General features: G+C 44.9%; 2 protein-coding genes across 3 annotated transcripts in view; both read left to right on the top strand.

The window, feature by feature from the left end:
- Positions 1 to 1,209: 1,209 nt before the first annotated feature.
- LOC310861408 (leucine-rich repeat neuronal protein 1) lies at positions 1,210 to 23,542 on the top strand (the record flags this gene model as incomplete). The annotated part of the gene is made up of 13 exons (XM_083768836.1): positions 1,210 to 1,294; positions 2,398 to 2,546; positions 3,502 to 3,603; positions 4,112 to 4,296; positions 4,709 to 4,951; positions 6,459 to 6,581; positions 7,420 to 7,542; positions 13,406 to 13,847; positions 18,653 to 18,782; positions 19,238 to 19,422; positions 19,999 to 20,142; positions 20,426 to 20,753; positions 23,265 to 23,542. The coding sequence occupies 13 exons, from the start codon at positions 1,210 to 1,212 to the stop codon at positions 23,540 to 23,542; spliced, it is 2,517 nt and encodes an 838-aa protein (XP_083624962.1).
- Positions 23,543 to 36,387: 12,845 nt separating this feature from the next.
- The window catches only part of otud5a (OTU deubiquitinase 5a), a 28,771-nt gene continuing 4,133 nt past the window's right edge, over positions 36,388 to 61,025 (top strand). For both annotated transcript variants that reach the window (XM_083768371.1, XM_083768370.1), the window contains exons 1-7: positions 36,388 to 37,291; positions 45,105 to 45,198; positions 52,131 to 52,195; positions 53,074 to 53,230; positions 57,063 to 57,235; positions 57,692 to 57,877; positions 60,739 to 60,955. In XM_083768371.1, coding sequence (XP_083624497.1) covers positions 36,686 to 37,291; positions 45,105 to 45,198; positions 52,131 to 52,195; positions 53,074 to 53,230; positions 57,063 to 57,235; positions 57,692 to 57,877; positions 60,739 to 60,955 — 1,498 coding nt within the window. In that variant the 5' untranslated portion in view covers positions 36,388 to 36,685. The remainder of the gene's footprint in view (positions 37,292 to 45,104; positions 45,199 to 52,130; positions 52,196 to 53,073; positions 53,231 to 57,062; positions 57,236 to 57,691; positions 57,878 to 60,738; positions 60,956 to 61,025) is intronic.

Genomic DNA, 61,025 nt, shown 5'->3' with positions numbered 1-61,025 from the left:
GAAATTTAAGTGAAAGTGAAAAAGTGTGTCTGTGGGTTTTATAATAACAAGTTATTATATTATTATTAAGTTATTTTTTTAACACTTTAATATAATAACTATTGGATCCATTGGAACAAAGGCATTTGTTTTGTCCTTTCCTTAAAAGTAACAGTTTTGGACATACACACTAGCACAAGGTTTCTATCTGACAGTAAGGGCCTTATGCTGGTCCTAAAATACATTTAAAGACGTAGGCGTGCATTCCTCTTTTTATACTTAATGAGCACGCTAAATGTTTTATCTGAAAACAGTTTAGATTACAAACATGCTTCACTTCACCGGCCATCTCTCTCTCTCTCTCTCTCTCTCTCTCTCTCTCTCTCTCTCTCTCTCTCTCTCTCTCTCTCTCTCCCATGGGCAGCTGAGCCTGCAGGACTAAACACTAGCTCTGCTGCACGCGTGAATCTATTTTGCATCCCAGCATAGGCATGGTAACGCCCCGCCTGCCTCTGATTGGCCTACTGTCTTGACTGTCTTCCGAGGTGGATATATAGCTATGCTGGATAGTCTGATGCGATTGGTTACTCCGTGTGGTGGGAAATAATACAAGTACGGTATGATACAAGAGAAAGAGGCAAACTAATATTGTTTATGCCGTTTGCTTTGATGGAATAATTGATTGAACATGTACGCCGTAATATTTGATTTGGTTGTGTTCTAAATAAAGTGTTTGTGTTGATTATTGTGTATAATTTGTAGGCCTATATGTAAACTTGAAACATTATTGTACTGTAAAAAGGTCTCTTTTCCCTTCATCTTCATCCTTTATCCTTATAGTTTACTATAATTAGATTAATATACAATAATCAACACTTTATTTAGAACACCCAAATCAAATCATAGTAGGCTACAGCGTACGTGTTCAATCAATTATTCAATCAAAGCAAACCGCATAAACAATATAGTTTGCCTCTTATAGAAATATAAAGGTTAAGAGAATTTAATGTTTGTTTTGGCACCGTTTGTTTTACATCACCTAATAGACTATATAATTTAGACTTTAATATGTTAGTGCCCCCTCACTTCACACGGGTGTGATTTTTAATTCTCCTTTCTGTGTGTCCATCCAGCTGCAGATGACTCCGCCTCTCCCCAACCTTTAGAGGACGTTGTCAACAATCAGCGCATCACTTCCTCTCTGTCAACCTTCCCACACTGCAGTGCAACATGGGATCTGTAGTCCTCGTCCTTTACTTCCTGCTCTTCCTGATGACATCATCACTATGTGCCAGTGTGGGTGGTCCCAGTCAAGGTAACTTATAACATACGGTAACCCCCGCTAGTACGCTACGCTACGCTATGCTACGCAATGCTACGCTACGTGTGAGAGAACATAAACCATACATCCGTCTTCTGCCGCTTTGGGACATTGAACACAACGCAACAACTGATGTTGACTGATGATTGTTTTGTTTGTTTTCCGCGTGCCGCCCGGAAGGGGGGCGTCACACGCTGGTGTTGCACGAAAGTACGGCCCGAGAAGAACAACAGACCTACAAGCTCACAACGCGTCCCGCCTGCGACACGCTATATGAGCTTGTAGATCTGCTGTTCTCAGTGTGCGACACACCGTGTATGAATGGGGCGTGGAGGTTGAACCAGCAGAGAATGCCAGGCTTTCCTCTCCCGGGTCACACTACTGTAGCTACTAATAATAACGGGGAGGATCCCCGCGTGGAGACATAATCCCTCCATCTGGTCCTCGGTCTGCCCCAGCTGGGCCTCGTCACCGTGTCTGCTCTGAAACAAAGCCAGAGACAATTGTGTGCTTATATTGTGTTTTTTTTAATGGTGGTGCTTATATTGTATTTTAATATAATAAATGTTCTATTGAGAATTGTTTGACTGGGTGAGTGATTGAAGGATTGACTAATGAATGTGATAGAGTCATTACTCATTATTGTGACTAATGTAATCATACTATAATTCTAACAATGTCTGTCCGTGTGTGTGTGTGTGTGTGTGTGTGTCTGTCAGAAACAAACACTTATCTCCTCATTGCCTTCACCAATCACTCCCACTTTTCACACAGGCATTGACCATATGAATATGGAGGGCGTAACGGAGTCCTTTTTTCGATTTGACACATTAATGATTATGAATGAATTTATTAGTGAATTCAAAACGCACCGGCAAATATCTCACAATGGGTAAGGGCTAGTAATGTTATAATTGGAGAAGCACATTTTGTCCTATAGTTTGTCCTGACTCCTGCCTGCCTTACCTTGGGACTGCAATGGAAACTCATCTTTAGAGAGTTTTCTTCTCTCTCCTACTAGTGTATGGGATTGTATTATTGTATTTATTATGATGTGGAGTGCAGTGTATAAATAACCACTGTCCTCCCGCCTATAGGTGGCGCCGGCGTGCTGTGTCCGGCTCTGTGTGTGTGTGAGACGCGGCCCTGGTACACGCCACAGTCTGTGTACCACCAGGCCCGCACCGTGGACTGCAACGAGCTGCACCTGCAGATCGTACCCAAGAACGTGTCCGCTGACACACAGGTAGGTGACTAGGGCCTCTTTTAGACGGCGACCATCTCCATATAACACGTCAAAGTCCCGTTGCGTTCTCATTTTTTTGGACCATTTACATGAGAACGCACACTTGAATGAACACGCTACAAAGTGCATGCATATATATGCCAGGTCGCTAGGTGGCGTGTGTCCTTGTGGGGTCCGTGTGACGCAGCGCTTATATAAACCATAGACATAAGTCACGCATGCGTAGAACTACTTCCGTTCTTCTTCTACACAGAAAGTAAACAAACGTCGCGTCCTCATCACACCTCCAGCAAACCGGACTATCCGACATGGTTGTTGTTGTTCGTTTCCCCTAGCAACTGACGCATGCCTATGACACCATGTAAAAACGTAGGACACGGGGCGAGCCGACCAGAGCTGACGTAAGCCATGATGTCACAAGTTTTGCGGATCCACCGTTTTGCCTGTTTATATGGAGACCATAGGAAACGGCGTTCTAAAAGATTTCCACTCTGGGAGGTGGTTTCACTTCGTTGCGTTTTCACCTCCTGTGAACACGGTTCTCGTCTAAATGACAGCAGCAAACGATACTTTATTTTGCCGTTTTTTATGAACACCATCCTCGTGTAAATAGCACCTAGGTCTACACGTAGAGCAGCAACAGGGAACCCCTTTTGGTGTTATCATTATGTTACGCTTTAGCTATTGAAAAATAGCTCATAAGCTCATAAGCTTGTAGGTCTGCTATTTTTGAAAAATCGAAGAACGACTGACACAGAAACATAGCTTTTTCAGAAAACTGTCAGGATGTAGAAGACATTTTTGTAGAATCTGATCTCAGTTCAAAATGGGTTAATAGCTGGTCCATAGAAATACATGAAGATGAAACTGATTGATTGATTGATTGATTGATTGATTGATTGATTGATTGATTGATTGATTGATTGATTGATTGATTGATTTACTTGTGTTGCAGGTTCTTCTGCTGCAGAGTAACAACATCTCATCCATCACTACTGAACTCCTGAGTCTGAATAACCTGACAGAGCTGGATCTATCACAGAACCACTTCAAACAGGTACACACAAGGCACGGACACACACACACAGGCGCACGCACGCACGCACGCACGCACGCACGCACGCACGCACGCACGCACGCACGCAGAGACGAAGAGTTCTTATAATTGTCACGGGCTCAGTCCGCTCGCCACCTGACACACAGCCTCATCCTCCTCTCCCTGACCTTGTGGGTGACCATGAGGTTTCTCATGTGGACCTGCTCCCGTGGGACCATGTGGTCCTGCTCCCGTGTGACAGTACCATGTGTAGCATCCTTGTGTAGACGCCGTCTCCAGTGGTGTTGATTTAGTTTTAGTCATATTTAAGTCATCTGAAATGTTTTTTAATTTTTTATGAAATTGTCAATATATTTAGTCTTAAATTGGGCCATCATACCTTAGTTTGTATTTAGCCCTCTCTCTCTCTCTCCCCCTCTCTCTCTCTCTCTCTCTCTCCCTCCCCCTCTCTCTCTCTCTCTCTCTCTCTCTCTCTCTCTGTCTCTCTGCCTCTCTCTCTCTCCATAAGGTTGGGTCCATGGGTCTGGGCTCTCTCAGTCAGCTGGTGACTCTGTATCTGGAGGAGAACCAGGTGGAGGAGCTGGAGGACTTCTGTGTGAGGAACCTATCCAGTCTGGAGGAGCTGTACATGAACCACAACCACATCACCACCATCTCCCCCCAGGCCTTCAGCGGCCTCACCAACCTGCTCAGGTACTGTACTGTTACTGTAGTCTACTGTACATGAACCACTACCACATCACCACCATCTCCCCCCAGGCCTTCAGCGGCCTCACCAACCTGCTCAGGTACGGTCTCCTCTCCTCTCCTCTCCTCTCCTCTCCTCTCCTCTCCTCTCCTCTCCTCTCCTCTCCTCTCCTCTCCTCTCCTCTCCTCTCCTCTCCTCTCCTCTCCTCTCCTCTCCTCTCCTCTCCTCTCCTCTCCTCTCCTCTCCTCTCCTCTCCTCTCCTCTCCTCTCCTCTGCCCTGTGCTCTGCCCATGCAACACGTTTGTCTCTTCAAACCACGTGACTCTCATTGAAAATGAATTGGAGCTGTTCTACCGCTCCGTCTTTGATCTTGATAATAGTGTGACCGGCGCCTGATCCTCTCCTCTCCCCCGCCAGGCTCCATCTGAACTCCAACCGCCTGGTGGCCATCGACAGCCGCTGGTTCGAGTCCCTGCCCTCTCTGGAGATCCTGATGATCGGAGAGAACCCCATCCTGGGTCTGGAGGAGAAGAACTTCCTGCCGCTGTCCCGCCTCCACAGCTTGGTTCTGGCCGGGATGGGTCTGAACGAAGTCCCTGCCGGAGCCTTCCTGGGCCTGGACTACCTGGAGAGTCTGTCCTTTTACGACAACAAACTCAGGTTAGCAACATTTATGCTTCTTTATTTTGACTTGACGTTACTCTCCCCATGTCACATGTTGGGAGTTGGTGCATGCATGGGGCAGGCGTGGCCATGCATGTCCCCAGAGGTGCAGTTCACACCACAACATGAACGTAGCCGTCGATTCAGCTCAGAACTAATGTTTGGGGACAACCATGGCAGCGTTTCTGTCCTAACCGTTGGTTTTAAAATGTTCTCTCAAAGTCCACCTTAAAGGTATATTCAGTGATTTCACTTAATTCAAATATCACTTATTTTTTTTGTTTTGTTGTGATAATCCTCCCTACTATAGAGTGTGCTGACCATATAAGGAGTTCCTCCCTGTCCCCAGTTAACCCCTGGGGGTCAAAAAACCTTAGGTTTCGTTTTTGACTCTCTATCCTGATTGGACGAAAGGCTGGGTCCCACAGCCAAAAACGAAACCTACGGTTTTTTGAGTGAAATCACTGAATATACCTTTAAGGCCAAATGTCTCGGCTGTTGAAGCTTTGGGACATGTGTAGGCCTGTCAACAATTATGACATTTTACTTGACGATTGATTGTCGCTCAAATCATTTTTGATTAATGTCTGAAAATATATGAACATTTTCAACATGGAAATGATTATGACCATTATGAACAGAGGTTTTTAAATGATTATGACCATTATGAACAGAAGTTTTTAAATGATTATGACCATTATGAACAGAGGTTTTTAAATGATTATGACCATTATGAACAGAGGTTTTTAAATGATTATGACCATTATGAACAGAAGTTTTTAAATGATTATGACCATTATGAACAGAGGTTTCTAAATGATTATGACCATTATGAACAGAGGTTTTTAAATGATTATGACCATTATGAACAGATGCTTTAAATGATTATGACCATTATGAACAGAGGTTTTAAATGATTATGACCATTATGAACAGATGCTTTAAATGATTATGACCATTATGAACAGAGGTTTTTAAATGATTATGACCATTATGAACAGAGGTTTTTAAATGATTATGACCATTATGAACAGAGGTTTCTAAATGATTATGACCATTATGAACAGAGGTTTTTAAATGATTATGACCATTATGAACAGAAGTTCGTCGATGCGATTTAGGCGATTATGTAATCATTGTGACAGGCCCAAACATTTGACCAACAATGTTTCCACACTACTGTCTGTTAGCCCATTTTGGGCGGGAACGCCTTTTGGTGTTAGCATTATGTTATGCTTTAGCTATTGAAAAATATCAGATCTACAATCTCATAGCGCGCCACCGAGTGGCGCGCTACGAGCTTGTAGGTCTGCTATTTTTGAAAAATCGAAGAACGACTGACATAGAAACATAGGCTTTTTCAGAAGACTGTCAGGATGTAGAAGACATTTTTTGAATCTGATCTCAGGTCAGAATGGGGTAAAAAGTCTGGACCAGAGAGGAATGGTGTGATGTGTGGGCAGCAGTAAAGCTGAGCGCTGATTGGGTTAATGTCGTCCCTCAGGTCCATTCCACGGGACGCTCTGAGCGTCATTCCTAACCTCAAGTTCTTGGATCTGAACCGCAACCCCATCAGTCGGATCCAACAGGGGGACTTCCAGAACCTGCTGCACCTAGAAGAACTCAGGTGTGTGTGTGATGTGTGTGTGTGTGTGTGTGTGTGTGTGTGTGTGTGTGTGTGTGTGTGTGTGTGTGTGTGTGTTGTGTTTGGTGTGTGTGTGTGTGTGTGGGTGTGTGTGTGGGTGTGTGTGTGTGTGTGTGTGTGTGTGTGTGTGTGTGTGTGTGTGTGTGTGTGTGTGTGTGTGTGTGTGTGTGTGTGTGTGTGTGTTTGTGTGTGTTGTGTTTGGTGTGTGTGTGTGTGTGTGTGTGTGTGTGTGTGTGTGTGTGTGTGTGTGTGTGTGTGTGTGTGTGTGTGTGTGTGTGTGTGTGCCATGAAAACACATGACATGATTGTGTAATTGTATCTCTACTTCACCTATAATATTTGTGTCCTTGTATGCATCTGCTTTATGTGGACATAAATAAATGGTTAGAATGTGTGTCTGTTTGTGTGGAGTCATGGTTATAGGTCTGTAACTCAGAGAGTGTACAAATGGAACCACACTGTGTGTGTGTGTGTGTGTGTGTGTGTGTGTGTGTGTGTGTGTGTGTGTGTGTGTGTGTGTGTGTGTGTGTGTGTGTGTGTGTGTGTGTGTGTGTGTGTGTGTGTGTGTGTGTGTGTGAGAGAGAGAGAGTGAGTGAGTGAGTGAGTGAGTGAGTGAGTGAGTGAGTGAGTGTGTGAGTGAGTGTGTGTGTGCGTGCGTGTGCTTGAATCGGCGATCGATCAATCAGTTGATCAATTAGTAATTAGGCCGTTGACGTTGCACCTGTCACTCCAAGTGTCTGAGGGTGAGAGAGAGTCGGCCCAGCTGACTGAATGATGGATCACATAATCAATGGCTGTGATTTGTGTGTATTTGCTGCAGCCTGAACAACATGGAGGAGTTATTGATCCTGGAGAGAGGAGCGTTCCAGAACCTCCCCGAGCTGGCCAAACTAGAGCTGTACAACAACCCCAAACTGTCCTACATCGACCCCAGTGCCTTCAGGTAAACCCCAAACTGTCCTACATCGACCCCAGTGCCTTCAGGTAAACCCCAAACTGTCCTACATCGACCCCAGTGCCTTCAGGTAAACCCCAAACTGTCCTACATCGACCCCAGTGCCTTCAGGTAAACCCCAAACTGTCCTACATCGACCCCAGTGCCTTCAGGTAAACCCCAAACTGTCCTACATCGACCCCAGTGCCTTCAGGTAAACCCCAAACTGTCCTACATCGACCCCAGTGCCTTCAGGTAAACCCCAAACTGTCCTACATCGACCCCAGTGCCTTCAGGTAAACCCCAAACTGTCCTACATCGACCCCAGTGCCTTCAGGTAAACCCCAAACTGTCCTACATCGACCCCAGTGCCTTCAGGTAACGCCTGAACGCCTCGGAGTAGCCAATAGGCTGCTAGAGTCCTGACGTCACTCGCTCATCCCCTGGTTTGCGGAAGTAATTTCTCTTTGGAGAATAACATGTTAAAATCATCTCATGTACTGTAACTTAAGCATTGTGATCATGTACTGTAACTTAAGCATTGTGATCATGTACTGTAACTTAAGCATTGTGATCATGTACTGTAACTTAAGCATTGTGATCATGTACTGTAACTTAAGCATTGTGATCATGTACTGTAACTTAAGCATTGTGATCATGTACTGTAACTTAAGCATTGTGATCATGTACTGTAACTTAAGCATTGTGATCCCATATTGTCGGAAGTAACTTTAGCGTTTTCTCGCAGTCAGTTTGATTCTATATATCCATTTGGGGATTTGATTCTATATGTCCATTTGGGGATTTGATTCTATATATCCATTTGGGGATTTGATTCTATGGGGTCGATTTAGGACTTCTATTTTACTTACTTCTATATTACTAATCTAATTACAGTATTATGATCTGGGGGCGTGTAGTATGTCATATTGCAATTTTGGGCATGTTAAGAAGCGCTTTTGACACCCCGCGGAGTGCGCAAAACGGCCTTGAATTAGTCATGGGTGTGTTTAAGGCGTGTTTGAGACGTACCCAATCAACATGTCCGTACTATTCTCTTTACCAGTCAGCTGATGTCACATACGGAATGCGCACTTTGGGGATCGTGGTATGACATTTCTTCAGGCTGGCACCATAGAAGACATGACATGCCTTTGTCACATTTGGGTTAATTATTCCTATTGCACTGCATGCTGTCACCTTTATGCCTCAAAAGAACAGACCCACCTTTCAGATCGGAATGGAATTGCGAGTAGATAGCAGCATATTGGCAAATTGGCTATCCATGCGTAATTAATTAATTCGATAACGATAGAACCATGTACCATACAGCGAATGAAAGCAAGATTCCTAAGGAATATGGAGATTTTTACATTTAATAAAACGGTTGAGAAATGAGAGAACCATGAGTGTTTATAGGCTAATATCAACGTTTTTTTATGAAAGACCAAACGGGCTGTGAACTTGAAGAGCTCAATCACCATCCCGACACGGAAGAAATATAGCCTAGTGCATGCATGTATATGCACTGTTGCACTTGCACACAGTAGCCTACACACGCTCTTTATTTGTTTCTATTGAAAAACACCAGTAAAATAACGTTTATTATATTTTATTTCATTCAAGTCACGACGAAGGAATGAGTTGAATGCGTGCTGCGTAATGCTGTGGCCCCGATGGTATGGTCTTCGCTGAGTTCGCTCGTAGCATTTTATTGAAGGAGACTTGAATCGGGTGTGATACAGCATATGAAAGCACATTTCCCACGGATTATGGAGATGTTTTTATTTATTTTTAAGGTTGAGAAATGAAAGAATTATGGCCGTTTCTAATCTCAACATTTTTTTTTAAAAGACGCAAAACTGCCATGTCTCATAGAAACAAGTAAATAGGTCTATAAAAATAAGCGCATATAACAGGGGTCTGTAACCTATTTTAAATGAAGTGCCATGTTTTTATTTTCTAAATAGTGAGTCTGCCATATCCAGATTAATTTGAATGACACCACATTAAAATAAAAAAACATATTTTGATTGTCCACAAATATAAAGTTCTTCCTTCTTTTTAAATATGTTCTTGCACATTGTTATAATGATCATTATATATCCCCCTGCAGTCAGAGTTCATAGTTTTAATGAATTAATGTGATGCATTGTGAGCTGGTATAGATCTGCTATTTTCAAAAGTAATCTTTTTATTAAATTTTTGGATTAGCTGTCCTTAGTTGGGCAAATGCATTCATCTGGGGATCATTGACATCGGAATGTGCTGTGTGAGGATCACTGGTTTAAACAACATTAGGAGAAAAGCCCAAATAACCACTTTAGAAACAAGAAAAACAACTACACAGAAAGCAACTTTACAGAAAAATAAGCTGCTTATAATAAACAGACATGGCAACACTCTACCAGCTTCCCAGAGCCGCTCAAGTGTCAAATCAAACAGTGCTTTTTGCGTTTATGAGGTGGTCAGACCCACGTCTAATCGTTATGCGCTGAGTGTCTTTAGGTCAAGGGGCTTAATAGCAAATTGCGCAAAGCGAAAATAATTAACATATGGACACTCCCACAATGCTAAAATATTCAGGACCGCGGTAAGCCATAATGTGTGTGCGTTCAACACGGGTCAGTGCGTTCAACACGGGCCGATATGCCTTTCATAATACGAATGTGCGCAGAGCGAGGCCAATTTATGTATTTCCATTGGTAAAACGCACCTTCAAAATCTACCCATATATGTCCATTTGGGGATTTGATTCTATATATCCATTTGGGGATTTGATTCTATATGTCCATTTGGGGATTTGATTCTATATATCCATTTGGGGATTTGATTCTATATGTCCATTTGGGGATTTGATTCTATATCCATTTGGGGATTTGATTCTATATCCATTTGGGGATTTGATTCTATATCCATTTGGGGATTTGATTCTATATCCATTTGGGGATTTGATTCTATATATCCATTTGGGGATTTGATTCTATATGTCCATTTGGGGATTTGATTCTATATATCCATTTGGGGATTTGATTCTATATGTCCATTTGGGGATTTGATTCTATATATCCATTTGGGGATTTGATTCTATATATCCATTTGGGGATTTGATTCTATATATCCATTTGGGGATTTGATTCTATATATCCATTTGGGGATTTGATTCTATATCCATTTGGGGATTTGATTCTATATATCCATTTGGGGATTTGATTCTATATATCCATTTGGGGATTTGATTCTATATGTCCATTTGGGGATTTGATTCTATATATCCATTTGGGGATTTGATTCTATATATCCATTTGGGGATTTGATTCTATATATCCATTTGGGGATTTGATTCTATATCCATTTGGGGATTTGATTCTATATATCCATTTGGGGATTTGATTCTATATCCATTTGGGGATTTGATTCTATATCCATTTGGGGATTTGATTCTATATGTCCATTTGGGGATTTGATTCTATATCCATTTGGGGATTTGATTCTATATCCATTTGGGGATTTGATTCTATATGTCCATTTGGGGATTTGATTCTATATCCATTTGGGGATTTGATTCTATATCCATTTGGGGATTTGATTCTATATGTCCATTTGGGGATTTGATTCTATATCCATTTGGGGATTTGATTCTATATCCATTTGGGGATTTGATTCTATATCCATTTGGGGATTTGATTCTATATATCCATTTGGGGATTTGATTCTATGTATCCATTTGGGGATTTGATTCTATATGTCCATTTGGGGATTTGATTCTATATCCATTTGGGGATTTGATTCTATATCCATTTGGGGATTTGATTCTATATATCCATTTGGGGATTTGATTCTATATCCATTTGGGGATTTGATTCTATATCCATTTGGGGATTTGATTCTATATATCCATTTGGGGATTTGATTCTATATCCATTTGGGGATTTGATTCTATATCCATTTGGGGATTTGATTCTATATGTCCATTTGGGGATTTGATTCTATATCCATTTGGGGATTTGATTCTATATCCATTTGGGGATTTGATTCTATATGTCCATTTGGGGATTTGATTCTATATCCATTTGGGGATTTGATTCTATATCCATTTGGGGATTTGATTCTATATCCATTTGGGGATTTGATTCTATATCCATTTGGGGATTTGATTCTATATCCAAACAGTAGGTCGGGACCCATTTGTGGGTCACAGACCAATTTTTATGGTCTTTTATTTTTAGTCTTTTATTTAGTTTTTATGTATAAAATGTATAGAATTGTATACATTTTAAAAGAAACAACAAAGAAATCAATACAATAATAATAATTAGGAAGTAGTGAAAATAGCTATTTTCACAAAATAGCTATTTTCACTATAGTTTGAGTCCTGGGCAAATGTCGAATTTCCCTTTGGGGTCTGGGAACCACTGGCCTAGTTGTTGTTATGTTGTTAATCCTCTTTACCCCGTCGGGGGCATAGGGCGTCCACCAGAGCTCTCCATCTCACTCTCTTCTGGGCCTGCGCTTTTGCTTCCTGCCAGCTCATTCCAATGTCCTTTAGGTCCTGGAGAGTGTTTCTTGGCCTACCCTGTTTCCTCTTCCCCTGTGGGTTGTGGTTTAGATGAATATCATATAGGCTCTAATGCAGTCTGACAGCGAGTTGCGGGTTCGATTCCCAAGCCGGTGCTCTTTGCAGAATTTAGTGAGTGTATGTCTATGTGGACATACATTCAGCACCATGGACAGTGCTGCTTGTTGTGTGTAACGTTATGGGTGCAAAAACAGACAGACAGACAGACAGACAGACAGACAGACAGACAGACAGACAGACAGGTTTTCCTGATTGCTTTTGGCTCTAAAGAGTAAATAGAACTTCTGTCCCCATTCTCCACACATTAAAGCAGAGATCCACAGACAGAAGAGCTATGAGGGAATAATAATAATAATAATAATAATAACAATAATAATTATAAATAACGCATTATAGACCCAACCTTACAGTACGGTATAGTAACCATGTAGTCTTTGTATTCTCCAGTGGCGATGAGCACGTTCACACATTGTACGTTTTCCACTTAATGCAACGCTAAAGAGCTCTCCTCTCCCACACACTAGTCCAAATATAGCATCGTGTTGTATTTAGCCTCTCGGAGACTATTGCATAGTGAAAGAAATATAATATATATTATTTCTTGAAAGGTCAGTCACTTCTCTTCACCCTGCATGGCATCGGACCTGCGTGGGATTAAACTACACTTGCAGTATAACCCTGCCAGCCAATGTTCTGATACTGTATGCCTACAGTAGATGCCTACGCACTACGCACTCTCCTCTCCTCTGTAACAACGTGCCGTGGTGTGAGTTTGTAGATCGGCTATGTTCACTACTTCGTAAAACGTTTTTAGCCTAACCCGAACCCGTTTCTAGTATTGAGACTTTTGTCAATGATATTAGACATTAGTGCAAAAAGAATATCAGCGCGTTGTACATGAGATAACGTTACAAAGCGTGTACAAATCGTATCTCTCGATTTTCTATTTCAGAATGCTTTATCGGCATGTTAAAATGTGTTTTATATTGCCAAAGTGTACATATAACATAAAACAAGTCATAACATTACATATGGAGACAAAAAGTGTGATTAACATGCATTATAATAATAATGAATAACAGCAATGTAGAAATAATGAAAACGAGTGAAGACAATGATAACAGGGATATGCAGCAGTTAGTGACTTGGTTTAGCCAGATGTGCTCTTCTGTCCACTGGCTGGCCCTCAGGTGATGTGACAACGCCACACATTATGAGTGGCGCTCATAAGAGTGATGCTCTAATCAATGTCTTTATCTGTCTGTCTGTCTAACCCTGTCTCCTCCTCCTCAGTGATATGTCGTCCATCCGTATCCTGCTCCTCCACAACAACCAGCTGAGCCTCCTCTCCTCGTCCCTCCTGTCCTCTCTGTCCTCCCTGGAGGAGCTGTCTCTCCACTCCAACCCGCTGCGCTGTGACTGCCTGGCCACCTGGGGCCCTCACCTGGGCAACCAATCCAGCATCAAGCTCCTGGAGTCGCCCATCACCCTCTGCTCCTCCCCGGCCAACCTGATTGGCCGGGAGCTGCAGGAGGTGGTGTCCATTGGCTGGGGGGCCGCCGACGGGGGCGGGACCGGGGCCGGGGGCGGGGCCAACAGCTGCCTGCCGAGGATCTCCTCCTATTCGTTCCCGCCGGCGATGAACGTCACAGCGGGCCGGCCAATTACGCTGGAGTGTTGGGCGGATGCCGACCCCGCCCCCCAGTTCTATTGGGTCACCCCCACAGGAGACAAGGTGGGTGGGACTGGTTCTATTGGGTCACCCCCACAGGAGACAAGGTGGGTGGGACTGGTTCTATTGGGTCACCCCCACAGGAGACAAGGTGGGTGGGACTGGTTCTATTGGGTCACGCCCACGGGAGACAAGGTGGGTGGGACTGGTTCTATTGGGTCACCCCCACAGGAGACAAGGTGGGTGGGACTGGTTCTATTGGGTCACCCCCATGGGAGACAAGGTGGGTGGGACTGGTTCTATTGGGTCACCCCCATGGGAGACAAGGTGGGTGGGACTGGTTCTATTGGGTCACCCCCACGGGAGACAAGGTGGGTGGGACTGGTTCTATTGGGTCACCCCCACAGGAGACAAGGTGGGTGGGACTGGTTCTATTGGGTCACCCCCACAGGAGACAAGGTGGGTGGGACTGGTTCTATTGGGTCACCCCCACGGGAGACAAGGTGGGTGGGACTGGTTCTATTGGGTCACCCCCACGGGAGACAAGGTGGGTGGGACTGGTTCTATTGGGTCACCCCCATGGGAGACAAGGTGGGTGGGACTGGTTCTATTGGGTCACCCCCACAGGAGACAAGGTGGGTGGGACTGGTTCTATTGGGTCACCCCCACGGGAGACAAGGTGGGTGGGACTGGTTCTATTGGGTCACCCCCACAGGAGACAAGGTGGGTGGGACTGGTTCTATTGGGTCACCCCCACAGGAGACAAGGTGGGTGGGACTGGTTCTATTGGGTCACCCCCACAGGAGACAAGGTGGGTGGGACTGGTTCTATTGGGTCACCCCCACAGGAGACAAGGTGGGTGGGACTGGTTCTATTGGGTCACCCCCACAGGAGACAAGGTGGGTGGGACTGGTTCTATTGGGTCACCCCCACAGGAGACAAGGTGGGTGGGACTGGTTCTATTGGGTCACCCCCACGGGAGACAAGGTGGGTGGGACTGGTTCTATTGGGTCACCCCCATGGGAGACAAGGTGGGTGGGACTGGTTCTATTGGGTCACCCCCACGGGGGACAAGGTGGGTGGGACTGGTTCTATTGGGTCACCCCCATGGGAGACAAGGTGGGTGGGACTGGTTCTATTGGGTCACCCCCACAGGAGACAAGGTGGGTGGGACTGGTTCTATTGGGTCACGCCCACAGGAGACAAGGTGGGTGGGACTGGTTCTATTGGGTCACCCCCACAGGAGACAAGGTGGGTGGGACTGGTTCTATTGGGTCACCCCCACAGGAGACAAGGTGGGTGGGACTGGTTCTATTGGGTCACCCCCACAGGAGACAAGGTGGGTGGGACTGGTTCTATTGGGTCACCCCCACAGGAGACAAGGTGGGTGGGACTGGTTCTATTGGGTCACCCCCACAGGAGACAAGGTGGGTGGGACTGGTTCTATTGGGTCACCCCCACAGGAGACAAGGTGGGTGGGACTGGTTCTATTGGGTCACCCCCACAGGAGACAAGGTGGGTGGGACTGGTTCTATTGGGTCACCCCCACAGGAGACAAGGTGGGTGGGACTGGTTCTATTGGGTCACCCCCACGGGAGACAAGGTGGGTGGGACTGGTTCTATTGGGTCACCCCCACAGGAGACAAGGTGGGTGGGACTGGTTCTATTGGGTCACCCCCACAGGAGACAAGGTGGGTGGGACTGGTTCTATTGGGTCACCCCCACAGGAGACAAGGTGGGTGGGACTGGTTCTATTGGGTCACCCCCACAGGAGACAAGGTGGGTGGGACTGGTTCTATTGGGTCACCCCCACAGGAGACAAGGTGGGTGGGACTGGTTCTATTGGGTCACCCCCACAGGAGACAAGGTGGGTGGGACTGGTTCTATTGGGTCACCCCCACAGGAGACAAGGTGGGTGGGACTGGTTCTATTGGGTCACCCCCACGGGAGACAAGGTGGGTGGGACTGGTTCTATTGGGTCACCCCCACAGGAGACAAGGTGGGTGGGACTGGTTCTATTGGGTCACCCCCACGGGGGACAAGGTGGGTGGGACTGGTTCTATTGGGTCACCCCCACAGGAGACAAGGTGGGTGGGACTGGTTCTATTGGGTCACCCCCACGGGGGACAAGGTGGGTGGGACTGGTTCTATTGGGTCACCCCCATGGGAGACAAGGTGGGTGGGACTGGTTCTATTGGGTCACCCCCACAGGAGACAAGGTGGGTGGGACTGGTTCTATTGGGTCACGCCCACAGGAGACAAGGTGGGTGGGACTGGTTCTATTGGGTCACCCCCACAGGAGACAAGGTGGGTGGGACTGGTTCTATTGGGTCACCCCCACAGGAGACAAGGTGGGTGGGACTGGTTCTATTGGGTCACCCCCACAGGAGACAAGGTGGGTGGGACTGGTTCTATTGGGTCACCCCCACAGGAGACAAGGTGGGTGGGACTGGTTCTATTGGGTCACCCCCACAGGAGACAAGGTGGGTGGGACTGGTTCTATTGGGTCACCCCCACAGGAGACAAGGTGGGTGGGACTGGTTCTATTGGGTCACCCCCACAGGAGACAAGGTGGGTGGGACTGGTTCTATTGGGTCACCCCCACAGGAGACAAGGTGGGTGGGACTGGTTCTATTGGGTCACCCCCATGGGAGACAAGGTGGGTGGGACTGGTTCTATTGGGTCACCCCCACAGGAGACAAGGTGGGTGGGACTGGTTCTATTGGGTCACCCCCATGGGAGACAAGGTGGGTGGGACTGGTTCTATTGGGTCACCCCCACAGGAGACAAGGTGGGTGGGACTGGTTCTATTGGGTCACCCCCACGGGAGACAAGGTGGGTGGGACTGGTTCTATTGGGTCACCCCCACGGGAGACAAGGTGGGTGGGACTGGTTCTATTGGGTCACCCCCACAGGAGACAAGGTGGGTGGGACTGGTTCTATTGGGTCACCCCCATGGGAGACAAGGTGGGTGGGACTGGTTCTATTGGGTCACCCCCATGGGAGACAAGGTGGGTGGGACTGGTTCTATTGGGTCACCCCCACAGGAGACAAGGTGGGTGGGACTGGTTCTATTGGGTCACCCCCACAGGAGACAAGGTGGGTGGGACTGGTTCTATTGGGTCACCCCCACAGGAGACAAGGTGGGTGGGACTGGTTCTATTGGGTCACCCCCACAGGAGACAAGGTGGGTGGGACTGGTTCTATTGGGTCACCCCCATGGGAGACAAGGTGGGTGGGACTGGTTCTATTGGGTCACCCCCACAGGAGACAAGGTGGGTGGGACTGGTTCTATTGGGTCACCCCCACAGGAGACAAGGTGGGTGGGACTGGTTCTATTGGGTCACCCCCACAGGAGACAAGGTGGGTGGGACTGGTTCTATTGGGTCACCCCCATGGGAGACAAGGTGGGTGGGACTGGTTCTATTGGGTCACCCCACAGGAGACAAGGTGGGTGGGACTGGTTCTATTGGGTCACCCCCACGGGGGACAAGGTGGGTGGGACTGGTTCTATTGGGTCACCCCACAGGAGACAAGGTGGGTGGGACTGGTTCTATTGGGTCACCCCACAGGAGACAAGGTGGGTGGGACTGGTTCTATTGGGTCACCCCACAGGAGACAAGGTGGGTGGGACTGGTTCTATTGGGTCACCCCACAGGAGACAAGGTGGGTGGGACTGGTTCTATTGGGTCACCCCCACGGGGGACAAGGTGGGTGGGACTGGTTCTATTGGGTCACCCCCACAGGAGACAAGGTGGGTGGGACTGGTTCTATTGGGTCACCCCCACAGGAGACAAGGTGGGTGGGACTGGTTCTATTGGGTCACCCCCACAGGAGACAAGGTGGGTGGGACTGGTTCTATTGGGTCACCCCCACGGGAGACAAGGTGGGTGGGACTGGTTCTATTGGGTCACCCCCACAGGAGACAAGGTGGGTGGGACTGGAGGTGTGTTGAAGAGAATGAAGAGATTTAGGGTAGAAGGAAAACAAGAGGGGACCAAGTATAGACCCCTGGAGGACCCCGGTCAATAAACTATATAGTGTCAGGGCGCTTTCACACCCAAAGTTTGCTTGGAATGTCCGGTCGTCTGGATCAGGGACCAAATGTTTAAATTGTTGCATTTTTAATTCGGTCCGTTTAGTGTTCACACAGGACTGTAAAGCGAACCAAATATGTAAACAAATGACACGTGGACATGCTCAAAGAGCACACACACACACCATCAGTTCAATTAGTATTATCGTGAACAGCTGTTCAGAGTGGGGGCTCAAACTCGGAGCCCACACACACAGCGCTGTTGCTGTTTCCTGGACATAATAATAGCCAGACCACAGCGCCAGCTCATAAAGGGAGAATAGTCTACTATAGGATAAAGTTAACCTTTATATTGCAGCTCATGAAGATAGATCAGCTGTCATATGATACAGAATATACATTATTTCCGTAAGAAAGACATGCTTTTAGAACTAATATTAATCCAGCCTCACAACTGCCGACACCCGGCGGCTATTTTGGTTAACTCCTATATGTGGTCCTCTATAAAGTCCAACTGTGTTCGGCATTTTTAGGCGGACCATGGTTTGTTTGTTTGATCCGCACCAGAGTTCTAATGCACGTTCACACCAGCCGAACCAAAACGGGTAAGTGGACCATGGATCATTTTAAACGAACCAAATGGTCCCGGTGTGAAAGCGCCCTAAGACATGGTTGTTGACATTATTGTAAACATGTCGTATTAAAAGTAAAACTAGTAAAACTGCTCTGCCCATGCCGGAAATACACAGACTCCGAGGCTAATAGGCTTTGTCTTTGTTCCCCGGTGTCAAGCAATGAAAAAACATCCTCTTTCCCTTTTCTCATCCGTCAGGTGACGTCAGAGGCCGTGGCAGCACCAATCATATCGGAGCACGGGCGCGGCTTAACCATGAACAGGAAGAAGCAGCGCGTGTCTGAACCGGGAGCGCTGATTATTGAACGTGTGGAGCCGACAGACGCAGGTACGGTATCTCACCTGGTACGGTAGCTCACCTGGTACGGTAGCTCACCTGGTACCTCACCTGGAATATAACATAATAATGAAACCAATCTCTGACGTCCTTTCATCAGCGATGGAAGAGCGACCGCGTGTTTTACTCAAGTAAAAGTATCAATACCCTGTTGTAGAAATAGTCTACATTAAGTTCAGTATTCAAAATTACTAAAAGTATTGCCATCAAAATATAGGCTACTTATAAAAGGGAAAGTACTCGTTGTGCATAAGGTCCCATTTCACAAGTTTACAAATGTACACAAATGTACACAAATGTATACACATCCTTATCTACAAGCCTGGGCCTGGTACTACTGCATATACCAGGATAGCAATACAAAGAGTATTTAGTTAGTGGTGTTAGTACTACTAGCAGTCTATATTTAAGTACAATGACCCCCCCCCCTCTCTCCCTCTCTCCAGGTCTGTATACATGTGTAGCGTGGAACGCAGAAGGAGCAGACACCAGGAGTGTGTCTGTGTCCGTTGACCACCAGGGCGTGTTGTCCGACCAGGGGAGCAGGCAGCGAGACGATCCCAGACGAGAGGAGCCGTGGCTGGGGAACTCCTCCAGCCCGGCAGGGGGCTCTCTGGTGGTCCTGGCCAAGGTACACACTGCTGTTATTGTGTTTTAATAAGAGGTGCAACAGTTAAATAATCCATTTTTATAACAAAGTACTTTTTTTTTAATCACAAAAATATGGATTGAATAATCGCAATGCTTGCAGCCCTAGTAGCCTAGGTGAAGCAATGTCAGGTGGTGATAGATTGTGATGGTGTTCTTACAGGTGGTGCATGCCCAGTCTGTGGTGTTGGAGTGGAGGTGGTGATAGGTTGTGATGGTGTTCTTACAGGTGGTGCATGCCCAGTCTGTGGTGTTGGAGTGGAGGTGGTGATAGGTTGTGATGGTGTTCTTACAGGTGGTGCATGCCCAGTCTGTGGTGTTGGAGTGGAGGTGGTGACAGGTTGTGATGGTGTTCTTACAGGTGGTGCATGCCCAGTCTGTGGTGTTGGAGTGGAGGTGGTGACAGGTTGTGATGGTGTTCTTACAGGTGGTGCATGCCCAGTCTGTGGTGTTGGAGTGGAGGTGGTGACAGGTTGTGATGGTGTTCTTACAGGTAGTCCATGCCCAGTCTGTGGTGTTGGAGTGGAGGTGGTGATAGATTGTGATGGTGTTCTTACAGGTGGTGCATGCCCAGTCTGTGGTGTTGGAGTGGAGGTTGTATCCCAGCAGGGAGGCTTCGTCTGGAGACCTGCCCGTCCCTCTGCCGCGCTGGACCAGCGCCACGGTGCACATAGACAACCCTCAGATCAGCTACACCGCCAAGGTTACCAATCAATCAATCAATCCATCAATCAATCAATCAATCCATCCATCCATCCATCCATCCATCCATCCATCCATCCATCCATCCATCCATCCCTCTCTCAGTAAAATCGTCTGCTATTCTGAGAGTCAGGAATTAGACAACAACCAGTTGAGTTAAGTTGAGTTATGAGCTAAGTTAAGACTCCCAACAACTGAATAATCACAATATGTCTGTCTATCTCTCTATCTCTCTCTCTCTCTCTCCCTCTCTCTCTCTCTCTCTCTCTCTCTCCCTCTCTCAGGTGCCGGTGGACGTCCAGGAGTACAACCTGACACACCTCCTTCCCTCCACCCAGTACCAAGTCTGTCTCACGGTCTCCTCCTCCCCTCTCTCCTCCTCCTCCTCCTCCTCTTCTCCTCCTCCTCCTCCTCCTCCTGCTCCCCCTCGCCCCACCTCCTCCTCCTCCTCCCCGTCCCCCTCCTCCTCCTCTGCGTTCTCCTCCCCCTCTCCTCCGTCCTTCCACACCTCCTCCTGTCTGAACTTCACCACCAAGGACTCTGGTTTCTCCGTCCAGGTGGTGGCGTCTCAGCACGTCAGCAGCCGGCGCGTGGCGCTGGCGGCCGTCATGGGTGAGTGAACCGCATTTTGGTGTTTTAAGCATTATGATATGCTTTAGCTCAGGGGTACTCAACTGGCGGACCGCGGTCCGCGACCGGACCGCGGACCACCTCTTTGTGGACCACCAAAAAAAAAAAAAAAAAATGTGAAATTGCTGCAAAGGCCCCCAAAATGTCCCCCAAGGGCCCCCAAAATTCTGGCGCGCGCTGTGCGCGCACGCAGTGTGGCCTGCCAGGGCGTATAACTCCCGGCCTGATTTGGAGTTCCACTCCGGGCCTGCACTCTGCACCCCATTATTGGTTGGGTGGAAGGCGATCTGATTTGTATAAGCTTGGCTTGACCATACTAAACGGGCATAGAGCCCCGTTCTCCGATGGACGCCGCGCATGGGACCGGACCTCGGTCTTATTCAAAAAAATATTTGTGGACCTTCAACATTTCTAGTTGAGGACCCCTGCTTTAGCTGTTGAAAAATAGAAGATCTACAAGCTCATAGCACGCGCGCGCTATGAGCTTGTAGGTCTGCTATTTATATTTCAGAGCGAACATTTTTTACTAAAATATTTGCTTCTGGGGGGGGGGGGGGGGGTGGTCCCTGGAACTACATATTTTGAGATGGGGGTCCGTGGCCCAATAGAGATAATTCTGAGGGTCCTTGACGTGAAAAAGGTTGAGCACCACTGACATAGAAACATGGGTTTTTCAGAATTCTTTTTTGATTTAGAAGCCTTTTTTTATCGACCAAAATGGGTTAACCTTTTTTTACCATCTAAGACAGTGGTTCCCAAAGGGGTCCTTGAGGGAGTTCCAGGGGGTCCCCAGCTAAATGATAGTTAGGAACCGAATGGACCCTTATGGGTCTGTAACTGAGAGTGTACAAATGGAACCAAATAGACCCTGACAGGTAAATTAACATTGATTTTACAATATAAATTGGGGGTCCCAGAGATAGAAATGCCATTAAATGGGGGTCCGTAGACTAATGCATGTCAAACTGGGGGTCCTTGAAATTAAACCGGTTGAGAATCACTGAGCCGTAAAAAAAATTCTCTAATGGGAGTCCTTGGTGTAAATTTTCAAATGCGGGTCCGCGGGCTAATTAGTGTCAATTTGGGGGTCCTTGACATGAAAAGGTTTGGGAACCACTGATCTAAGACGTCCTACCGTAGGCCTAATGTATTACGTTAATTAATTAACAGGACAGTAGCCTCCTTTAGTTCGCGATCAGCTCCTGGCTCTCGTTGGCGTTGGGATCGAGGTTGCTCTCCTGACACCAAAGTGTCATCAGCAAACTTGACGATGACACTGGATCTCTGCATTGCCCCGTGCGTAGGGGGTTAGAGGAGAGGGCTCAGCAAGCAGCACTGCCTCAATGTTTGACTCTGAGACGTAGTGGAGTAGTACTGAAAATTGGAAATACTCCAGTAAAGTAAAAAATACCCCAAATTGTACCTAAGTACAGTACTTGAGTAAATGTAGTTAGTTACTTAATAGTGCTGGTTTTGACAGGCCATGACTGCAGGTCACATCAATGATTACACTGTTACACAGACACAGCATCAGGAAATGTCCAGAATCTTCCGATGGTCACAATTTGATATTGTGATATCATCAAGATCTAGATTTATTTGTTACATCTTGTTTGAGTGCTTAAGAGTACAATTGTTCTTGTTCCTCAGACAATAGTAAACATATAAACAAATAATGAAGAAATAAAAAAGGAATAATCAAAGGAAAGTTGCAATAGTTCATGTGTGCAATGTGTTCTTTTGTTCATGTTGCTATTTTGTCCGTTTTGCAGGACCACATTATAAAAGGTGTTTCATTACACTTTTAAATGTATATCCTGGGTTTAAGTTATATTGTGATTACTTGTATTTCTTTTACCAAAATGAAATTATATCAAAATTGTCTATTTTCACAATATTTATCTGTGGAACCGAGTAAAACCAAATGTAATGTTTCAACTCTATACAATTCCAAGAGCTTATCAGGGTGGGAGGTCCCCAGTTCAAATATGATTATTTTGGGGGGTCCCTAGCTTCATATATTATTTTGGGAGCTCCCCAAAGTCCCCAGTCCAAATATGATTATTTGGTTGGGGGGAGGTTGAGAACCACTGTGTTAATGTGTCCATCTGTCCGTCCCCAGGCTAAGTGGTAATGTGTCCATGTGTCTGTCCGTCCCCAGGCTAAGTGTTAATGTGTCCATGTGTCCGTCCCCAGGCTAAGTGTTAATGTGTCCATGTGTCTGTCCCCAGGCTAAGTGTTAATGTGTCCATCTGTCCGTCCCCAGGCTAAGTGTTAATGTGTCCATCTGTCCGTCCCCAGGCTAAGTGTTAATGTGTCCATCTGTCCGTCCCCAGGCTAAGTGGTAATGTGTCCATGTGTCTGTCCCCAGGCTAAGTGGTAATGTGTCCATGTGTCTGTCCGTCCCCAGGCTAAGTGGTAATGTGTCCATGTGTCTGTCCGTCCCCAGGCTAAGTGGTAATGTGTCCGTGTGTCTGTCCGTCCCCCATGCAGGCTCCATGTTCGCTCTGTCCCTCATGTCTCTGCTGCTGGTGTTCATGGGACGCCGCGTCCCCGGCAAGGGACACTCCCTGAAGACGTACGTCCAGCACGCCACGTCCATCCCCCTGAACGAGCTGTACCCGCCCCTCATCACGCTGTGGGAGAAGGACAAGGACGAGAACCGAGAGGAGGAGGACGAGGAGGACGAGGAGGAGAGGAGGGAGGAAGAGGCCCGGGGCGGAGGGGCCGCGGGGGGCCAGATCGACACCTCCAAGACCTACATGTGGTAGACTGAGGACCGAGGGACGGAGGGAGTGGACCGATGCAAGGGCAGACCGGGTGGAGGGATGGAGGGAGTGGACAGATGCAAGGGCAGACCGGGTGGAGGGACACTTCTCTGACTTCCTGTTATAGTGGAGAACATTTGAGGTTTTTCTGACCGATGGATGGATGGATGGATGGATGGACATCTAAACGTGAAAAGCATGGAGTCCTCCATGGACCAACGGTTGGATGGAAGGACTGCTGGACGGAGGGTTGTGAGATGGATGGACGGTTGTCAGACGGACAGACGGACAGGGTCTCTGCATCAGGAGAGGAACGGCGAACACGTCTTTCCGAAGACGTGTTATGGTTACACTTTCACATCCACGCGGTGTCCACAACGTCACACACTCAAAATACACCATATTTTATATAGACTGAAAGTATAATCTCACTTCCTTCCCTCTTTGTCTACTGTACGTCTCTCAAGCACACTTTGTGGTGATATTATGGTCAAGACGTGGCTTGTTTAGTTTTGTTCAAATGGACACAATGTGAAGTGACTCTGCTCCAAGCCCACTGTTTGTGTTACGTTGTCTCTGTTTTCTTCTTCTGTGGCTTTGATTGAGGACCATGTATATGTTTTGGGTTTCACATCAGCTTTAGTGGGAGTGTCATTTACAGCTTCATTGATGACCCTAGAGGGGGATTAACCCGACCAGGGGGTCTTCAACAGGGGGTCCTCAGAGTTACCAGGGGGTCTTCAACAGGGGGTCCTCAGAGTTACTATGTGAGGGACGGCCAAGTCTTTGTGTGATAGGATATTTTTCTTTCAGAGTAACCACTTGAACCCCAGCATCCCTATTCTGAGGAGAGCTTTAGACAAAAAGTATGTTTGGCAAAGAGCATTGTTGTAGAGGGACAAAGGTCAGATTTACTAAGTATTGACGGTTTAAGTGGTTAAATGAAACCATCTATAAAAAGTTTAATCACAATATTATACGATGGCTAGCCCCTGCTTCAACTCTCTCTCAGCTAGTGAGGGTGTTCCCTGCTTCATCTCTCTCTCAGCTAGTGAGGGGGTCCCTGCTTCATCTCTCTCTCAGCTAGTGAGGGGGTCCCTGCTTCATCTCTCTCTCAGCTAGTGAGGGGGTCCCTGCTTCATCTCTCTCTCAACTAGTGAGGGGGTCCCTGCTTCATCTCTCTCTCAGCTAGTGAGGGGGTCCCTGCTTCATCTCTCTCTCAGCTAGTGAGGGGGTCCCTGCTTCATCTCTCTCTCAGCTAGTGAGGGGGTCCCTGCTTCATCTCTCTCTCAGCTAGTGAGGGGGTCCCTGCTTCATCTCTCTCTCAGCTAGTGAGGGGGTCCCTGCTTCATCTCTCTCTCAGCTAGGCGCTCCATTGCCTGAACAACGTTGAAGACCCCTGCCCTCCTAGACTGATTGTGTAGTTTGTTTTCCGTCCAGGTTAAAAACTATACAGCAGGGTAAAGATATGCTTTGATTATCTGCAGCTGTGTCGTGCATGTTTTTAATCTGAACTGGAAAACGAGTCGCCTATAGGGTTTCGTGGCCCTTTAATCACCACTACTGACACACCGCAAACAAGTAGAAGAATGTGGTTGTGCTGATCAGCTGCTTCTAGTCAGTGGTGGTGGAAGAGCACCGTTGAATAAGTGCAAACGAATACACTGTCACTACTGTCACTGCTACACATTTACTGTTATCAGTGGGTCTCAATGTGGGCTCCTTGAGGAGGGGGTTCCAGGGGGTCCCATCAAAATGATTAATATTTATTAGGAACCAAATGGACCCTTATACGGGTTAGTATCTCTGAGAGTCTGTTAAACGGACATTGGGGATTTTGCAGTAGGCTATAGATTGGGCTTTTTGTGTTCCTTTTGTACACTATATATACATTCAGTTCCAAACTATCATTCATTTACTGTTGGTCCCCCTCAAGGACCTCTGGGGGTCCCCCTCAAGGACCTCTGGGGGTCCCCCTCAAGGACCTCTGGGGGTCCCCCTCAAGGACCTCTGGGGGTGCCTGGACTTCACGTTGAGAACCACTGCACTATAAACCCACGACCACAATACGCTGTCGGTGACTCTGTGAATACCAAACTTTATCGATGGCTGCTGCATGGACCTTGAAACATGTTCACGTTGTTTTACTAGAAACACAATTACAATCTTTGCTCTGACATCACAAATGTTAAGGTACTCTTTTACTTTGTAGTGGTATTATGATTATTATTAATATTTTTCGCTGTTGCATCCACCCTGCTGAGGCCAGTTCTGTTGCATGTCTTTGCACCCATGTTTTTATTTTTTTTAATCAATTTTTGTAAAGAAAAACAATCACCAGTTACCTGGGTATGGGTGGCGAGCATGGCTAAAACGCTATCTATTCTCAAACAGCACCCATGTATAGTTCATGGACCAATTTGTATTGGTCGCAAGTAAATACCCCCTTTTTTGTGTCTTCCATTTTCTAAAGAATATATATTCAAAAGATTTAGAATTTTCATAATTTAAATGAACTCTAACATTTCTCAAAAGTTTTTCGAAAATTAAGTTCAATAAATCTAATAAATTCCATAAGTTTAAGAAGTAGTGAAAATAGCAGCTCTTTTGCGCCGCGTTTGTGAGCTTGTAGATCTGCTATTTTCACGGTCCCGGGAAAACGTCTCATTTCTCCTTTGGGTCTTGGGCTAAATGGTTTGGGAAACACTGGCACTGATATAGAAACACATGGTACTAGCTATAGCCTATGGCAGTTGGTACTAGCTATGACAGTATAGGATATAGAAACACTGGTATACTAGCTATAGCCTATGGCAGTTGGTACTAGCTATGACAGTATATAGAAACACATGGTACTAGCTATAGCCTATGGCAGTTGGTACTAGCTATGACAGTATATAGAAACACATGGTACTAGCTATAGCCTATGGCAGTTGGTACTAGCTATGACAGTATAGGATATAGAAACACATGGTATAGCCTATGGCAGTTGGTACTAGCTATGACAGTATATAGAAACACATGGTACTAGCTATAGCAAATGGCAGTTGGTACTAGCTATGACAGTATATAGAAACACTGGTACTAGCTATAGCCTATGGCAGTTGGTACTAGCTATAGTGAAGGATAGTGCAGTATAGTGAAGGATATAGAAACACTGGTACTACAGTAGCTATGACAGTACAGTGAAGGATATAGAAACACTGGTACTAGCTAGTACAGTAAGTTTATAGGAGATTATGAAGGACACTACTATACCTATAGGGTACTTTAGTAGGCTACTTTATTATACGGCTTGGTTGAATTTGGGGTCAATGTATTTATTTATTAAGTGGCCGTTTAATAAGCGAGATAATAAACGGGTTGGCGCTCAATATCGAGAAATAAAATCCCTTCAGGGTGATTACCGTAAATTGATTTTATTTCTCGATAATGACTGCCTACCCATTTATTATCCCTTACCTGTTGCGTAGGCATGTAACGATTCACTCAACTCACATACGATTCGAATCGCAATACTAGGTTCACAATAGATTTCTCACGATTTTTTAAACAGACAATTGACCGAAAAATCTTTTTATTATTATTATTATTTCTCTTACACAAATCCAGTAGCCTATTTTCTTTCTCTTTTAATTTCTTCTCTTACTTTTCAATACAGTAGCAAATTACAGATTTTTTAATCAATTATCTTACAAAGATCCTGTATTTTCTTCTTTCTCTATTTTACTGCTGTTTGCATCACGATTCAAAATGCAATTTAATTTAAATTGTCCCCGGTTTGAATCGATTTACGATACATTGTTACTAGGGATGTCCCGATACACTTTTTTTGTTTCCGATCCCGATACGACAATTTCTGTGTAAAACAATCTTATTTTGATGTTCACTGAACGGGAATAGTGTTTATAGCCATCTAGCTATATATCTCGTGTTGTGTTTATGACAGACTACTCACTCAAATGTGCACATGCCCCAACATTTTATTTACTTGCCATAGTGTACCCCTGTGTACCCTTACCCCTGTGTCGGATCGGTGGTTAGACTGGCATATTTGCCGATACCGATAGGACCCAATATGATCCTATCATATATGAAATAAGGGCCGATACGATACTTTTCCGATACCGATCGGGACATCTCTAATTGTTACATGCCTGTTGCGCCTCTAGAAGACTATTTGACTTTGGCTAGCTAGTGCTACATATAGGATAAGATCAACGTTATTGACGTTCTGGTGGTTGTACTGTACATTGTAAAATGCTAAACAAATAGAAAGAAAGGAAACAAGTACAGATGTTGTATGGTCAATTTTGGAACTAGTCACAATTGACTGTTTTGTCATTTTTGAGTGAATAACTACTGTATGCTGACATAGTCCAGACAGTGTGTCTATCCAAAGTCAAACATATATACATTGATAGTTTGGTCTCGCATAAATATTTACTGTAGGCTACATCCAAGTATGATGTAATCTTTTCTTTATATTAACATGCATTACATTCACATTAATAAAAGACAGGGACAACATTCACACAAAACCAGTGTCTTTAAACACCCCACAAAACCCACAACACTTCAGGTACACACACCACACGACACATACAAGATGTTTCAATATATCTATCTCAATATATTTTGTTTTGTTTGTTTGTTTTATAGCACTGCCTAAATGAATGAAGATTTGATTATTTGCTGGGTTTTTTTTGTTTTTTTTCACTGAACGCTGCCCTGCAAACCAAAGCGCATCAATACAGGTTTCATCTGAAGTATTGTTGGTATACAGATGTGGAGCACGTTCTCATTTAATAACATGATATGATCAAATATTGATGGTCAGGGTCTGTGACTGTGACCTGACAGCTGTCAATCAACGAAGAAACAGTTGAAAGGCCAGTACAGTGCAGCTTCCAGTTATGTCCTGTTCCACTTAATTTTAACAACTTACGCAACCATGCACGGAAACATAAAGGTTCGTTAAGGCTATATGTGGTTCCACGAAAGAACCATCCCCTAAAGAACCATTATATTTAGTGAATGGCTCTTCATTTGCCTCATAGAACCTTTTATTTGGCAAACCAGGAACCATTTTGGTCACCCTGTAACTAACCACTTAGCGTGGCCCTATTCAGGTGTGAACAGTCGTTGGAAATAGCTAGCCTATACAAGCTCACAACGTGTCACATTGTGAGTCTGTAGACTTTTGACAAAGACATTTATACACCAAGTATACACCCCTGCACGGGGAACACGGGTCGGTAGGCCTATTTTAAGACTTATTTATATTGGTCTTCTATTAGCCTGGTTAATAAACCAGACCGAATCAGCCGTTGGCAAAAATAAATTCTATGGCATCAGAACCAGTTTCGGTTCCAGTTGCCAACTTTGTTTGTTCACGTGAACATGCACTGAAAATGTCCATTTGTGACTGAATGAGTTTTAACTGTAATTATAATAAATTGCAGATTTTGTAGTGCTTCTAAAAACCCTTAAAACCTTCCTTTGGAGAGAATCTGAGAATAGACCTGCAATTGGGAAAACAGTGAAACTCTGCCCTCTTGTGGTGCTCAGTTTGAATAACCAGTAGGATGACGTGATTATGTTAAATCTGACGTCACAACAAGCTGCCGTTTGTTGTCATTTGATTCACAGTAATATACAGTATGCAGGGTATTTTGTATAAAGTTTATTGCTTTAACATTATTATATTTTAACTTAACTATTGCTATACTATTATATTATTATTATTATTATTATTATTATTATTATTATTAATACTTGACACCAACCACCAATTGTAATTAAGCTGTGTGGGTATGTTGTATAGTAAAAATGGGAGAGTACTATATAAATATATGAATAAACTCACTGACTACACTGATAACTGATGTGTGTGCTGTGTCTCCTACTGACTACACTGATAACTGATGTGTGTGTGTGCTGTGTCTCCTACTGACTACACTGATAACTGATGTGTGTGTGTGCTGTGTCTCCTACTGACTACACTGATAACTGATGTGTGTGTGTGTGTGTGTGTGTGTGTGTGTGTGTGTGTGTGCTGTGTCTCCTACTGACTACACTGATAACTGATGTGTTTGTACGTGTGCTGTGTCACCTACTGACTACACTGATAACTGATGTGTGTGTGTGCTGTGTCTCCTACTGACTACACTGATAACTGATGTGTGTGTGCTGTGTCTCCTACTGACTACACTGATAACTGATGTGTGTGTGTGTGTGTGTGTGTGTGTGTGTGTGTGTGTGTGTGTGCTGTGTCTCCTACTGACTACACTGATAACTGATGTGTGTGTGTGCTGTGTCTCCTACTGACTACACTGATAACTGATGTGTGTGTGCTGTGTCTCCTACTGACTACACTGATAACTGATGTGTGTGTGTGTGTGTGCTGTGTCTCCTACTGACTACACTGATAACTGATGTGTGTGTGTGCTGTGTCTCCTACTGACTACACTGATAACTGATGTGTGTGTGTGCTGTGTCTCCTACTGACTACACTGATAACTGATGTGTGTGTGCTGTTTCTGGAGAATTTCCTCCACAATTCATTTAGCATATCCCTCACCCATTCTTGAGATAAGGGACAAAACTTTTTTCAAACTGGATTTTTTTTTTTTTTAAGATACATTCAAATCAAATGGATGTATTTGTAGACACAGGTCTCAACTACCAATATTGAGAAGGAACAGGTTTTTCGCATAACATTTCTTTCTAAAATGGGACATTTATGCACTTAATACCCGATTCATGTCAACTCCGTCAGACACACTAAAATACCTTTTAATTGAATTTGATAATTTCAACAATAATATAAAGTCCTCAGTTCTCTTATAATGGCTTTCAGTAATCAAGTTAAGTAATACAATTATTTTAATATTGTTTTTTTCCAATATCACACTATTATGAAATATCCAATTTCTCAAATCCGTCATTTCAACCTCTATTTTCAATATTATAACATGAAAACCATGTAAAAAAATAATAATAATCATCATTACGTATCATTTCAGTTGGTGTTATATATAAAATATTTAACATCACATATTCTATTTCTTTGGAAATTAACAAAAACATCACGGGACGAACATCTGACGGAGTTGACGAACATCTGACGGAGTTGACAAGTTTAACTGATTTAGGTTCTAGATCACCTAGGATCTTGATTCTGGTGACTAATCCCACATTTTCAAGGATGAGGAATACAGTGGTACTATTTATATTGGCCCTGTGACCATGGCAGCCATTTTCAAAATGGCAGCCACCTGCTGTTATCTTACAATAACTCAAGTTCTACACCACCTAGGATCTTGATTCTGATGACTAATCCTACATTTTCAATGAGGAGGAATACAGTTTTATCTATTTAGATTTATCCCGTGACAATGGCAGCCATTTAAAAAAATGGTGGACCTGCTATTATTTTACCAATTTAGTCAGGGAATAGGCCTATTATCAGAATAATGTCAAATCTGTGAATACATTTCTTACCAAGAATTTTTTCACCAATGTGTTTGTAAAGGTGTCTACTAACATATCCCACATTGGTTTCTATTGAACCACCCTAGAGGCATTTTTGACAGCTGCTGAAAGTTGGGTACCATACCAAGTGGCTATGGCAAAACTAGGGAGTCTATGGCCAAACTAGGGGTCAAACCCCTTGGGCTAAATTCGGCCATATATCCACTTGCCCAAATGTGCTGACCTCATTTTGTGATGATGGCTATGGCCGTTTTCAGCCCAAGGAGTGTTCTTCGTGCATAGCTAATGCTTGGAATGCATTCAGAATCATGAAAACTCCCTAGTTTGACATGTCACATGCTACTTAAAGCATAATGAACATTTTGCCTTATATAGGTTGTTGATGGTACCCCAACTTTCAGCAGCTGTCAAAAGGTCCCCTAGGGTGGTTGAATATAAAGCAATGTGGGATATGTTAGTAGACACCCTTCCAAACACATTGGTGAAGAAAATTCTTGATAAGGAATTTATTACCAGATTGTATTAATATCCCCTGACTAAATAACTCATCTTCTAGACCACCTAGACCCGACTTCACAAACAGAGACCCGATTGACACCTAAACAACAAGTTTGGACAGCCCCACCAATTAGTGTTACGGAAAATAGCAAGTGTCTACCCTAGGCCCAGAGGGAGACACAGAACTTAGATGCGGCTCACATGTTGCACGACTCCTCAACAAGCTGCCACCAGGGATGAGAGCTGAATTCTGCCGCACAATGCTCTGCGGCCCAGGAGCAACCAACACCCTGTTGGAGTTCTCTGAGTGGTTGAAGCATGAGTCCTAGCCATATAGCCTGTGCAAAGGCAAACACCTTGAAGACCTGCTTGAGGTGAACAGTGAGCAGTGAACAGTGAGCGAAAGACTGAAGACAGACGATCTGCCTTCAGGACTATCAGGCAGGATGTGCAGACACTGAAGGCATCAGTGTCGTTCTGTGTCCCCAGCATGTCAACCAAAGCAATGTTACCAAATCAAAGGAGCCTTCACCTCAAGTCACCTGGGGCTGGGTGAGCAATCGTATCCTGTATCTAGCCTCACAACTAAATACAGACACTTGGCCAGACTGCCGTTTGAAAGGGTCAAACCCTTCATCCTGATTGGGGAAGACCACCCCACCTAATCACACCAACCAAACAAGTGAGGTTGGGGCCTCCAGGTGGGCCAGTAGCCATCTGCACAAGACTGGGCTGGACCCTGCAGGAAAGCAATCTCCAGCCAAGACAATGTAAGTTGACTATAACAGAGCCCCAGAACACAGAGCTCATGAGAAGGATGGAGAAACACTGGCAGGAGGCCACCAAGATACAACGCCACACTGCAGTGGCCAGTGAAGTCAAACTGTGCGTCTGTACCTGAAAGAGACAAGTCAAAGGCCAGAAAGCCCACCTCCTTTTAATGTCCTGTCAGTAGCAACTCAACCTGCACCTGAAATAAGCCCTGACCCCTCCCAGAGAAAGTTCATCCTTGAAAATGTAATGATTAGTCGCCAGAATCAAGATCCTTGGTGGTCTAAAACTTGAGTTATTGGTAAAATAACAGCAGGTTGGTGGTCACTTTGAAAAACAATGGCTGCCATGGTCACAGGACAAATCTAAATAGTACCACTGTATTCCTCATCTTTTAAAATGTATTATTAGTCGGCAGAATCAAGATCCTATGTGGTCTAAAACTTGAGTTATTGTAAAATAACAGCAGGTGGCGGCCATTTTGAAAAACAATGGCTGCCATGGTCACAGGACAAATCTAAATAGTACCAATGTATTCCTCATCTTTTAAAATGTAGTCTTAGTCACCAGAATCAAGATCCTAGGTGGTGTAGAACTTGAGTTATTGTAAAATAACATCAGGTGGCGGCAATTTTGGAAAATGGCTGCCATGGTCACCACGAGACAAATCTGTGATGGCCCTATAGCCAAAAATGTTCCTTAAGGCATGCTCTAACTGTGTGCCAAATTAGAATACGTCCCATTATTCAAAAACTATAATTTTATTGTTTTAGGAACACTTTTGTCAACTCCGTCAGATACATGTCAACTCCGTCAGACACAAAACCTGACGGAGTTGACGTCTGACGGAGTTGACAAAATGTCATTTGTTTTCATCTTAACCCTCTGTAGTACAATGTAGCCATTTTGTTTTTGCTTCATTTGTTAGCTAAACCTAACCCTAAACTTTTATAATAAACATTATTTTGGAATTCTTAACAAAGATCATAATAATGTCCTGACGGAGTTGACATGTAAAAGCTGTGACCACCCTGATATCAACATTGTTTGTTTAAAATATCAAACAATTGAATGCTTTTCAGACCAGGTGCTCCACAGTTGCAACAAATACAAACGGGACTTGGAAAAGGAGTCTTCAGGCTAAATCTGTCGACAATATTTTCTGATTAATTTAAGACTTTTAAAAAACCTGACGGAGTTGACGGGAGACGTGGGACACACATTTGATATGAGATATCTAATGGAAAATATAAATTAAATTTATTGTGTATATTGTTTGCTATGTTGTTGACAATCTACTTTAATTTAGTATGTATATTTATGTGATTGTGACAGTATTAGACACTTTTTTAGCAGTTTGAAATTATGACCACTTGCTGGGGACAGGCTAAATACAGGCGTTTTTGGGTACAGTGCCTGCTTTTAACTAATTCAGATGGCATATGAAAACAATTATAATGAAATTAATGGCATAATAATACACAACTGTATTACATTTAACTTTGCAAGTGCTTTTATTTTTATTAAATTAATTTATTTTTAACAATAATAAGGCTCTTATGTGTGGGACATGTTTTTTCCACTTTTGTCCCTCATCTCAAGAATGAGTGCCCTGCAAGACCAGGATATATTCCTACTTGCAAAAAAGAGATTTCAACCTTATATTACTACTACTTGTACTACTAAGGACTTTGTTTTTAAATAAATTAATATGCAAATGTTATGCACATTTATAATAATTATCAAAATAATAATAATAAATTAATAATTTCCATTTGGAGAAATGTTTTTCACAATAATAAATGTACGTGTTCTAGACATTCTAATGATCACAAATATTACAGACATTTTACTTACTTTTATCAGGGTTAAAGGTTAAAGGTCAAAGGTGAAAAAAGTCCAGAGATTTTTAATGACCAATGGCATTGCAAGACTAAACAATGAACATCAATGTTTGAAAAATGCTTATACGTGATTTTCTGCCTGGATCTTTGAGCGATTTGTGTGAAACGTTTTCTACAAACAATCTATGCATGTGCACACACTCTCCCTGGATGCCAACGACGAACCTTTACCCCAGTTTTTATAGCTCCACCATGAGGCAGATTTTTGCATTTATTTATATTACTCTACATTTGATCCATACATCACGCAAATCTATACACCATAGTCATGTGATCAACACGGACCTGTCCACTTCCCCATATTCCATCCCCATTGGCTAAGATTGCCTTCCAAAGTTTGCAAGATTGGTCCATTTTGAACACTGCTATAAGGCTGATGACTTATTGATTAGAGTGGGTGACAATATTATCACACATATTATCCATCCTGGAGGCAAATCTTTCCGGTGATAAAAATGGCCACCAACGTAATCAAAAAAGGCAACCAAAGAACAAGATTCCTATATACAGGATTTCCTCACTGGTCAACAAAAACACCTTGAAGACCCTAACAGGAGCCCTCGTACAAGGTTTCTTCGACTATGCATGCACCTCCTCCTGGTACCACAGCAGACATCCCAAAACAAACTAATCAGGCTCCTACTTGGCCTCACTCCCGAACCCACCTCACCCCTGCCCACTTTGACAGGCTATAATGGCTTAGGGTTGACGACAGAGTACAGCATCTTGCAATGGGTCTGGTCCACAAGATTCGCTACACCACCAAGATACCCATACCTGTCTAAATACTTCCTTAATGTCAACGAAGTCCACACCCACAACACCAGAGGGAGTGCAACAAACCATGTACAACCCAGATTCGGAACAAAAAGGGACTAAATTAATTTAGCTACTATGCCACCAAAATGTGGAACGCCCTACCAACAGTCATTAAGACATGCGAATCCCTTGACTCCTTCAAAACCGCCCTCAAAGGGCACCTATGGATGGCTGGAATTCGAAACTGGCCCCCGTAAAATCTGAATCCCCCCCCACACCCCTAAAAAAACCCTCACTGTATAGGCCTATAGGCCTATGTTTTTTTTTTACCTCATATGATGATTTCCTGTTTTGACTATATAGTTGTGTATATTCGTACGTCTAAGTGTTTTGATGAATTGAAAATGGTGGGCCCTATTGTAAACAAGTGTAATTTTGATTGATTGATTGAAATATTTATTAACAGTTTGTAGAATTTACAGTACATTTTAAGCACAAACTCAATACAAAGACTGTCAAATGTAATGCTTTATGGTGTCGTAGGTGTGTAGGCTACTTGAAATGTACTGTAATTCTGCAAACTGTTAATAAATCAATCAATTAAAAAAACAGCACTTTAACTTATTATGAACAGCATTATTATAACTGGCCCATTCGTGTTTTCACCTATAACTGCACCTAGATCAAAAGGAAAAACCTTTGACGTGCATTTTTCACATGCTTCAGATCCAAATATCACACAATTCGGTATACATGTCATGTAGGCTACAATGTAGCCTACAGTATACCGAATTGTGTGAACAGACCCGTCTGGATCACATGACTATAGAGATCGTGTAGCCGCTACGGCTACATGATCTCTATAGTCATGTGATCCAGACGGGTCTGTTTTATTTCTCATATTCCATCCTGATTGCAAGGCAGGCTACGATTTTCCTCCAAAGTTTTTAGGAGTGGCCCGTTTTGTACAAAATGCCGTAAATCACGAACACAGCGTCCGATTGCGGTGAAACTGTGCATCCATCCACTAGGCTTAATCGCTCCTATATCCTGAGGGGCATATATATATATATATTTCACCCCTTTTGCAACCAGAGCTTATATTAATGATGTGGCCGGGGCGGGCCCCCGCATTTCTGTGGGTCTGGATGTTCCAGGGACCCCAGCTGCGTCTCTCTCTCTCTCTCTCTCTCGACACGTGACACACACACACACACACACACACACGCACACGCACACGCACACGCACACGCACACGCACACGCACACGCGCACGCACGCACGCACGCAGACAGACAGACAGACAGACAGACAGACAGACAGACAGACAGTATTTACCATACTGTCCATACAGTTACAGTAACAGTATAATCTGTCAGATTGCCAACCAGCTAACGTCACATCCTGGTGGCAGCAGGAAGTGAGGTTGGTTGTGTTGATGTTTAGTGGCCAGGCTGGAGAGAGGAACGGGAAGAAGAAGAAGAAGAAAACCAAGAAGAAGAAGAAGAAGAAGAAGAAGGAGACGGTTTGTTTTTGTTCAACTAAAACCGTCAAAACGGCAACAATTGTCACGTTGGTCGCCATTTTCCGCCAGATAAGACGCTAACGTGGCGACGGCCGCTCGGGGAGGCGAACAACACGACGTTATTGGATCCGTGAAGGGAGGAACCGTCACCCCGCTGACCCCCCTCCTCCTCATAAACACACAACAACCGTCATGACGATCCTCCCCAAGAAGAAGCCCCCCAGCTCGGGCGTCGGGGTCTCGGATCACGCCGACGACGGCGACCCCAGGAGGAGCGGCTCCGACCCCCACCAGCACCCGCACGGAGGGCGGCCCGGCGCCCGGCCGAGGGCTTCTCCTCCCCCGTGGTCCTACCAGCCCGCGCCGCCGTCCGCCAGGGATGACAGGCGGAGCATCGAGGCCAGTTCCCGGCCGCAGCAGGCCTCTCCGCCGCCCGTCGGCGGCGGCTCATCGGTGTCCCCGGCGGGAGTACCCGGCGGGGACGGCAGAGACAGTAGCGGCGGTATGGCCGCCGGGCCCCGCGGTGACCTGGCGGTGTCCGCCGGGAGCGGGGGATGCGGGGGAGGCATCGGGGGCTGCTGCTCGGGGCCCGGGTTGAGCAAGAGGCGGCGGCAGGCTGGCACCTGTTCCGGGGCCGGGGGGGTGGCGCTGGCCGGCGGAGGGCAGCCCGGGGTGGCCGGGCCGGGAGGTGTCGGGCCCGGGCAGGACACCGAGGAAGGAGCCGGTGGAAATAACAGCGAGGATGAGTACGAGAACGCAGCCAGGCTGCAGTCCCAGGACCCCGCCACAGTGGAACAGGTACTACCACTCACCAACTCTATTGCAAATGCTATACGAAGTTGTATGACGTATATAAAGTGTTCTTATTTATGGTATAGTCTGGTGTACCCCATGCCATCCCATGTATGTTTACTTTCTATAACGGCATTATTCGGTACAGATGTATCACCTTTTCTGCCATCATTGCCATATGGCCGATGTTTAATAACTGCTGTAATGCCTATCTATCTATCTATCTATCTATCTTAAAAAAGGTTGAATGTCCTCTCTAGTTATATGTAGTTTGTCATGTCTAAAATGCCCATCCATCTTAACTTTGAAGTTAGTATGGTCCAGCTGACTGCTACTTTTAAAAGTTCCCAGGAATGTTTCCATTCTGAGAAAAAGCCATTTCATGTTGTTCATGGAACAACTTACAAAAGGTTCTTCAGTTAGAGAGGTGCCACTTAGTAAGTTTCAAGGTCCTGATCACAGACATTCTCACTTAGGGAGTGTAGATGTTTCGCAGAAGCTGTCGTGTTATTTTTAGGTGTCTTAATGCATGTTATTGTGATGTGTGTCAAACTGTCAATGTGACCTAGTTTTGAAATGAATGATGTTCTTCTGCTACCTTTTTTTGGCAAGGTGTCACTTGAAAAAGAGATAGTGGGCTCCATTTTCGTCACCGCTAAACTTCTTTGCCTTTTTGTTTTTGTTTTACTATTTTGCAAAACATTTTTTGAATAGTTGAAATAGTTGAACTATTCAAAAATGTTTCAAAAAACAATGTTTAGGGATAAGGGGTTTAGCCACTTTAGCCGTGACAAAAATCAAGCCCAGTATCTCAAAGGGCATTTTCCATCGTAAGTAAAGTTTACATACATAGTACTATACATCTAAGCTATGTAATACACTGTTGCTGTCAGGCAGAAACATCATATAGTTTTTTCTTTTCTTTTTCCTTAATTTTTCCCCTCTTTTGTAAATAAATGACATACTTTTATCATACAAGAATGTACATAATTACATATACAAAACTAGCCGAGGCTAATTTCACTAACGTATTTTAATTTAGGCTAAAAAAGACATAATCGGTTTCCACTAGGCAGCAAAGATATGGTATACTCTATGGCTATGCCTATGGCAGTGGTTCTTAAAGTGTGGTCCGGGGACCCCCAGGAGTCCCTCGGGGGTTTCAGGGGGCGACCATAGCTGAGTGGATAGTGAGTCCCCCCTCCTGGGAAGCTTTTTTTTTTTTTTTTTTTTGATTTTTTCTTTTTTTTTTACAATTCGTCTCTTCTGGGGGTCCCTGGCACAAAACCTCTTCAGATGGGGGTCTGCGGCCAAATAATAACATCAATTTGCAGGTCCTTGACATGAAAAATATTGAGAACCACCAGTGCTGTGTTACAGTATGGAATTTAACATGGTATACTACTCTATGGCAGTGGTTCCTTTTCAGTCCGTGAACCCCCCCCTCCACCCCCCCAAATGGACCCCCACCCTGACTAGAATGTAGGAGTTGAGGCATTACATTTTGTTTGACCCTGTTCCACAGATGCATTTAATTGTCTTTATTTTCTTTCTATATCTTTGAGGTATTAAAAAAAGCCTTGAAAGTCCTTAAATTGTCATCACTGTCATCTGGGGACCCGCAATGTATATTGGTCATCAATTGACAGCCACAAGGCAGGTCAAGATCATACACATTATAGTTTAATTTACAATCCCATTTTTGTTTACATTTCCTAACCCTACATGCAGCATTCAAAATGAAGAGCTCAGTTGTATACCACCCGTAAAGCCGCCACAAATGCATGGGATTATATTTAAGAATTGGGGTTATTTATGCATTATATACAGTATAATATTGTTGCTGTTGGGTGGAAACCTCATTATGTCCAAAACTGTTGCTTTTCATGATTCAGATGAAGAAATGGCAAAACATAGACCTACAAGTTCAAAACACGTCGCAATGTGACACATTTAGAGGGTGTTGATCGGCTATTTTTGCCACTTTCCCCTCCCTGCTACTAAGTAGGGAGGGAATTTATTTACGGAAAAAACAAACAAACATAAAACTTAAAATATGGAGATAAGAGGTTTCTGCTCGACAGCAACGAGTATGATCTCCTCGCATCACAACAATGGAATTTGGGTCCAAAATCGGCAGCGCTTTCCTTTTTAGGTGGCGATACAATTTAATAATGACGATGTTCTCTGTTGTGCAGCCGGGCTGAGACAGGAGGGAGGTATTAACAGTATATGTGTGACACAAAATACTGGTTCCCAGACTAGACTTTGTCGAAGTGTCTCTGAGCAAGATACTTAACTCTGAACTGCTCCCTGGGGGACTGGATTAATGACAGCCACTGCGCCTAATTAAATAGTTAGGAATAGGATGGGTAAATTTAGAGGACAAATGCACAAAAGACATCTATATACTGAATTTGTATGTGAGGGGACTTCATTTAACTGACTAAACCTTTTTTTTGTTATACATTTCATTTGAAACACCAGTGTGCCAGTTATCACCCTCCCCTGTGCCAGTGTTGCCACCTGTGGCTGACGGAATTGACACTGCTCTCAGTTACACATGGCAGGTTCTACATCTGTATGGTTTTCATATATCACTATGTATGTTATTATGTCAGCATGCTGATGGTTGAAAAGACAAAGGGATTAGAGTACACTGCCACCCCCTCTCTCTCTCTCTCTCTCTCTCGCACACACGCACACACACAACCACACACACACTCGCACACACACACTCGCACACACACACACACACACACACACACACACACACACACACACACACACACACACACACACACACACACACACACACACACACACACACCTGGTAGTGAACAGGTCCTGGTCACTGTTACCAACCCAGTCAGATCTAGAATAATTGTCTACAAACAAAGCCAGTATGTACACCTGTCTACAAACAAAGTGTGTGTGTGTGTGTGTGTGTGTGTGTGTGTGTGTGTGTGTGTGTGTGTGTGTGTGTGTGTGTGTGTGTGTGTGTGTGTGTGTGTGTGTGTGTGTGTGTGTGTGTGTGTGTGTGTGTGTGTGTGTGTGTGTGTGTGTGTGTGTGTGTGTGTGTGTGTGTGTGTGTGTGTGTCACTATGGATGTATGTAGAAGAGCCTCCTCCATTGACACCGTATGTCCTACAGAGACAAAACAGCTCGGTCTGTCCTATAGACACCAACTACTATAGATAGATTGATTCTTCATTTCTGTGTCATGCACCAAAGGCGCCCAGCCCACATGGACTTACAGGACACACCATAACATTGCTTCAATATTGCATTGTGTAAAAGAAACATTTTTACACAAACAAAACATTCTGCCTCATTTCCCACGATTTGCATAAAAAGTCTGCCAAAGCAAAAATACCCCTCCCAAAACAAAACTCCAGCTTCTCATAGTCCTCCAACCAGAAAAAGCCAGCACAGATGGTTGTCATCTTACAAAACAATACATGTCTTAACTCTTCATATAAAGGGCAGTAAAACAAAAAATGAATTTCATTTTCAATTTCTTTCAAATCACACACTAGACACACTCTGTCCTCCTCAGGAGTACCAATGAATCTACCCGAATCTACCCGTTTCTATACTATATCATCTCTGTTGGGTGGTGACATCAGATGTCTCTGTCTGTCCTATAGAGACAGACTACTATATACTATATCATCTCTGTTGGGTGGTGACATCAGATGTCTCTGTCTGTCCCATAGACACCAACTACTATACTATATCATCTCTGTTGGGTGGTGACATCAGATGTCTCTGTCTGTCCCATAGACACCAACTACTATACTATATCATCTCTGTTGGGTGGTGACATCAGATGTCTCTGTCTGTCCCATAGACACCAACTACTATATACTATATCATCTCTGTTGGGTGGTGACATCAGATGTCTCTGTCTGTCCCATAGACACCAACTACTATACTATATCATCTCTGTTGGGTGGTAACATCAGATGTCTCTGTCTGTCCCATAGACACCAACTACTATATACTATATCATCTCTGTTGGGTGGTGACATCAGATGTCTCTGTCTGTCCCATAGACACCAACTACTATACTATATCATCTCTGTTGGGTGGTAACATCAGATGTCTCTGTCTGTCCCATAGACACCAACTACTATATACTATATCATCTCTGTTGGGTGGTGACATCAGATGTCTCTGTCTGTCCTATAGAGACAGACTACTATACTATATCATCTCTGTTGGGTGGTGACATCAGATGTCTCTGTCTGTCCCATAGACACCAACTACTATACTATATCATCTCTGTTGGGTGGTGACATCAGATGTCTCTGTCTGTCCCATAGACACCAACTACTATACTATATCATCTCTGTTGGGTGGTGACATCAGATGTCTCTGTCTGTCCCATAGACAACAACTACTATACTATATCATCTCTGTTGGGTGGTGACATCAGATGTCTCTGTCTGTCCCATAGACAACAACTACTATACTATATCATCTCTGTTGGGTGGTAACATCAAATGTCTCTGTCTGTCCCATAGACACCAACTACTATACTATATCATCTCTGTTGGGTGGTGACATCAGATGTCCAAAACTGGACACTTTTCAAGATTCAAATGCAAATGTCTACATGCAGATCTACAAGCTAAAAAAAACATGTTGCTCTGCGCCACATTTCGAGCTTGCACATCTGCTACTTTTGATGCTTTTGTGCGACACTGTAGTTATGATCACGTACTAGGAGTAACCATACAGTATGTATGTACTACTAATAGGACAGGACTGTACAGTAACCATACTGTATGTATGTACTACTAATGGGACAGAGACTGGACAGACCTTGATTGCTCCCACAAAGGAAATCCAGTCACCATGGTAATTGCAGCCAGACGGTCGTAAAAACACAAAAGCCGATAATAAAGAACACGGCAGATAATAATAGGCAGCCGAATAAAAAGAAAGATATGAAGATAAAAGATAAGGAAGGCCACAAGCATAAAAAGAAAGATATGAAGATAAGGAAGGCCACAAGCATAAAAAGAGAAAGTCGTAGCCGTGGACAAGAGTCACATATTGCTCATTTATTTGTCCCTGGTAACTGCTGTTTCTTTAATTATTTTTGCTGTTTTGATCGATTGTATATTTTATTGATGATTTTTAAATGTGCAGGAAGTACAAGTTAACCCATTTTGACCTGAGATCAGATTCTAAAAAATTCTTTTACATCCTGACAGTTTTCTGAAAAAGCTATGTTTCTATGTCAGTCGTTCTTCGATTTTTCAAAAATAGCAGACCCTACAAGCTCGTAGCTTGTAGATCTGCTATTTTTCAATAGCTAAAGCATAACATAATGCTAACACCAAAAGGGGTTCAAAACATTCCAATTGGATGAGGCACAAAAAAAGCCAGAGGCTTGTTCCATTGTGGCCCATTTAGACCTGAGGCCGATTCTAAAATCTAGGAGGATGTCAGTCATAAGGAGTGACCCTGGGGAAGGCAGGCAGCCCGGGAACACATTTAGCTACACCCCCGGTGGAATTATGGCAGAGCCTCGGTTTTAGGTCAGCTTTAAACTTGAATGGGGATTTGAAAAACCTTCAGGGCTGTTGGTAGTAGAGTGCACGTCACGGTTTTGTCCTATAATGACATGCCCAAAATAGGGATGCTAGGTTCAAAGTGCTTAAAAAAGGGGCATTACACGGTAACCGTAGGCTTATTTTGTGTATTTTGTTTTCCAGTAGGTTAAAAACTACATGGCAGGCGAGTAAGCAATGCAGCCGCAGCTAATACATTGCAAAGATGGGTGTGTTAGGTATAGTCCAGATACATTTGTGTGCCAGTATGTACGCACGCAAAGACAAGGCAGTAGTCGACTGTATTGTCGATGCACAGTGGAATCCTTTAGTCTAAGGGTGCCACAAACGCACATCTTAATTTTATTAGCTGCAGCTGTGTTGCTTACACTACACTACAGTGTACGGTACTGTATGGCCAGTCAGCCTTTTGCAGCATTATGGTAAATCCTCTTGGGGGGAATGTGTCCTCTGCATTTGACCCATCCTAACTACCTAGGAGCAGAGAGCAGCCAGGGGGCCCATCCTAACTACCTAGGAGCAGAGAGCAGCCAGGGGCCCCATCCTAACTACCTAGGAGCAGAGAGCAGTCACACAGTGCAGGGGCCCCATCCTAACTACCTAGAAGCAGAGAGCAGCCAGGGGGCCCATCCTAACTACCTAGGAGCAGAGAGCAGCCAGGGGCCCCATCCTAACTACCTAGGAGCAGAGAGCAGACACACAGTGCAGGGGGCCCATCCTAACTACCTAGGAGCAGAGAGCAGTCACACAGTGCAGGGGCCCCATCCTAACTACCTAGGAGCAGAGAGCAGCCAGGGGGCCCATCCTAACTACCTAGGAGCAGAGAGCAGCCAGGGGCCCCATCCTAACTACCTAGGAGCAGAGAGCAGACACACAGTGCAGGGGGCCCATCCTAATTCTGAGGCTCAAGTGATCAGTATCAGTGGTGCTCAATATGTCATGTCAAGGACCCCAAAAAATATATGTAATATACCTCCGACCCCCATCTGAAAATATGTTGTTCCAGGGACCTCCCCAGGAGCAAAGATATGAGATAAAAACGTTCGTTTTGAAAAAAGAATATATTCAAATTTTGTGCCACATTTTCATGATTTTTCAAAAATATCAGACCTACGCGCTATGAGCTTGTAGATCTGCTATTTTTCAATATCTAAATTATAACATAACATTATAACATTTACTTTGTCATTTGATATAACGCATAGTGAAAATAGCTGATCTACATACAAGCTCACAAGGATGTGACACGTGAGCTTGTAGATCAGCTGTTTTCAAGTCTCTGCAAATTGAGTATCATTATTGTACTGCTGACATTATCTCATCTTTTAAATCCCATTTGAAAACCTTGATGTTCAGGAAAGCCTTCCCTGACTAAACCATCCTCTCTTATATTTTCTTACCTTTTTTACCTGCTTTTCTTCCTGTTATTGGTATAGGGTCATCATCATACCCGTAAGTTATACGGGAACGCCTACTGAGTGGCAAAAACTACTTACTGGCCTTGACAGCCCACACATCCAAACAGAAACGTCCTATATTTGGCGCTGCTCTGCGGCGATATGGGCATTAGGGCTACGCTTGCATGCGGGCCCTTTGTCTGAGACAAATGTCTTCCTCGAGAGACAAATGATAAAGAACCCTGAACCTATATGAGTATATGATTGCATTAAACAACGTTAAACTCAATTTGCCACTCACGTTGCCACTCACTTTATACATGTGCATACCCTCTATTCAATAGAGGGTATGCACATGTATAAAGTGAGTGGTTAAATTGTGTGATTTTGTGCAATTCTTTTCCTTAACCCATTCTGACCTGAGATCAGATTCATACGAGGTTTCCACTGGACACACACTGGTCTGATTAACCCATTCTGACCCGAGATCAGATTCTAAAAATGTCAGTCGTTCTTCGATTTTTTTCAAAAATAGCAGACCTACAAGCTCGTATCGCGCCACTCGGTGGCGCGATATGAGCTTGTAGATCTGCTATTTTTCAATAGCTAAAGCATAACATGATGCTGACACCAAAATGGGTTCCCGTTCAGAATGGGTTAAAGGTCAATATTTTGTAATATGTGCTATTGTCAACATCACGTGTGTGTCAAATGTGTGTGTGTTGGGTAAACATATTAAGCAATTTCAAGATGTCATATGTGTGTGTGTGCGTGTGTGTGTGTGTGTGTGTGTGTGTGTGTGTGCGTGTGTGTGTGCGCGTGCGCGCTCGCTCGCAGCAAGAGCACTGGTTCGAGAAGAATCTTGGGGAGAAGAAAGGATATGTCATTAAACGAATGAAAGAAGACGGAGCGTGTCTGTTCAGAGCTGTCGGTGAGTCGCACACACACACACACACACACACACACACACACACACACACACACACGTTATGGTCAGTGAACGAAAGAGCAAGGAGTATGGTGCAGAAGGAGAGGCCAACTAAAAATATCTTTCTCTCGGTTGAGATCAATGAAAATGCGCTAGGAGTCCTAGGTGCATTTTCATTGATCTCAACCGAGAGAAAAATATGTGTTGTACACACGTCGTACGGTCTGAAACAGTTAACACAGAGGACTAAAGAAAACACATTGATGACTTAAGTAGTATATACAGTATATAAGTGACAGATGATGATGATTCTATATTTTCCACCTTAGTTACTCAAGGATATCTGAAAGAGGGTCTTTTCCAGATAGACAGACTGACAGACTGCCTCTGATAGAACAGTATTATGATATGATTATTATGATAGAACAGTATTAGCCATTATATTCCATATTCGTCTTTTTCACTCCAATAAACAAATAATTATAAAGAAGAAAAGAACGGAGGGTTACAACACTTTTTGTTGTTTTTCTTCTTTGTAATTATTAGTTTGGTCCAAAATATTGTGTTTGTTGTCATGAGTTGTCACGACTCGAGTTGGCTTTGTCCGCGGCGTAACCGTCTTTAAATAAATACCCTTTGAAATGTCTATGGGAAACATGCATTGGGAATCATTTCCTGGGCCTGGCGTCGTCATGAAAGGGGGCGGGGGACGTTTGGATGTAAAACAACCTCATACAAATCAAATGTGCAGCCCATTTCAAAGATAGTAACTGTTTTTCTAATTTCATTAATGAACACAATGTCTGGGGTATTTGAAATGTCTTGCAGTGAATTGACATGTACAACACTGTGATCAAAGCAGTCCAGTTATACAGTACTGTGTTTATACACTTTTCTCGTCCTTTCATGTACTTCTCTGATGTTGTCTGAGACCAGATCCACCAGACGGTCATGTCTGGCAATGTACCGTCCTTTTTTTTTATAGAGGCTGCAACCATTTAGGATGTGTGCGACTGTCTCTTTGTCATGTGGGACTGGATGTGTGCGACTGTCTCTTTGTCATGTGGGACTGGATGTGTGCGACTGTCTCTTTGTCATGTGGGACTGGATGTGTGCGACTGTCTCTTTGTCATGTGGGACTGGATGTGTGCGACTGTCTCTTTGTCATGTGGGACTGGATGTGTGCGACTGTCTCTTTGTCATGTGGGACTGGATGTGTGCGACTGTCTCTTTGTCATGTGGGACTGGATGTGTGCGACTGTCTCTTTGTCATGTGGGACTGGATGTGTGCGACTGTCTCTTTGTCATGTGGGACTGATTGTCGTCGTAAAATTGGCTATTTTATCCCAAATCTTTCCATGCCCATGACGACCTTAACGACCTTTTTCAAAGTGTCAATTTGTGCTCTTAGCGATTAACGAGTTTTTGACATTTTCTGAGTACAGACGACCCTCAAAGTTAAAGTCTGTCGTCAGCTCTTGTACTGTAAACAAGCATGCACATGGGTGTATGTGTGCACACACACACCCCCCCCCCCCCCCCCCCCCCCCCCACACACACACACACACACACACACACACACACACACACGCTGTGCTACTGTAGAACTTGCAGACATTTTCCAGTGCCAATTCCTGCTTTGACCAGCAGGTGTCAGTATAGGACCAGATGATGATCCTCAGATGCTGCAACACAATAGTACATGTATCTCTCTCTCTCTCTCTCTCTCTCCCTGATAATCAGCATTTTGCCCAGTTAAATTTAAAATATTTTCTATTTTATTGTTCCATTAGTTAAGCTGTGATGAAAGTGAAATAAATCATACATGAATGTGTGACTCTGGAGAGAACGAGAACAATATGTGAAGGGAGGGACAGAGGTGTGAAGAGATGGAAGGAATGGTGGAAGGAATGGTGTGAGAGAGAGATGGGGGGGGGAGAGAGAGAGAGAGAGAGAGAGGGAGAGTGATGGGGGGAGAGAGAGGGAGAGTGATGGGGGGAGAGAGAGTGAGAGAGAGGGAGAGTGATGGGGGGAGAGAGAGAGAGGGAGAGTGATGGGGGGAGAGAGAGTGAGAGAGAGAGAGAGAGAGAGAGAGAGAGAGAGAGAGAGGTGGAGGTGAGAGAAGCATCGAAACCAAGACAGAAACATGAGCCAGACTGACCTACATTTGCGTGCACGGCTCGGGCTCAGGGCAGTGTGTGACTGATGCCTTGCCAGGCCAGGTCCATTGAAGAGAACATACTTACTTGCGTAATCATCAATTCTATCTGAATGAGTTTATCACACACACGTGTGTGTGTGTGTGTGTGTGTGTGTGTGTGTGTGTGTGTGTGTGTGTGTGTGTGTGTGTGTGTGATACAGAGGGATAGAGAGAGAGAGGATGTTTAAAATGTCACACTTCAAATAGTTTAGAGGACGGAGAGAGAGAGAGAGAGAGAGAGAGAGTTGAGTTTAATTTTAACTGAATTGAATTTGAGTTTGCCTGCTTGTTTTTTTGTGTGGACTGTCTGTTATATAATCATCTCCTCCTATGCCAGTCTGCATTCCTGTCCTATTCAGTCTGCCCTTTCCTTTCATTTCAAAGAAACCTGATATACTCTCTTGCACGCACACTAGCACGCACACACACGCACACTCTCTCTCTCTGTCACACCTGCTGGCCACAACTGAAACTAGTCATGAAGTGTGAAACCTCTCTACTCTTGTGTGTGTGAGAGAGAGAGAGTCGAGCTCTTTAGAAGAAGAAATGTTACCCTGAATACCCTCATTTACACACAAAGGCCCTCGCTTATGGAGCGTTCCAGTGAACCTGGGAGTTCCGTACGGTCCATTTCCACGCAATGCTCTGCATTTACCATCCTTTATCTGTCCTCAATTTGACAGGCGTGTATTTTAGCATCTGACCTCAAAACCTTCGATCTCCGTTTATGGAGCTTTACCTGTTCTGACATTCCATTATGTTGATCTGACCTCATCAAACCCTGTACACTCAAGACACGCTCCATATATGGCCAGTACAGAATTCATTCCATATGTTGATCTGACCCCCCCCCCCATGCCAAAGCGCCAGCGCTTGCCCAGCAGTCTGCTGTCACCCAGGCGGATGTGTGCATGCGACCTGGCCCTTTGGGGCGTCTTACTGCATGGTTAGTTACAGTGTAGGAATTAGAACATATTGGAGGACAGTCTGGTGAGCCAATGGGGGCTAGAAGGGCAGTGTCGGTAGGGTCGGTAGGCCAATCAGAGGCAGGCGGGGCGTTACCATGTCTATGCTCGGACGTAGAATAGATACACTTGTGCAAAAGTGCTCTCGTTTGTTAGTTTTTTGGCCACTAGGGCCTTTTCACAGGACATTGGGACCATGGACTGTAAAAAAGCGTTCTCCGGGTCTGATATGGACGACGTAAGATGAAGCCAGTCAGTCCTTGAAATGTAAAAATGTTTTTTATTTTGACTCAAGGGGGGGGTGGATCCCGATCATAGACTGTAAAGGTAGCCACGCCCCTCAGAACATACTCTACTTTATGGTCATCTTTTTAATAAATTGACCATAATTTTCCAAAAAGAATATTATGACATGAGAAATGAGAGAAAGTATTCATGACCATGTTTATTAAGGTAATACAGTCTAGGTGAAGTTGGGCCCAAATACATGGACCTCTATGGGGATATGGGTTTTCTTTTTGGGCCCAATGACGACGCCACAACAGGCCATTATATGAACTTTCAGGAAGTCAGGATTTCCTACTGGCTTCAGACACTATTCAGTATTTAAGTCCGACGTCATTTTGTAGTGCTACGTTACGTCCGGGTCCAAGTGGCACCAGCTCCCGTCCGCATCCCATTGTAAATAGAATATCTAAACGTGTGAATCTTTTTAAATTGACGTTATTTTTCAGAAAGGAAGCCATAGAGGGTTAAAATGGGTCTTAATGCTTCCAACTCGAGTAGAATTATTAATGTTTTGTACATGACAACAAAAATATATGATGTGGAGACAATAAAGACTATTATTATCATTATTATTGAAGGTGGCAACAGTCCATTTGCTCAGTAAAATATTTCGGGGGATATTTACAATGTGTGCAGGCTTGAGTATGTTGAATCTAGTTTGCATTAATGAGGATTTAGTTGACACAATCAAATAAAATGGCGATAGTATTCCATGTGGGGCAGACGGCCTGTCACAGCCAGATTTTGGAGAGCAGCGCAGCTTTGTTGTTGCGAGGAAAGCGGTAAAATGAGACTTTCGTGGTTGTTTTCGTCTCAGATTTAGTCCGACGGAGCGTCACAGTATAACTCCATGGGGACACAAAAGCGACACAAAAGTAGGACCCGGAAGTATCTCAGGAGGGGGCGCTCACGTCACAGCTAAAATACTGAATTGGCTTCACTGCCCCCCTGATTGGGACATAGGTGTTTGTGATGAAATGACACAAACACAAACATTATACAAGGTTCTACCATATGGGCTGGAAACCTTTGGTGCAATGTAGGCACTAATGTAATGAATCAAATGTAAATGAAAATGACTACTACTACCACTAGTAAATATACTAATACTACCACCAGTACTGTTAACGACTGTCAATACTGTGTCCGTCTTGTCTGATAAACGGATAAAAAGGCAGAGCAACCCACTTCACAAAGTTCACGTGCACATTCCATGTTCATGTAAATAAAACATATATATAGGTGTGTGTGTGTGTGTGTGTGTGTGTGTGTGTGTGTGTGTGTGTGTGTGTGTGTGTGTGTGTGTGTGTGTGTGTGTGTGTGTGTGTGTGTGTGTGTGTGTGTGTGTGTGTGTGTGTGTGTGTGTGTGTGTGTGTGTGTGTGTGGTGCGCTGATAAACCTCTACAGAAGGAAGTTGAGGTCATGTCACCTGACGTGCACTCACTCTGAATTACGGCTGGCACATTTACACATTTAAGTTGACCATTGTGTTTTTTGCATTGAACATTGAAATGTTACAATTTCATAATCGTCATATCATCTACTATTTTAAGTAAAAAAAAAATACACCCACCCAGCTGGGTTGAAGACGCAGAGGTAATGTCAGTGACGTATCATGGCCAGAAAGCACAAGCGTAAATAAATGCCGCATACGTCACGGTCTATGACTTGGCCTCCTGAACTGGTGCACAAAGTTGTGCGTTCCATGGGCACAAAATTGTGGGCGTGGAATTGTCTCAAATATCATATTAGATATGTACATACAATTAGGGATGCACCGAATATTCGGCCACCAAAACTATTTGGCTGAATAGTGGCAAAAAAACCATTATATTCGGTTTGGTTACCTTTCGTAAACCTACTGTTTTGTTGAACAAAATGTAATCATGTCTTTGCCATTATCATGTATAGCTCTACAACAAAGGTACTAATGACAGCAACGGTACAGAAACTGGTAAAACAATATTGTAGAAGACGTAAAAAGATACATATAGGCAGTTTCCACTCGACGGCAACAAGATCAGGAATCAGTACTATTCTGGCCCAATGAATCATTAATTAGGAACGAGAATTAAATGGATCATTTTAATAATTGAGATGACAACACAAGTTACACGCACAGTCGCACACACACTTTCCAGGGTAAATTTCCTGTCGTGGTTGATTAGACTGCTGTTAGCAGGTGTAGGAAGCAACGGGCACCGTGTGTGTGTGTGTGTGTGTGTGTACGGGTGGAAATTTGAGCTCAGGTGTTTTCTGAAGGGGTTTTCTTCCCATGACGCGCGCGCACACACACACACACACACACACACACACACACACAGTCATATAGTGAACATGAACAGTGTAAATGTCATTTTCTGTTCGTGATGAGTCAGACGTAGCCGATCAGGGAGTGGAACTAGCAACCTGAAGTTAAACTGGTGTTACTGTGGTGGTGTCCCTAGACGACAAAATGCATATTACTTTGATGTTCACACTTCACAGTCACTCAAACAAACATGCGCGCGCCGCACGGCAAACCTGCTGATACTGAGAATGAGGAACGAGGAAGTTTTCATTTCTGAGAATCACCACAGACACCATGTGACTTACTGGAAGTCTAACCGGCCCTCATTTGCATATGCGCGTGCACGCGTGTGTGTGTGTGTGTGTGTGTGATATATATTCATTGTGTGTGTGTGTTAATTTGCCGATGTTGTAAATGTAAAGTGTTATCCTGGCCTGACCTGATGTCAGCCCAACGGTTAGGACACAGGCTGTACCACACGACCTTAAAGATGCCTTCTTAGGACACAGGCTGTACCACACGACCTTAAAGATGCCTTCTTAGGACACAGGCTGTACCACATGCCCTTAAAGATGCCTTCTTGGCTTCTTAGGACACAGGCTGAACCACACGACCTTAAAGATGCCTTCTTAGGACACAGGCTGTACCACACGACCTTAAAGATGCCTTCTTGGCTTCTTAGGACACAGGCTGTACCACATGACCTTAAAGATGCCTTCTTAGGACACAGGCTGTACCACACGACCTTAAAGATGCCTTCTTCAGCAAGTTTTAGCGTGTCCACGGTTCGATTCCCGGACGGCCCGGCTGTCTGCGGTGTGTCTTAGTGTCTGCATTGTCCTGTCGCTCACTGTCGTTGACTGTATCAACATAACATAGAAATGCTGGAGATATAATTTCATACGTATGACCACAGAAAGCATTATATTGAACTACCAGCTTTTTCTGCCATCCAATTGTATGGAAACGACACGGTGGAGTGAATCGTCTTCGTAGCGGCTTGTCATCGCGTTTCAACACATTCTAGGCCTGTCGCAATTAGTACATAATCGCCTAATCACATTTTTTTTGGAAAGAAAATTAAAATGTGAGTGATTTCTTTGCATTTTGTCATATCTGCCCTGTGCATTTGTTTTCTGAAATAACAAACATATATATATGAATTGATGTGAACCTCTGTCTGTCTCTGCAGCTGATCAGGTGTATGGGGATCAGGACATGCATGAAGTTGTGAGGAAGCACTGTATGGATTATCTGGTGAGTTATTAGTACAATATTAATAATCATACAATCGTATTCAACAAAACACTGTATCTGGCCAACTGACCCAGAGCCAGACCCAGAGCCCACACTGTGTGTGTGTGTGTGTGTGTGTGTGTGTGTGTGTGTGTGTGTGTGTGTGTGTGTGTGTGTGGTGCGCTGATAAACTTCTACAGAAGGAAGTTGAGGTCATGTCACCTGACATTTCAGTTGACCATTGTGTTTTTTCATTGAACATTGAAATGTTACAATTTCATAATCGTCATATCGTCTACTATTTTATGTTAAATAATAATGAATATGTCCGTAATTTCTTTGTATGTTTCAGTTAAATGGTGCATTTATATAAATGGTGCATTTATATAGCGCCTTTATGCAAGGCGCTTTACATAGATTGTGCATTACATTCACCTATTCGTACACCGATTGTGGCAGAAGCCATGCAAGGTACCAACCAGCACATCGGGAGCAATTTGTCAGAAACCGAATAGTCAAAGAACCCGGGTTACCTTTCGTAACCTACTGTTTTGTTGCGATGAGACGTGAACAAAATGTAATCATGTCTTTTGCCATTATCATGTAGCTCTACAACAAAGGTACTACGGCCATTACAGCAATGGTACAAAAACTGGTAAAGCAATATTGTAGAAGACGTAATAAAGACATACGTGTGTGTGTGTGTGTGTCATGTTTGTCATGTTTGTGTCATCTGTTATCCTTATTTCCCTGAGTCACGCGTAACTTAGAGTACAAATTAATCAATATTCATGATTGCGATCATAATCGCAATCATCATGCGATTATGATATACACACCGGTGCGTCAACACCATCATTTATATCGATTAAGGCTTTTCATAACATTTTGCATCCCAGATGAAGAATGCGGATTATTTCTCCAACTACGTGACGGAGGACTTCACCACCTACATCAACCGCAAGAGGAAAAACAACTGCCATGGCAACCACATCGAGATGCAGGCCATGGCAGAGATGTACAACAGACCCGTCGAGGTCTACCAGTACACTACAGGTCTGTACCCACGCACACACAAACACACGCGCACACACACACGCGCACACACACACACACACACACACACACACACACACACACACACACCCTCTCACACACTTATTGCAAGTATTGCCTAATCGCAAATTATTTGACACAATCGCTAATTATTTTTGCATTATCAACATAATCATCAAATCAAATCATCAAAAATGTTCATACATTTTAACCCATTTTCCCAAATTACCAGTTATAGCTATAAGCTTACAACGTAAGCTTATAGATCAGCTATTTAATTTTTCTTTTTATTTGAAAGTATGCAATTATTAAATATGTAATTTAAGTTATTTTGTCATATCTACTGTACCCTGTGCAATGTTTTTCTGATCATATGTTTTTCTGATTATAAAAGCAGCCGCTATACAGAGTGACAACTTTTGGGTCACTTGGTTTATTTGGTATTTATTATGCGACACATTGAGAGCTTATGGATGGACTATTTTCATTAGTCTTTTTAAAGATCAGAGCATTAACCCTGAGGTAAATGTAGAACAGGGGGACACACAACATAGGGATTATTGACCGCCAAGTGCTCAAACTAGCAATATGTTCAGACAGAAGCATCTTCCAGAAGACCCTAATAGTCTCAGATATTTCATAAAGACAGAAGCATCTTCCAGAAGACCCTAATAGTCTCAGATATTTCATAAAGACAGAAGCATCTTCCAGAAGACCCTAATAGTCTCAGATATTTCATAAAAGCAGAAGCATCTTCCAGAAGACCCTAATAGTCTCAGATATTTCATAAAAGCAGAGGTTAAAGCCTCAGTCTGTGATTTCTCCACCTGGTTCACCAGTATGCAGAACAGCAGGAACAATATTACACTAACTCATCAATATGAGTATTAAAGGAAGCTGGAATTTCCGTTCACGAAATGTTATTTAAAAATATCTTTAATATGCATTTCCGCTAAAGCAGCAAGCAATATACTGTATGTTTAGATGATTTCGATTTATATCAGGACAAATTTGCATGACTGCATGTCTTTCTAGGTCGTCCTCAGACCTAGAAAGGTCCCTGTCCCCCGCCCCGCCCCCACACACACAGGCCAGTTCCTCTGAGGAGTACATACTTCTAATCCTCAGTTATTTCTGAATGAGGATATCACTGAGCTGTCTGTCTGTCTGTCTGTCTGTTTGTGACTGTGAGAGAGGAAGTCTAATATATTACCACACTTCTAAGTTGGCGTGCACATTACACGCTACCTCAAAAGACACCACCTTTTTCAGGGAACTGAGTGAACTGAGTGACCCAGAAATGTCTCAGTGCATTTTAGAAGGTGCTGATCAAGATCAGCGCGCCTTTTCTGACAGAACGGCAACGCTCTTTACAGCTGAAAATATGATAAAGTAAAACCACCCGCACACCTTCTCCACTTGCACAATAAGGACAATTTTATTTAGGTTAAATGCTATTTAGCCTAGAAACGGTGGCCTTATTGTGCGAGTGTAGACGGCGTGTGCGTCACGTTATTTTATTCTATACATGTGATCCCTGCCTACGCCGCCTCCTCTCCGGGAGCTGATCAGGTGTGCAAGAGACCATGCTTTTTTTCTACAGTTGAAAATGGTAAAAAAGGAAAAGAAAAAGGGTGCTCAGGTGGGGCAGTGGTACAGTTATAACCCCGGTCCCTCCCCACCACCATGGAGTCTGGGGGTTCAGGTGGGGCAGTGGTACAGATATGACCCCAGTCCCTCCCCACCACCATGGAGTCTGGGGGTTCAGGTGGGGCAGTGGTACAGATATGACCCCAGTCCCTCCCCACCACCATGGAGTCTGGGGGTTCAGGTGGGGCAGTGGTACAGTTATAACCCCGGTCCCTCCCCACCACCATGGAGTCTGGGGGTTCAGGTGGGGCAGTGGTACAGATATGACCCCAGTCCCCACCACCACCATGGAGTCTGGGGGTTCAGGTGGGGCAGTGGTACAGATATAACCCCAGTCCCCACCACCATGGAGTCTGGGGGTTCAGGTGGGGCAGTGGTACAGATATGACCCCAGTCCCCACCACCACCATGGAGTCTGGGGGTTCAGGTGGGGCAGTGGTACAGTTATGACCCCAGTCCCCACCACCACCATGGAGTCTGGGGGTTCAGGTGGGGCAGTGGTACAGATATGACCCCAGTCCCCACCACCACCATGGAGTCTGGGGGTTCAGGTGGGGCAGTGGTACAGATATGACCCCAGTCCCCACCACCACCATGGAGTCTGGGGGTTCAGGTGGGGCAGTGGTACAGATATGACCCCAGTCCCTCCCCACCACCATGGAGTCTGGGGGTTCAGGTGGGGCAGTGGTACAGATATGACCCCAGTCCCTCCCCACCACCATGGAGTCTGGGGGTTCAGGTGGGGCAGTGGTACAGATATGACCCCAGTCCCCACCACCACCATGGAGTCTGGGGGTTCAGGTGGGGCAGTGGTACAGTTATAACCCCAGTCCCCACCACCACCATGGAGTCTGGGGGTTCAGGTGGGGCAGTGGTACAGATATGACCCCAGTCCCCACCACCACCATGGAGTCTGGGGGTTCAGGTGGGGCAGTGGTACAGATATGACCCCAGTCCCCACCACCACCATGGAGTCTGGGGGTTCAGGTGGGGCAGTGGTACAGATATGACCCCAGTCCCCACCACCACCATGGAGTCTGGGGGTTCAGGTGGGGCAGTGGTACAGATATGACCCCAGTCCCCACCACCACCATGGAGTCTGGGGGTTCAGGTGGGGCAGTGGTACAGTTATAACCCCAGTCCCCACCACCACCATGGAGTCTGGGGGTTCAGGTGGGGCAGTGGTACAGTTATAACCCCAGTCCCCACCACCATGGAGTCTGGGGGTTCAGGTGGGGCAGTGGTACAGATATGACCCCAGTCCCCACCACCACCATGGAGTCTGGGGGTTCAGGTGGGGCAGTGGTACAGTTATAACCCCAGTCCCCACCACCATGGAGTCTGGGGGTTCAGGTGGGGCAGTGGTACAGATATGACCCCAGTCCCCACCACCACCATGGAGTCTGGGGGTTCAGGTGGGGCAGTGGTACAGTTATAACCCCGGTCCCCACCACCACCATGGAGTCTGGGGGTTCAGGTGGGGCAGTGGTACAGTTATAACCCCGGTCCCTCCCCACCACCATGGAGTCTGGGATTTCAGGTGGGGCAGTGGTACAGATATGACCCCAGTCCCCACCACCATGGAGTCTGGGGGTTCAGGTGGGGCAGTGGTACAGTTATAACCCCAGTCCCCACCACCATGGAGTCTGGGGGTTCAGGTGGGGCAGTGGTACAGATATGACCCCAGTCCCCACTACCATGGAGTCTGGGGGTTCAGGTGGGGCAGTGGTACAGATATGACCCCAGTCCCTCCCCACCACCATAGAGTCTGGGGGTTCGAATTCACCGTGGTGCATCCGGCTTCGTCAAGTTTTCAACGCAATTGGCCCGTATTCAAGGAAGGGAGGGTGATATTTGCTACCGCATGTAATCACAGGTCCTCCCGTTGGGGGCTCCTCACTGGCACATGGGTCTGTAGGATGCAACCGCAAAAGTGGGTGTACACCGCGTTGATAAATAAGGGCCATAAACTGTGTGGGGACTGGGGAGGAAATAATAAGGACTTAATTGGGGAGAAAAAAGGGGTAAAGAAAATATTTTTCCTGTCCTAGCTCTGTACTAATGGCATGACGAATCACATGTTTGCTCGTTAACACCAACTTAATGTTTAAAGTGTAAGCAACGACCTGCTATGTGTCTGTGATGATCAACTTTATTCCCACACCACCTATCCCCCAATTAGATGGTATGACTCTTCCTGTTCCAGAGCCAATCAACACCTTCCATGGCATCCATCAGAACAACGACGAGCCAATCAGAGTGAGCTACCATCGCAACATTCACTACAACTCTGTGGTGAATCCCAACAAGGCCACCATCGGAGTGGGACTGGGTCTGCCTGCCTTCAAACCTGGAGTACGCACGCACGCACACACAGACACACACACACCTGGGGTACGCACGCACGCACACACAGACACACACACACCTGGGGTACGCACGCACGCACACACAGACACACACACACCTGGGGTACGCACGCACACACACACTCCTTCAGAACGGTGTTATTTATACATGTTAGCAATATAAATATGCAAACCGATGTGTGTGTATACTTTCTTTCATTGTCTTTTTCAATAGATAATAGCAGATCTACAAACTCGCATGCATGAAGCGTGTTGTGAACTTGTGGGTGGGCTATTTTTTAGTGTCAAAGTATTGTTCAAAACACCGGTCATTGGTAGTCTAGGTCTAGGCATCTCTCTCTCCCCCCTAAAAGTGGCATCTGTCAGACTCTACAATATATACTTAACACGTGCCATACACTGTGTGTGTGTGTGTGTGTGTGTGTGTGTGTGTGTCACGTAGTATGCAGACACGTCTCTGATGAAGTCGGCCATAAAGACATCGGAGGAGTCGTGGATTGAACAGCAGATGCTGGAAGACAAGAAGCGAGCGACGGACTGGGAGGCCACTAACGAAGCCATAGAGGAGCAGGTGGCCAGAGAGTCCTATCTACAATGGCTGCAGGACCAGGAGAAACAAGCTAGACAGGTTGGTGCTGCTGCCTCTCTCGCTGCCTGTGTGAATGCCTCTCTCGCTGCCTGTGAATGCCTCTCTCGCTGCCTGTGAATGCCTCTCTCGCTGCCTGTGTGAATGCCTCTCTCGCTGCCTGTGTGAATGCCTCTCGCTGCCTGTGTGAATGCCTCTCTCGCTGCCTGTGTGAATGCCTCTCTCGCTGCCTGTGTGAATGCCTCTCTCGCTGCCTGTGTGAATGCCTCTCTCGCTGCGTGTGTCCCGGCAGCGTTAATTATTTACCTAGCTATAGTAGGTATGCACATGCATGATTCCCATCAGGACACGCCCCCCTCATCTAGACTGAGTGGCAAAACATTGAGCAGCATGATGAGTGTTCACTCAACATTGTTTAATGCAATCAGACAGGACTTTTCTGTTTGGATGAATGGGCTGAAAGTAGTTTTTTGACACTCAGTGGGCGTTCCCGCATAACTTCCACGTACGATGATGTCACACGCATACCCTCTATTATAATGGGGTCAAACTAGCAATAGCATACACGTTCAGAGCCCCACCGTAGTAAATAGATAATGTTTTACTTTAAGTTGAAAGAGAAAGTGAATTGGTCAAACTATCAATTACAATACACGTTCAGAATCTTCCTTAAACCCCTAATGTAGTCTAACCGAACACCCAAGGCTGGTTTTGTGGTTTGTTTTCCACTTCAGGGAAAAAACTACAGCAGATTAAAAACATGGCAACCCAGATGCACCAAACAGATGAATATTGAGTGTGTTAGATTTCCATAGGTGTGTCCAGGCCCAAGGCCATGCTGATGTAGACGCATGATAGACAAAAGCATCATTCTAAAACGGTTACTCCCGATACTTGATTCTGATTGGCTGGTTACCGTCATGTGACCGCTGTAAATTTCACCGATAACCCACACCTTCAATCACTTTATATCATTCCCAGCTGATTCCGCATCTCTGTAGCTGTACTGGGGAAGGGGAGCGCTTGATTGCCTTACAAACACATGCAGTGCGGGCGTCTTAAGCACCAGCCCCGTAAAGACATCAGTCGCTATTCTCCCGTAACAGCCTACTTGCCGAGCAAAACGAGGAAGTGATGTGGCTTGCTCTGGTGGCGCAAAGCGTAGCTACTTTTGTTTTATTAGGTTAATATTGCTATATGTTTCTAACCGTTTTAGAGGCCCCAGCTTACCGGGTATTTTACAATGGCTGCGTGTCGGGTCTGCCTACGCCTCCCAGCCATTGTAAAATACCCGGTAACCTGAGACCCCTCGTGGCTTATTGCTTTATTCTACATGTTGTGTTAATTGTTTAGGAAACAGAGCACTGCGTGGGGAAGCTTCTTTCACACAGCTATTTATCAAACTGCACATTGGGACTAACACACATTGGGACTTGGCCTAACACACATTGGGACTTGGCCTAGCACACATTGGGACTTGGCCTAGCACACATTGGGACTTGGCCTAACACACATTGGGACTTGGCCTAACACACATTGGGACTTGGCCTAGCACACATTGGGACTTGGCCTAACACACATTGGGACTTGGCCTAACACACATTGGGACTTGGCCTAGCACACATTGGGACTTGGCCTAACACACATTGGGACTTGGCCTAGCACACATTGGGACTTGGCCTAGCACACATTGGGACTTGGCCTAACACACATTGGGACTTGGCCTAACACACATTGGGACTTGGCCTAGCACACATTGGGACTTGGCCTAACACACATTTCCAGTCATGAAAACATCATGGCATCATGTTTACGTACCATGCAGGCCACTGCATATTTCTTCCCGGTCTGTGTCCTCAAAATGAGACCAGCCAAACTGGTTCTACTATGTGTGTGATGACATGATGTAACAGAAGCACCTTTGGGCCATGAAGGAAGTATGAATTATGTTATATAATATAGTAAAAGTGAAACTTAAGTTGAAAGTTAAGTCAAAGTCGGTCTCTAAGATGCTTCAGTCAACTAGAGACATACTGTCGGACAGAGTTATTACAGCTGTTCTGGTCCACACTATTTATCCATAATGTATAAATGATTGATAAGGGGTCAGGTCAACGAGGGGTCAGAATGACATTTGGACTTAGACAGTTTTTCGTCTGTGGTATTAGAGCAGTGTTTCCCTTCCCAACACCTGGTCGGGACCCAGTGTTTGGGTCCTGGGCCAATTTGTATGGGTCACAAGTGGGTCACTTTTTTGTTTTATTATTATTATTATTTCAAAAGAAATGTTAAACATTTTTCAAGAGAATGTCGAAAGTCCTCCCGGTGGGGGCTCCTCACTGGCAGCTGAGTCAGTAGGAAACAACAACGGTGACGACAAACAAATGTGTGAGGGTGTTCTAGAATATTTTGGAGAGCCCGTATAACACAGTTAAACAACATAATGAGACACACAATTCAGAGTTTCAAAGTATTCAAATATTGTATTCGAATACGGAGCCAGCAATGCAGCGTTGCAATGGAACACCATGTACTGACTCGACACAACTCAGTCAGACTTCAGCTTAAATACCTTCCTACTCCCTCAGGGAGAGGAGGTGGGTCTGAACACATGAGACAATGGGAAGACCCTTCCCTCAGACCACACAGGTCACAGGTCAAATGTCAGTAAAGATAACAATGGGACAGAAAACAACTTCTCATAGTTTAGTTTCCCATGAGTGATTTGATCTCCTTAAATGCATAACTAAGTGTATTCCACATTTCCTCGACAAGGGGAGGGATCAGTTGAGGAGAAAAATGTGTGAAACGAAAAAAGTTAAATAAAAAATGTATATAATGGAGTGTGTGTGTGTGTGTGTGTGTGTGTGTGTGTGTGTGTGTGTGTGTGTGTGTGTGTGCAGCCCCGCAAGGCCACCGCCACCTGTAGCTCGGCGACAGCAGCAGCCTCCAGCGGATTGGATGACTGGAGCGCCCGGTCGCCACGTCAACGTGACGCTGGCCCCTCCCACTCCCACTCCGACATACCCACCCACCCCACCCCAGCAACCAATAACAAGCCTCCGTCGCCCGCAGGCGCCGCACCCATCCTGAACAAACCCCCCTCTCCCTGCAACCCAGGTAAACACACACGCGCGCACGCGCGCACACACACACACACACACACACACACACACACACACACACACAC

This window comes from Protomyctophum parallelum, assembly GCF_964188405.1.
Source record: "Protomyctophum parallelum genome assembly, chromosome: 7".
Classification (NCBI taxonomy): Eukaryota; Metazoa; Chordata; class Actinopteri; order Myctophiformes; family Myctophidae; genus Protomyctophum; species Protomyctophum parallelum.
This window is presented reverse-complemented; position numbering and strand designations above follow the sequence as displayed.